Raw genomic sequence first — 72,089 nt, 5'->3', positions numbered from 1 at the left:
ATTGTAATAGCCACAATGCCCTTCTCGTGGTCAGGTCGGCAACGTGACCTCCTCGTGATTATGGTGACGCAGGTTCGTTTCCGCGACCTGGCATCACAGTCTCTTCAATTTCTTGCGCTTGGATCTTATGGCTTTGTAGTGACAAGCATATCCAAAAAAGCGCGAAGAGTTCGAGAAGTTAAGAGGGCATTGTGGCTATTACAATTACACATATTTACACACACACACACACACAATATATATATATATATATATATATATATATATATATATATATATATATATATATATATATATATATATATATATATATATATATATATATATATATATATATATATATATATATATATATACACATATATATATATATGTATATACATCTATAAATATGTACATCTTTCCCACACGAATCTGGCATCTTTTCCCTCTCGAGCGCCTTGCCTCTCTCTTTCTCATAATACTTTGTTCCTCTTTCTAAGGTATGGAGATCAAGCCTAGCTTACAAAAACAGAGTTTATTTTACAAGTCTATGATCATGGGAGTGATTGTCAGTATGTCAATTGCTAATATGCGAAAAACTGAGCAGTTTTCGACAGTATTTGCTAGCCAGGGTAAAACTTTGATGACTTTATGAGACATGTTACCTCTCAGATGTTTAGGATTGCCTTTAATGAATTCAGTATATTGGTAGGTTTCTGGGGTAATTTTTTACTGGGTTGAATTTTTATGAATAGTATCTTAGAGTTAGTGTACCTGATAGAGAGTTGATTGTGGAAATTCCAGTTAGTAACTTGGAATTGTTTCACATTGTTATCATATGGCCTTTGCCCTAGTAGTCTTAACAATTCAGTAATAATATTGCATGGTGAGTAGACTAGTTACTTTTTGGAGTTGACTGTCGATATGACTGACTTATGTAAGACACCACTTCCTCGCAGCAGAGCTGTTCGGAATGTCTTCTGTGAGCCTCAACTTATACAAGATAGATATGGGAGCTGTCTATGGTACGCCTGAAGGTTTCTACGCCTGCACTTTCGTGAAATGATCCAGAGTTTTGGAGAGATGTCAGGCAGGACGTCTACAAATCGCCGTCGTTGCTGGGAGACATCTGTTTGCCGCAAGGGATTTGTGAGCGCCCCATTCAACATGGGCTTGTGCAGTCGAAAGCCATTCAGCATAGTTGGATCTCCAGGAATTCAGGACGTGAAGGAAACCACGGGCTTGCGCAGTCGCAGGCCGTTTAGCATAGTTGGATCACCAGAAGTGCAAGGTTTCAAGTGTTACGTTCCTTAAATGAATTGCTATTGGAATAACATCTGTGTTACGAGACATATAATTTTTGTATCTAGTGCATATGTTTTGCTATGATTTTGGAGTTAGCCCCTACTGAACTTTAAATTGGAAAGTTACCGCATCTGGACGAGGACGTCCAGAAGTAGGTGGTCCGAGCTCCTGTAACAGTCACGGGGGTGACCTTTGAAAGAACTCAGTGATGACCTAGCAGGGCGCTTCCGCTGCAGAGGTGGTGGTTTCAGTGGCGAGGAATGTCTGACGTATGCATTTGGGATCTGACGAATGCATTTGTGCTGACATTGGAAGTTTGCTCAGTTAGATATAGAGAGCTATCTGTTCACGTTTGAAGTGCAGGGAAACAATGTGTGTTCATTCGGTCACTGAACAAATGCACCGGAAATGTTGAGATTCCGGGAAGGTTGTATGTGTGTGTGTGCGTGTGTGTGTATGTGCGACCTCCCATGATACATGACGGGAGGAACATTGACTAACGGGAGGACTTTGGTTTTGGTGGGTGGTGTGTGTGTGTTGCCTCATGAGTGTTTAAAGATCACCACCGTGAAAATACCTTATCTAGTGGCCATAGAAAGTGAGTACCATAACTCATGAACACTTATATATTTTCCAAACTTTATATAGTGCTGCAGTGAAATCTCGTTGTGCCTCTCTTAGGCATTTTTCTGTTTTGAATATGAATTTTAATTTCAAGTTTTAATATATAGTCTATTTCTTTCTACAGGAATTTGAACATCGTCCTGGGAGGGACGAATTATTTGGAAGTGGTGTTTATTTTACTCTTACATACTACATGACTTTTATTGTGGTCCTTACAACCATAGTACTTTGCTTGATGACAAGGGGGTTATTCACTAGTATTGCTTGACACAGAATAATGTCCATGCTTGTTTGTGAAACAGCATTTCTTCTAGTAATGTGTTCCTGTGATAGGGAGTGTGAGTCACTCCATTTCATGACCATAGCTTTTGCTGAGTTACTTTGGTTAAGGTTGTCAATAAAGTCTAGTTTTCTATACCAGTGTCTCATTTCAGTAGGCCTTTGGGTAAAGATAGGTTTAGTGAGTGTCTTATGACAGAAAAGAGAAGGGATCTGCTGAGCCAAGGAAGGCCACGGCTACCAGAGACATCTCAAGAAAAGTGAGATGTTTAATTCTGTTCTTAAAACAGATACACCTTAAAATAAAGATGGCCCTTGAACCCAGGCTGTTAACATATAGGTGTATGTATGTATGTACTGTATCTAAAAGTGTGAAGAAATATATATATGAGAGTATCTAAAAGTGTGAAGAAATATATATATATATATATATATATATATATATATATATATATATATATATATATATATATATATATATATATATATATATATATGTGTGTGTGTGTGTGTGTGTGTGTGTGTGTGTGTGTGTGTGTATGTATGTGTATATATATATATATATATATATATATATATATATATATATATATATATATATATATATATATATATATATATATATATATATATATATTTTGTGTGTGTGTGTGTGTGTGTTATATTCAGAGAGAGAGAGAGATTGAATCTGTCGATAACTTTTTACGAGATTCGTATGTAATTGTAATAACCATAATGCCCTCTTAAATTTCTCGATTTCTTCACACTTCTGGATATTCTCGTCACGACAATGCCTGAGACCCAACTGGGGAACTTTCGAAATTTCCGGCCTAAACCCCTCGTTAGTACAGTTCTATTAATTTTGGGGATGTAAAACTCTTTGGGCCAATATTTCCATAAAAAAAAAAAAAAAAAAAATTGACGTGCGTAGCAGTATTTTAACCTACTTGCGATATATCAGAATCACGGTCCAGGTCAGCCAGCGTCAGGTGTGGACATGAGCCAGAGGGGTAGTAACGTCACGCTTCCCAGAGAGAGCATCTTAGTCAAGAAAACCCACGTGACAAAGCCTTAGATTGCTGCTTGCTTACATTTAATTAATATCATAATGTGTTTTTTTTTTATTTTCATGTGCCTATAAACTTTGTTTTTATTAGTCAGAGTTGTTCATTCAGTGTCGGTACACAAAGTAACTGCTCTGTGTTTGGATGTTCTAATTATTACCAAAAAACAAAAAGTTCGAATATAAAATATCATACTTTCCCAAAGGAAAAACAATATAGAGAGCAGTGGATATATGCTTGTTGCCGTGCAGGTAAGGTTAAATCTAGCTTTTGTTTAGGCAATGGCGACTCTGTGTCAGTCACTGGTATAAGGGGAACGCTAAGTAAAACTAAATCAAAATATGGTCTAGCCTACAAAATAAATGAAACGCCCTTGAATATGAGCGGCCAACAAAGACAGCAGGTGAAATTAGTTGTACAGTTATTATCGAGATCCTGTGCCAATTCATTAAAATACTTAGGAGAGAAGGGCCTATTAGAATGTGAGAACTGGAAACCAACTTCAGATTTCGTTCTGTTAATGAATGATTGGTTCGATATTATAAATTCTTCCTGTATGTATGGTGACTTTCATAAGAGTAATGCATTTGGTACTGATACAGGAAAACAAACAAGAGTGTTACATAATGTAATCGAGGTCATAAATATTATGAAAGTTGAAGGTTCTAAAACAAAAAGTCTCTGAGGTTTCAAAAAGGTATAATTTTATCATCAAAATCATTAATAGCTTTGCATGGTATGCTGAAAGCCTCACATAATGTACATTACATACTTACGCCAAGGTTAAATCAAGATTGTCTTGAGCAATTATTTGGGTGCATTAGGCAAATGAACTGTCAACACGATCATCCAAATTCTGTAAATTTCAAATTTAGACTGAAAAAGTTGTTGTTAGGAAAGGAAATTGCAGTGATGAGTGAAAAATGTCATGTGGAAATAAGTGATAAAACTGGTTACGAATCAAACGGTGAACACAAAATGAAAAGTTCACGTGCAAGGGAGTTGGAATTTGAAATGTGTTGAATAACGCAGATGTTTGAGAATTTAGAATGTGACTTGGAAAAAGAAGTTTTTGACGATGCTGAAGAACTTTTAAATACAAAGGCAGATATGAACAAAACTGCAGGAGTTGTAACTGAAGAAGAGGCTCTTAAGTACATTGGAGGATATATTGTGAAAAAAATTTTCCATGAAATACCCCAATTTAGGATCTAAAAGTAATGAAGTAAAAAATTATGCTAATTCATGGATCCATTGTATTAACAGGGGTGAACTGTATGCACCTTCTGGTAAACTTTTCTCTAATTTTGTTATTATGAGAGAAATTTTTAATTCTATACATGGAAAAGGCCTTTCAGAAGGAATGAATTGCTTACAATCCCTTTTTTTCTGATATTAAAAGATTTGGAGTTGAAATTCCAGATGATGTAATAAGATTTTTTGTTAACATTTCTTTATATTTTAGGATGAAACATCTTAATAATATGATACGGATAAAAAAAAAAGTGATGGTCAGACGTGTAGGGAGCAATTAGGAAAAAAATGAAGATTATAACATTATACAAATGGTTTAAATGGTAGTTTTATTCACCTTTAACAATACAAGTTTCCCCCTTTTTTTCTAGAAAATAACGATGTAATTCCAAATACCTATAACCATTATTTACAATTACTGCGCCTTACAACCATTATCTAACTGCATAAAAAAAAGACGATTGTAATGTTTAATAAAAACCGGAAAGGGGGGCGGGGGAATAATGAGCATTTGGTAGGTCTCCGCTGATCCACAGACTGATGTATGGGTTAGCGACTCGGGATGTGACGTCGATGCGCAGACGAGGCTTATTTTGGTTGTCTGTCTGGACCGTGATCAAAATGAGGTCATGTTATCTACCTGACCTAGTCAGGTTCTTCATATGGATCTTAGCGTTTGTAGTCAAAGCGTACCCAGAAAGTATGAAAAAATCGAGAAGAAGGCATTGTGATTATACATACATACATAAATACATACATATATATGTTATATATATAAATATATATATATATATATATATATATATATATATATATATATATATATATATATATATATATATATATATATATATATATATATATATATATATATATATATATATATATATATATATATATATATATATATATATATATATATATATATATATATATATATATATATATATATATATATATATATATATATATATATATATATATATATATGTATATATATATATATATATATATATATATATATATATATATATATATATATATATATATATATATATATATATATATATATATATATATATATATATATATATATATATATATATATATATATATATATATATATATATATATATATATATACATATACATATACATATATATATATATATATATATATATATATATATATATATATATATATATATATACATATATATATATATATATATATATATATATATATATATATATATATATATATATATATATATATATATATATATATATATATATTTCTTATTTCAGGGGAGGCTAAGCCAAACAGTCTTATAGTAGGATGTATGTATAGGAAGAACAGTCAGCTCATCATTGACAAATTTATTAATAGCTGCGCTTCAGGATCACCCATATCCCATCTTTTCTGATTAAAAAGATACAAGAAAAAAAAAACACTAATTAAAACTTAAAACAGAGCTTACAAAATTAAAATGCTTTAAAGACTGAAAATGACAATGACAAAACAAGGAATAGAATACCTTCTGTAGTAAAGTCCAGAGGATGAAAGTTTGATGAGAGTAAACAAAGTTAGGAAGTAAACAGGAATACAGGGGAGGGTACTAGGCTATGTATAAGGGGTTGAAGTTAAATGATTATTGAGCGATGGAACAGTTTTCTTGATAACCAAGGATTCCAAAATATTAAGGAGGTGTTCCTTCTGCGTCGTGGTCACTATTTCAAAGTTTTTATAGTTTATTGGGTTCTTACATATTAATGAATGATTCCTAATGTTGGGCATTTCAGGTTTTGCTAGCCTAAGACCAGTACGATAGCTCAATCCACTGTGGCAATCTGCCCTCACTTTGAGCAACCGGCGCGTACTTCTGACATAAATCTGTTGCGGACTGCAACAGCAAGTACACTTGTACACCAAGCCCGACTGCATCAATGGAGGGAGTCGCTCCTTGTGTCTAAAAAGGCTACCAAGACTTTTAGGGTTCTTCAAAATTATGTTGACTTTGACAGCTGGGAAGTGTTTGGTTATAATCTGCTTCAGATGTCGTAAAAATCACCACCATGTACAAAAGGAAAGGAAAAGTAATATTCTAATTTGGGAACATCGAAAGAAGGAGGGAGGGCTAAAATGATTATTTAAAATGTCCTTTATTTTATGTTGGAATAAAGTCAAGGGAAAACAATTTTGTTGAAAATATTTTTGTAAAAGGAAATTTCGTTATGGAAGGAGGACCAATCAGAAGAAAGTGAAAGTGCTTTATGGATAAGGGTGGTTAAGGAATTTAGCTTGAAACTGAATGCACAGGAGCTATAAAAATTAAGGCCCAGACCTGTAAAAGTAAGTTTTCTATAAATACTAATCTTGGAACCTTCAGGAGATCGGGAAACTTCAGTGTCAAGAAAGGGGAGTTTACTATTATTTTCTTTTTCTAGAGTAAAGTTGATATTGTTGTGTAAACTATTTGCATAATCTAAAAAGGAGTCTGCGTGGTGTGGGTGTTTGAAAAGGACAAAGGTGTCATCAACATAGCGTTTGTAGAAAAGGGGTTTAAAATCAGAAGGACAGCTGTCCAGCAGCTGACCTTCAAGATGGCACATAAAGATATCGGCCACAGTGCAACTCAAAGGACTCCCCATACCAACACCATCCGTCTGTATATATACTTTATCATTAAAGACGAAAGCTGTGTCCTTCACAGCAAGTTCCAACAATTTTCTAAAATCTGATGAACTAAAATTAGTAAAAGTAGAGTCAGGAGTGGGGAACAACCGATCAATAACTATTTGTATGGTCTCATTCACAGGGAATCATGTATGGACTGCCAAAAATCCACAAATCTAATATCCCCTAAGACCCATTCTATCATCATATACCATGCCCAATTACAAAATAGCCAAATTCCTAGCCACCTTGCTTGAACCACTTACAAAGAATCCAAATAACTTGTCTAACTCCTTAAAATTCAAAGAAAATATTATACTGCAAGATTCTGACTTATATATGGCTAGTTTAGACGTTGAATCGCTATTCACCAACATCCCTGTGAATGAGACCATACAAATAGTTATTGATCGGTTGTTCCCCACTCCTGACTCTACTTTTAATAATTTTAGTTCATCAGATTTTAGAAAATTGTTGGAACTTGCTGTGAAGGACACAGCTTTCGTCTTTAATGATAAAGTATATATACAGACGGATGGTGTTGGTATGGTGAGTCCTTTGAGTTGCACTATGGCCGATATCTTTTATGTGCCATCTTGAAGGTCAGCTGCTGGACAGCTGTCCTTCTGATTTTAAACCCCTTTTCTACAAACGCTATGTTGATGACACCTTTGTCCTTTTCAAACACCCACACCACGCAGGCTCCTTTTTAGATTATGCAAATAGTTTACACAACAATATCAACTTTACTCTAGAAAAAGAAAATAATAGTAAACTCCCCTTTCTTGACACTGAAGTTTCCCGATCTCCTGAAGGTTTCAAAGTTAGTATTTATAGAAAACTTACTTTTACAGGTCTGGGCCTTAATTTTTATAGCTCCTGTGCATTCAGTTTCAAGCTAAATTCCTTAACCACCCTTATCCATAAAGCACTTTCACTTTCTTCTGATTGGTCCTCCTTCCATAACGAAATTTCCTTATTACAAAAAATATTTTCAACAAAATTGTTTTCCCTTGACTTTATTCCAACATAAAATAAAGGACATTTTAAATAATCATTTTAGCCCTCCTCTCCTTCTTTCGATGTTCCCAAATTAGAATATTACTTTTCCTTTCCTTTTGTACATGGTGGTGATTTTTACGACATCTGAAGCAGATTATAACCAAACACTTCCCAGCTGTCAAAGTCAACATAATTTTGAAGAACCCTAAAAGTCTTGGTAGCCTTTTTAGACACAAGGAGCGACTCCCTCCATTGATGCAGTCGGGCTTGGTGTACAAGTGTACTTGCTGTTGCAGTCCGCAACAGATTTATGTCGGAAGTACGCGCCGGTTGCTCAAAGTGAGCGCAGATTGCCACAGTGGATTGAGCTATCGTACTGGTCTTAGGCTAGCAAAACCTGAAATGCCCAACATTAGGAATCATTCATTAATATGTAAGAACCCAATAAACTATAAAAACTTTGAAATAGTGACCACGACGCAGAAGGAACACCTCCTTAATATTTTGGAATCCTTGGTTATCAAGAAAAGTGTTCCATCGCTCAATAATCATTTAACTTCAACCCCCTTATACATAGCCTAGTACCCCTCCCGTATTCCTGTTTACTTCCTAACTTTGTTTACTCTCATCAAACTTTCATCCTCTGGACTTTACTACAGGAGGTATTCTATTCCTTGTTTTGTCATTGTCATTTTCAGTCTTTAAAGCATTTTAATTTTTGTAAGCTCTGTTTTAAGTTTTAATTAGTGTTTTTTTTTTTCTTGTATCTTTTAACCAGAAAAGATGGGATATGGGTGATCCCGAAGCGCAGCTATTAATAAATTTGTCAATGATGAGCTGACTGTTCTTCCTATACATACATCCTACTACATATATATATATATGTATACACACACATATAAATAATCATGAAGCTACAAATGTCGCTCAATATCAAATTCACGCTACTCGGGGAGGAGAATATTCCTGAGGTAGCGTGAATTTGATATTGCGACATTTGTAGCTTCATGATTGTATATAAATCATGGTGTGATAAAAAATTTCATATATATATATACATTTTATATATATATATATATATATATATATATATATATATATATATATATATATATATATATATATATATTTTCAATGCAAACTCTGAGGAGCCTATGACAGGTCCCAACATATTTTTCCTGATCGCTGACACCCTCATGGCATTCAGTGCGACTCACGAGGAGCCTACAAGAGGCTCCAACATATTTTTTTCCCTGATCACTGACACCCCTATGGCATTCAGTGTGAACTCTGAGGAGCCTACGAGAGGCTCCAACATATTTTACCTGATCACCGACACCCCCATGGCATTCAGTGCGAACTCTGAGGAGCCCACGACAGGCTCCAACATATTTTCCCTGATCACTGACAACCCCATGGCATTCAGTGTGAACTCTGAGGAGCCTACGAGAGGCTCCAACATATTTTCCCTGATCACTGATACCCCCATGGCATTCAGAGCGAACACTGAGGAGCCTACGAGAGGCTCCAACATATTTTTCCTGATCACCGACACCCCCATGGCATTCAGTGCGAACTCTGAGGAGCCCACAACAGGCTCCAACATATTTTCCCTGATCACTGATACCCCCATGGCATTCAGAGCAAACACTGAGGAGCCTACGAGAGGCTCCAACATATTTTTCCTGATCACCGACACCCCATGGCATTCAGTGCGAACTCTGAGGAACCTAAGACAGGCTCCAACATATTTTCCCTGATCACTGATACCTCCATGGCATTCAGAGCGAACACTGAGGAGCCTACGAGAGGTTTCAACATACTTTTCCTGATCACCGACACCCCCATGGCATTCAGTGCGAACTCTGAGGAACCTATGACAGGCTCCAACATATTTTCCCTGATCACTGACACCCCCATGGTATTTAGTGCGAACTCTGAGGAGCCTACGAGAGGCTCCAACATATTTTCCCTGATCACTGACACACCATGGCATTCAGTGTGAACTCTGAGGAGCCTACAAGAGGCCCCAACATATTTTCCTGATCACTGATACCCCATGGCATTCAGTGCGAATTCTGAGGAGCCCACGACAGGCTCCAAAATATTTTCCCTGATCACTGATACCCCCATGGCATTCAGAGTGAACACTGAGGAGCCTACGAGAGGCTCCAACATATTTTTCCTGATCACCAACACCCCCATGGCATTCAGTGCGAACTCTGAGGAACCTACGACAGGCTCCAACATATTTTCCCTGATCACTGATACCCCCATGGCATTCAGAGCGAACACTGAGGAGCCTACGACAGGCTCCAATATACTTTTCCTGATCACCGACACCCCATGGCATTCAGTGCGAACTCTGAGGAACCTACGACAGGCTCCAACATATTTTTCCTGATCACTGACACCCCATGGTATTTAGTGCGAACTCTGAGGAGCCTACGAAAGGCTCCAACATATTTTCCCTGATCACTGACACACCATGGCATTCAGTGTGAACTCTGAGGAGCCTACAAGAGGCCCCAACATATTTTCCCTGATCACTGATTCCCCCATGGCATTCAGTGCAAACGCTGAGGAGCCTCGACAGGCTCCAACATATTTTCCCCGATCGCTGACACCCATAAGGCATTCAGTGCAAACTTTGAGGTGCACACGAGAGGCTCCAACACGTTTTCCCGTGGGGGTAGTGCCATCTTGCACCTCATGCTGCAACCCCTTTCATTCCTTTTACTTTGCTTCCATTCATATTCTCTTTCTTCCATCTAACTTTCCACCCTCTACTAACATTTGTTTCAAAAGTGCAACTGAGAGGTTTTCATCCTGATACATCTTTCATATACATAAATATATACATTTACACAGGATATATATATATATATATATATATATATATATATATATATATATATATATATATATATATATATATATATATATATATATATATATATATATATATATATATATATATATTTATATTCTTATTTCAGGAGGCTAAGCCAAACAATCTCATAGTTGGATGTATGGATAGGAAGAACAGTCAGCTCATCATTGATATATTTATTAATAGCTGCGATTCAGGATCACCCATAACCCATCTTTTCTGGCTAAAAAGATACAAAAATACTAATTAAAACTTATAACAGAGCTTACAAAATTAAAATGCTTTAAAAGCTAAAAAATGACAATGACAAAACAGGAAATAGCTTACCTCCAGTGGTAAAGTCCAGTGGATGAAAGTTTAGTAAGAGTAAACAAGATTAGGAAGTAAACAAAAATAGGGGAGGGGTACTAGGCTATGTACGAGTATAAGGGGGTTGAAGTTAAATGATTATTATTGAGCGATGGAACAATTTTCTTGATAACCAAGAATTCTAAAATATTAAGGAGGTGTTCCTTCTGCGTTGTAGTCACTATTTCAAAGTTTTTGTAGTTTATTGGGTTTTTACAAATTAATGAATGATTTCAAATGTTGGACATTTCAGGTTTTGCTAGCCTAAGACCAGTACGATAGCTCAATCCACTGTGGCAATCTGCCCTTACTTTGAGCAACCGGCGCGTACTTCCGACATAAATCTGTTGCGGACTGCAACAGTAAGTATACTTGTACACCACGCCTGACTGCATCAGTAGGGGGAGTCGCTCCTTGTGTCTAAAAAGGCTACCAAGACTTTTGGGGTTCTTCAGAATTATGTTGACCTTGACAGCTGGGAAGTGTTTGGTTATAATCTGCTTTAGATGTCGTAAAAAATCACCAGTATGTACAAAAGGAAAGGAAAAGTGGTATTCTAATTTGGGAACATCGAAGGAAGAGGAGGGAGGGCTAAAATTGTTATTTAAAATGTCCTTTACTTTATGTTGGAGTATAGCCAAGGGAAAACAATTTTGTTGAAAATATTTTTTGTAAGAAATCTATTTCTTGTTTAATCATTGTAATTTTTCAGTCTTTAAAGTATTTTAATTTTGTAAGCTCTGTTGTAAGTTTTAACTAGTGTTTCTGTATCCTTTTAGTCAGAAAAAATGGGATATGGGTGATCCCGACGCAAAGCTCTTAATAAATATGTCAATGATGAGCTGACTGTTCTTCCTATCCATACATCGTACTATATATATATATGTATAGATATATATATATATATATATATATATATATATATATATATATATATATATATATATATATATATATATATATATATATATATGGGTGATCCTGACACAAAGCTCTTAATAAATATGTCAATGATGAGCTGACTGTTCTTCCTATTCATACATCGTACTATATATATATATATATATATATATATATATATATATATATATATATATATATATATATATATATATATATATATATATATATGTATATATATATATATATATATATATATATATATATATATATATATATATATATATATATATATATATATATATATATATATATATATATATATAGCTTTAATGATAAATAATATTGCCAAGACCAGGTAGAACATTCTTTATTATACAAGCTTTGAGGTATAAAACCTCATCAACAGGCTGAAAAAACCGTCAGGATGAGAATCAGTAAAATTACAATAAAATGAATTGTCATAATAAATCTTCAGCAAAAATACTAACGAAATATATAAAATGAACAAGTAATACAAACTAAAAGGGTGAGACGTAAAATAACGAAAAATTAAAAACACAAACATAAAAATATGAAAATAAAACTAAAGTGAAATGTAAACAAACTACCACTCACAAAGTAAAATATTTAACAACCTAATTGAGTACCTACTATGAAATTACACGATAGCTAGTTGAATTTTGGAACACAGAGGTCTTTCTATTAGAACTAGGTTTCCCTTTTCCAAACCACCCTTTTCTGCCATTAGAGAACACAGTTTAACACAGGACCATCCTTTCACTGACCTGGATTTTCGGGTACTGTCTTTTTGTTCAAATAGACTGACCTTTTAATTTCAGAGTCGCTGACTATTAAAAAGATGAAGCCGGAATTGAACAACAACTCGTCTGGTATTCAACTAGCTATCGTGTAATTTCATAGTAGGTACTCAATTAGGTTGTTAAATATTTTACTTTGTGAGTGGTAGTTTGTTTACATTTCACTTTAGTTTTATTTTCATATTTTTATGTTTGTGTTTTTAATTTTTCGTTATTTTACGTCTCACCCTTTTAGTTTGTATTTACTTGTTCATTTTATATATTTCTGTTAGTATTTTATGAAGATTTATTATGACAATTCATTTTATTGTAATTTTACTGATTCTCATCCTTGTCGGTTTTTTTCAGCCTGATGATGAGGTTTTATACCTCGAAAGCTTGTATAATAAAGAATGTTCTTCCTGGTCTTGGCAACATTATTTATCATTAAGCTAAGATTTCCAAGTAGCTGCCCAATTACTGAGTATATATATATATATATATATATATATATATATATATATATATATATATATATATATATATATATATATATATATATATATATATATATATATATATATATATATATATATATATATATATATATATACATATATATATATATATATATATATATAATATATATATATATATATATATATATATATATATATATACCAGGTGTTTCAAAATTAGAGGCCCCTCCACAGAACAAATGGAAAGTTATGAAGTTTTCTGCTATAGCCTATCTCCAAGTTCATTTTTTAAAGTTTCTATTAAGCTATTTTTCATTTTACGTTTCTTGCATTTTCAGATTGAGTGACGGAGTTAGATGCAGCCATGGCTAACGACTCGGAGGAAATCAGATGGATTGACTGAATCCAGGCTATAACCTTCAGAGAGGCCAGGAATGCTGGCGCATCCTTCATTTCACGTTCCTGGATAGCTAAATACATTAAAAGAGATGAATCCTTTGTTAAAAGAAACTGGAACAAAAATCCATATGACTGTCATCGCAAAAAGAGTGAGAATCTTGGAAGGCCTGAAGTCCTTTCTCAGGAGTCAAAAGACATCATAGCTGAAGCAGCGGGTAGACTAAGAAAGTCTTTACGTAAATTGGCGCTTGAACTAGAAACAAAAAGGGGAAAGAAGAGAAGTTATAGTGCTGTATATCGTGAGTTGAAGAAATCTGGTATCAAGCCATTTCATGTTATCAGCAAGCCCAACATCACTCAGCAAGAGAGAGAAGACTGTGCATGGTTTTGTGGTTCATTTCTTAAAGACTGGGATGAAGCTGACTTTTTCCATGTTGCAGCATCAGATGAATTCTTCATTTACACAGTCAGGAAGCCAAATCATAAAAATGACATCATTTGGGCTGCAAAGTTGGATGATATCAGCGATGACATGCGCTATTGCCAAGTTGTTGAATTTCCTGAATGTTTGGGAATTTTTCTCTGTTTCACAGCCAAATGGTTAATGTGGATCATCAAAGAAAAAGGACAGTCATGGAATGGCGAATACTTCAGAGAAACTGTGCTTAATGGTGGAGTATTTCCTTTCCTTAAAGATCCTGAAAATGTGTTATCTGTTGAAGAACTCACATTTTTGCATGATAAGGCACTATGTTTCAGACACAGGAGCTGCTTCGAAACAGTGGTATTGATTTCTTCTCGTCAAGGGAATTTCCAGGTAGCTCCCCTGACCTTAATGTGTGTGAAAACATGGGTAGGATCTTAAAGGATCATGTTGAAGTGCGCACAGTGAACTATGATGGTATACCAAACCTCGACGACCTGCGAAGAGAGGTGACCGAAGCGCTCAGGGAAATGGAGTTTGAGTCTCAGCTTTTTTGTGATTTGCTGAAATCATACCCCTGAAGAATGCAGGCTGTGGTACAGGCAGATGGAGGCCACACAAAATATTAAATACTCAGAGAGAAACTTAAATAAATTCCTGTTCTGAATTACTTTTGTTTTTGTCCATATCAATTTTAGTTTATGCTGTAGAGGGGGGCTCTAACTTTGAAACACCCTGTATATATATACATACACACACACACACATATATATATATATATATATATATATATATATATATATATATATATATATATATATATATATATATATATATATATATATATACTGTGCCTTTAATGAAAAATGATGGTCTGTAAAATTTCCGTAAAAAGGACACTTGTTAACTAGTCACGATAATGATAATACATGGTGCTTTTTTCCCCATTGCTACTGGACTGATTAAATGGAAAGCTAAAACAGATACATGCAGCTAACTATGATAATGAGTAGGTTATAAATAAAAAACGGAACATCCCTCAAGAAACAGTATAGGGCAACTTGTAAAATCTATTATTTATGTACTCCCATTCTGTTGATATAGCAGAATGATAGCACTTGTAGGATAATCAAAATCGAACTGGCAACTGTTATTTGCTGTCATTTATTCATATACTAGAAGCGATGGAGAAGTTACTCCGAAAAGCAGTCACATGATACTAGAATTCCAGTATGGATAGGTCATTCATCATACTGGTATCTGGTGAACTCTTTGGTAAGTCAGAGATATCATATTTTGATATCAGTTTTTTTTACTGATGTTTCCAGATGCAATTCGGGTTCTTGTTTAGTTCAAAGAAATGATGGAAGATTTGAATGACAGTACGACAAAAGATGTCCATATTGAGCGAATTTTACTTTTTATCACCGTACTTGAGTTACGAAGCATATAGCAAACAACAAGCCTGTATTTTCAGACTAAATTTGCTACCTTCACATAATAAACAAGGTATACTTTCCCAAATCAATGTTACTTTAGACAACGGTTTTATATTCCATTTACTTTCTCATACAAAAATGATTACAAAGCTATTGGTCAAATGTAAACCATACATTGCGATTGTTTCTTTTTCTCATTGTACAATGCCTTGCATCCAAGGTTTCCATTGAAATCGTCTGATCACCTTATATTTGACTACTTTACTTCTCTGCTTATCATTATTTACATGCTTTAGCATTTAGATCTCTTGCACTGGAGAATTCCAAACACGTCTCGTATTTGCTACGTTATTCATGATTACATTTTCTGCAGTTACGGGCGGCCTTCAGTTTTTGTAGTTTTATAAAACAGCTTTGGTAAGCACCACAGACTGTTAATTATCAAATATATACAGGTAATTGGTGCGATACCCCAGCTATCATCAGTTAATTGTAGCAAAATCTGCAGATTACCGTTGTAGAATAAGAGAGAAAAAAATGTTTAATGTCAAGGCCTTGAAGGCCAGAGGGATTCCTCGATCTGTTTTACTTACAGGTAATGAATTTCCTCCTGTCTTATCAGATATCCCAGTAGCCTGCAGCAGTTCATTGGTATGCAGAGGTGTGGGAAGGCAGGAGATTCTTTAATTTTAAAGGGAACAAAAAGGTGACACCTCGTTGTCAGGATCAGTTGCCTTCTGTGGCCATCCTTTCCAGAATGCAGGAGCTTCCCAGAGTACCCTATCAAGAAACATTCCAATCATTCTTCGGCTTTCTTTTACCCTTTTTCTGTGATACCGTTAATCTTTGGTAGTATCTTTTTTTCCTGGCTCCTGTTCCTATAATAGTTATCTGTGGTTTTACGGATTCTACATTGTATGACATCTCCGTCATTATTCTGCTGTTTTATTGAAAGTGTTAATTTATTCAGTGTGTTCTTTCCTATAGGTTTGGCTAGTGGTATTTTTTTCTTTTCCTGTTGCTATTAAACAAAATGCTATATCAAGAAGCTGATGTGGGATTTGGTGTCTTTGTTACAAGTTCCTGCTATGTATTTGTTTTGGTCTCATGTTATAGTTGGATGGTTCGTCACTCGTTTATTGAAGTGCGTGTATTATTCCACTGTTGTCAGCAGTTCTGCTTTCGTTATTAATGCTATTATTGTTGTATTTTGTGTTTATACATTTATTACCGTTGGTGCTCACGTTTTACTCAGTTTCTTTTCTCTTCATTTCTTTATTGTTGAATACTAATGTCGACTTTTATTCTATCCAGTTCTTGGTGTTAACTGTAAGCTATGTGAGCGTGATTTTTTTACCCTGTAACTGTGTTAGTCTGATCATTATTTTCTCTTATTGTTTAAATGTGTTAATATCTAGCTGGTCGGAGAATTTCTAATGCAGTGGTTTTTGAAACAGAGATTATAGAGAATAATTAAAGTTACCATTTTTGTATATATTTTTTATAATTTCCATTGCGAAATTCATTATATTTTATATTTCAAAATATTTTGTATTTGCAGTTTTGTATATTTTTTTTATTTAATACATGGTTTTGTCTTTTAAAAACATTAATCGTTAGCAAGTGGAAAACATAACATTGATTAATATTGAACAACGCTGTAAGTTGTTTTAGAATCATCAGAAAGACAACTGTGCCAGAATACAAAACCACCTTCCTTGTTTTTACTTATATTACTGTTAAAGAGACGAAAATTTTAGTAACGTGGTAAAGAAGTGTCTGTAGACTACAGAACAGATACGATCATGCAGATGTTGGGACACTTCTTTCATATGTAATTTAACACATCTGAAAGATATATTAGATTTAATTAACTGATATATTGTCCGTTGTGGGTGACTAGGAGTTGACTGACTGTGAGCAGGAGTTTTTCTACCTACGCCTGGTGCTTAGGTATGTTTCCTTTGTTGAATTTGCTCTTATCCTCATCAATAGGGTGTTTTGATGCCGTTTCTGTAGTAATTGTAGCTAACAAGACATTCGTGTTTTTGTGGGTTTCTCTTTCCTCTGGAACTGATGGGGATAAACTTTCTGTTTGCACTTCTCTTTGGCTTCGGCGTTTATTGTTCATAGTGATATTTAATTAACTTAACTTTCAGTATCTTATTACTTGACAGGAATGACTGGTTGTAGTACTTGCACTTTTTTTTTTTTTTTTTTCAACGTCTGCGTTTTCCATATTTTCTTTCTCTTTATTTAACTTTTTTGTAATTCTTTTGACAATCTTCTATTATCTTTGACTTTTCATTTTCTCTTGTCCTTTTATTCATCTCACAATTTGGGTGCTGTTGTTTTAACTTTGAGTTTTTTATTGTTTAATATATTTATGTCTAAATATACTTACAATCCTATCGAAACTGTTAGAGAATTTTGTATTTATTAATCCTTAAAAGAGTTTTGTTTTTTCATTAGTTACGATAATCTTCCCCTTCCCAAATGTGTTTTCTTTTGTATTTTGTCATAGGAAATATTCTTTCTTACGTATAAAAATAGGTTAATTTAACTACAAAAGTTTTATTATTTCATATTTCTTAGTAAAAACTTTAGCACTCTTTAACTATTGCAGTGCCATGAAGCACACATTGTCACTTTGAACTGGTGATGCAATCCTTCAGGCTACTCGAGTGCAAGGACTGGATGTAACTTGTCTGTGGGGATGTCGCCCTTCCTCCGATGGGGAAGGAAGGACTGGACGAATTCCACAGCCGATTGCCAGATGTGCGCGTGTTAGTCTGCTTTTCTTAGGATATTCATTTACGTTCATATTTTTATTCTTTTAAATTTCTGCATGAACATTTTCTGTTTTATTATATCTGCTTGTATAGTGTCTTTAAAGAGAATTATCTCTTCACCTGTTTATTTGGTTTACCGTTTTGTTGTTTCATTATCTGTACTGATTTGTGGTGAGAGTAGTATTCATACTTGTTAAGGTAGATTTCTGGTAATACAGACATATATGTATATATATGTATATATATATATATATATATATATATATATATATATATATATATATATATATATATATATATATAGATAGATAGATAGATAGATAGATAGATAGATAGATAGATAGATAGATATAAGGGAAGATGCCCACTTTATCATAACGTCAACTATTATATTAGCATAGTAAGGAAGAAGCCTCTGTATGGTTTAATGGGGAAAATTCTTTAGCTCAGTGCAAAGCAGGTTTACCAAACAGTGAAAACCAGTAACTGGTATTTTGACCACTCCCAGAGGAAGCTTTATTCAGGAGAAACCGTTAGATTGAGCCGAAAACATTCTAGATGTTCATTTACCTTTTGGTCGAATGTTATGTTGAATACACTCTCAATGGCATGGTGCAAAAGGTGTCAAGTTTGGCTGCTTTGATTTATTCGTTGTCTTGTTCTTTCAGGTATTTGGTTTTTTTTTGGGCCTGGCCTATTATGTATGCTCTCCCGGCCCTCGGTTTTACTCGCATCGGGAGGGTCTGGTTGTTTGAACTGTTTACTTTAATTATTTCTAATACTTTATTTATTGACATATCTATTACCACCGTGACGACGATGTTCTGGCCTTAGTCTCCCTGCCACTCTTTATTACCCGCGTCGTATAGAGCGGACTTTGGTCCTGGTTTAGTCCTTTCATTTGTAATAATTATCTTTAAGGTTTATTGTGATCATAGGCAAAATGATCACCATAATATCCCCGTGAGAAAACTGCCTAGAGCTTTCGCTTTACATATATCCCTCCAATTTTACTGAAACTTTCTGATGAGTGCTATAAATTTTTGCAAACAATTTATATTATATTTTAGGGACAAGATTATCTAAAGTTTGACAGAAAACGTTTTTACTCGTAATTTAATTCACTATCTTTGACATTTTATTTTGTAATTTCCTTGCTTCAATAAACTTGTCTTTATTTAACTTATTCCGTTTAAAAAGCAAAACAAAACTGGGTTCTGCTTCTGAATTTCTTTTCTACGGAAATTGATATGTCATTTCGAATACATTACGTGATATATTGATTAGGCCTCTTAACTAATTATAGAACTATGTTGCTATGTTTACCAGATAATTTATCGATTCAAAGTTTTTACGAATCAGGACAGCGAAATTAGGTATTTACATTAAATATGAATAAAAGAATGAAAACCAGCACGAAAGTTATATTTCTGTAAGCGTCTGAACGTTTGACCCCAACGGATCAGTCGAAATGCCTGTGCTACAGTTCAGTGTTCCGTCTCATCCATTTCTGCGATTTAGCAGCGACATCTGGCGACAGACCACCTCCCTCCATCCGTCACGCTGACTGCCGTTTCGGCTCAGCGTTCTCCACGGCTGACTACATCAGCTATTTCCTCATCCTCCCTCCTTCCTGCATACCGGTTAGTGGAAGTCAGGGAGAAGTCGAAAAAAGAGCATAATAGATTTCTCTCTCTCTCTCTCTCTCTCTCTCTCTCTCTCTCATACATTATATCCTGAACTTTATTAGTACCTAATTTTTGTCCAGTGTGCGTGAAAGAGATAGAGACAGAGAGACAGAGAAAGAGAGGAAATAATGTATCCTTCCCTATAAGAAAGATCCTTAAGTTATCCTTTTCACTGGGAAAATCAGTTATCGTGGCCACACTTCTTTACTTTCATTCTTTTGATGACGGAGTAGAAGACAACAGACATCAACTATATATATATATATACATATATATATATATATATATATATATATATATATATATATATATATATATATATATATATATATATATATATATATATATATATATATATATATATATATATATATATATATATATATATATATATATATAGTTTACGCCTCTGTAGGTAAAGGCTAGATCCACAATCGAACATTTAGGATAGGATCAGGTGCTGAATGCTTCGTGTCCTTGGCTTGAACTCAGGATGGCTGGCGGATGACTGGTTAAAAACCAGTGGGCAAGGGTAAGGGTCACTGGTCTTACTCAGCTAAGAGCTGTTTGCTACACGGAGCTGGCTCTCCTTTAGCATAATTAGCCAATGAATTCTCCATGCATCTGCCACCGAAATGAATAGTTACAATTAAGGAAATAGGAAATATAAACATAAAGACTGTAATAAAATGGAACAAGTAGAAAATAAATTCAAGAGATATGGTGTGATATCTTAACTGTGTGAATCACGGTTCAAGGGAATGCGAAAAGATGGATTGGAAAGGACTAATGTGTACATTCACTGAGTAAACATGATCTTCAAGTTAAAAGCAGAAAAGATACTGACTGGGAGGCAGGAAGCAGTATATTACTATCGGCAAGATGTCATCAAACAGTGCAAGATGACAATGGACTCTCCGAAGAGATTAAAGATGAATTATGTATAGAGCTGTAGAATGTCATAGATGAAATACCAGAAAGAGTTGAGAGAGTTGCTGTTGGACATATAAATGCAAACGGTGGTTGAGCCAATGAGGGCATGTAGGATGTAATGGGTAAGAAAGGATGGCAGTCAGAGAATCGAAATAAATGACATAGATGTTAATCAACAGAAAAGAGAACAAAGTGATGTCAGCCGGTACAAAGGAGCAGATGTCAGCAGTGATTATCAACTAACTTCAGTATAGTAAACCTGGCTTAACTTTAAGAATGTATATCATTCTGCTGAAGAGGAAGTACTGGGATATGGTTTAAAAGAGGAAAACCTTGTGTATCGAATGAAACATGGGATAAAATAAAGAATAAGTAGTAACAAAAGGTACGCGCAGACAAATTTTAGGGACGAGATGAAGAATGCAAAGTATAGTGAGTAAAGTACTTAGGTCTAGGTAATGAAGTTAAATGAAGATCATGAAGAGATAAGAGAAAATATTCGGACAAACAGGCTGATGATGTGGACAAAGCCATGTACTCAGAGTGGCAATGATGTTAGGCAGCCCACTAACTTAATAATGAAATATCCTTTGGCAAAAGCAAAACGAGGTAAATACCGGTCAAAAGTAACGATGGGTTAATAATAACTTCAAAAGAAGAAGGAAGACACATTTTTAGGTCACGAATAAGAGGTATGAGGGGATAATTTCAATGATATACCAGAAGCTGACACAGACCAGAAGTTAATATGGATGAACGCACAGTTTTTGAAGTAAAATCAATGTAGAAAGAAATTTAGGAGATGTAAAACACTAGGTTAGGACGGAATCACTACCTACACAACTTTAGCTGAGACTGAAATGACATCTCATATACTAATTAGACTGTTTTGCAGAATCTGGAATGAAGAAACAAGTCTGATGGTTAGGAATTGAAAGCTATAGACAAGGTACTAAACAGAGGTGACCTTACTGAATGTTGTAACTAAAGAGGAACTGAACTTAAGTTGTTTGAGAAAGAAATAGATAGAAAGCTTGGAGGTGAACAGCCTGATTTTCGAAAAGGAAGGAGTTGCACAGATGAAATATTTGTGTTAAGACACATTGTCCAACAGTGCATGGAATTGTAAAATTCTTTTCTGATGGCTTCGTTGATTGGGAGACGGGATTGCACGTGCCCACAAAGCAATGCTAAGGATGGTCTTACGCCAGCATGGCATTGATGTTAAACATGTCAACCTCATTGAAATTATCCACGAGTGAGATTTTGCAGTAAATAGTGATGCTTTTGCATCATGTGCATCGGCTGGCATTCGATCTCGGCCTTCCACTTGGTCAGCCCTTCTGTAACTGCAGGTCTGGCTTATCATGCACAGGCTTGATCTCGAGAATAAACCAGTTACTTCAGGAGAGTGTGCTTTCTTACCTTACAATTTAACCTATTCTGTTTTCCCTCCTCATAGAATTCTTAATGGAAAAGGCAGTCGGAGATGTAAGAATTTGTTATTGGAAGTAAGATAGAAAGCTGGCAGTCGTACACATATACAGATAATGCTGTCCTAATCACTAAAACCTAACGCAAAATATGCAAAGCTTGCTGAATAGAATGCATCATTTATCTAGGAAAAAGGGTCCCAAAATAATTTAAGAAAACAGAAATACTAGGGACAGAGTACGCATAAAGGGGTAAAATAACGTATGGAGAAAAGATTAATGGGACTGAATCATCCAATTATACAAGGAAAATGATATACGGTACCAGGTCTCTACAGCTGAAATTTAGTGAAAGACTGATAAAATGACAGACAAACTTTGGGCAGGTTTAATATAACTTGGATATGAGGTATACTGAAACTGCATACGGAAGTAAAATTATATATACGTCTAGTAAGAACAGTATTACTCTATGGATAAGAATTTTGGTATGGAAATGAAACTATTTCTAAAAGTTTTAGCCATATAATTATTAAGTTATAAAAAGAATATTACAAGGCCGGAATTCCCATACGTAGATGAGATAACAATATAAAGGAGACTAGTATAGAACATAATGGTGTCAGGTGAGCTGTTGTGGCCACCGGAAGATTTAGGCAACCTTTGTGGGAGACAGAACAGGAAAGATAAGCGATGTGAAACTTCACAGTCCCCATGCTCTGCACGGTATTTTGAGCAATGGTGATGATTATATATATATATATATATATATATATATATATATATATATATATATATATATATATATATATATATATATATATATATATATATATATATATATATTCCAACTTCAACCAAATGAAGAAATTCTGACGTCTGCAGCAGGATTCGAAAGTGCATTCAATAAATCAGAATGCTGCCAAGTTAACCACCTGACCACGAAGAAAGATAAGTCTTTTGCTGCTCATACATCTGTATCAGAGCTGGAATAAACCCATTCTTATCAGCTCTGATAAATATATCTAAATTCGACAGGTATGAGTAAGTATAAATAGTAGTTAACTTTTATCCTCTTTTGTGGTTGGGTGGTTAATGTCCAAATTTCGACATGAGAGACTGTACTTTTCCCCAAGTTGTGGTATAGTTTTGTTTTCCTTACTTATGTAAAGTGGAAATGCGTATTATATGGAAGGATATTATGTTTTGTTGTGTTTGCATTTAATTGTGAAAAGCATTGTGTTTGGCTGTTTCTTGTATTTAATTGTAAGTATACGTGTACTAGTGCTTAAGTATTGGTAGTCGGTTGTTTGTTGGTTCGGTTGTTAGTCGAACGTTTGTTGTTGGTCTATGACGGTCGTGATGTCAGTCTTGCTACAGCTCTGGTGCAGTGTAGCTGTACCTAAGAAGGACTCAGGAGATTCATCCACAGTTATCGGTGCCTTCAAATTCACTTAAGTATTCCTTTTCATCTTGACGTTCATTTAGAGAGATTTCCTTTAGGAGATATGCTTATCTAAATGTAAGGGGAATTTCTTGGAGTGTCCTTTGGATGAGGATCATGCCAATCTCAATTCAGTTTAAGAATATCAAATGTGCCATTTGAATTAATAGTAAGTTTGTACCATTTGTTTCTTGGAAGATATGCACAATGCAATATGGTTTAGATTGTGAGTTAGAATAATATAGTTGAAATAACCTGGGTGTAATAGCATAAAACTTAGGTTATGAGTAGGTTAGTACATTTCAAACCGTTTAGACTATACACTCATATTACGATTTGAAATTCTATATTTATTCTGAACGAGTTGGAATAAATTGGTGCCATGACCAGGATCGTAGTGATTGGTTGTTATAGCAGTGACCTGTATAGTTAGTATTGATGAAATTTTAAGGATTGTTGTGTTACTTGGCAATAAGGATAAAAACATGACTGGCTGTTGGTGCCGGCCATTTTAGAATTAGTCACATGTTAGCCTAGCCTGAAGTGGATAAGTAGTAGGATTAGCTTGGTCAGTCATTGCCTGGACTAACTGAAGCCTGATCTTTTGATAGTAACTAGGTTGGAATTTCAATCTTCCTTTCTGTTTTGAGAATACAGTATTGTTTTTCGGATAAAGTTGGGAAAATCAGAGGCAATGTTTGATAACTTATTGGATCCTGTACTAGTAACCAGAATGATAGCATTTGCCCCAGATATCGTTATCCAGTACATCGGAGGAAATGATATTGAGGTAAATGATGATGATCCAGAATTGGCAAGGAATGTCAAAAATAAGATTTTAGGGCTAGTAGAGAGATTGGAAGGTATTAACAACTGTAAGGTTTTGGTGGTTAGTCTAGAGATTCGTGACACTCCTAGATACATCCATAGGGATAGATATCGTGCATGAAAAAATCTACTAAACCAATTATTGAAAAGAAACCGAGAAATAACTTCTATTTTCAATCAGTTTGTAGAAAGAGACTTTGCCAGCGATAGAGTGTATTTCCAGTATGATAGTTACAAGATGCTGGCGAGTCACTTATGTGAAACAGCAGATGCATATGCTTTCAGTCAAGATTGGTAAATATCAGGTTGTGCTCAAGCCAACGCAGAAAATTAGGTCCTGTTAGGTTAGGCGAATTATGGTTGATGCATTTCCACTTTGTAAATTGCTTATTTTTTTCCTTCTTTGTAAATTGTAAGGTAATGAAGAGAGGAAATATTAATATAAAATTATTTCTTTGAAGTTTATGGTAAGTTTTGAGATACTTAAGTGAAATTTAATTTGAAATAAAACTGTATGTTGTACATTGTATATATGTATGTATGTAGTCAAGGGCATATGTATATAATATAACTGGTAGTGACCTACCATTCATGGATTTGAAGAGGTATGGTCAACTTCTAAATATTATATTTGCTAGTGTGGTATATACTGGGTGTTTCGAAATTAGAGGCCCTCCATCCACAGAACAAATGGAAAGTTATGAAGTTTTCTGCTATAGCCTATCTCCAAGTAGATTATTTTAAGTTTCTATTAAGCTATTTTTCATTTTACATTTCTTGTATTTTCAGACTGAGTGATGGAGTTAGATACAGCCATGGCTAACGACTTGGAGGAAATCATATGGATTGGCTGAATCCAGGCTATAACCTTCAGAGAGGCCAGGGATGCTGGCGCATCCTTCATTTCACATTCCTGGGTAGCTAAATACATTAAAAGAGATGAATCCTTTGTTAAAAGAAACTGGAAAGAGTCAAAAGACATCATAGGTGAGGCAGTGGGTAAACCAAGAAAGTCTTTATGTAAATTGGCGCTTGAACTAGAAACAAAAAGGGGAAAGAAGAGAAGTTATGGTGCTGTATATCGTGAGTTGAAAAAATCTGGTATCAAGCCATTACATGTTTTCAGCAAGCCCAACATCACTCAGCAACAGAGAGAAGACTGTGCATGGTTTTGTGGTTCATTTCTGAAAGATTGGGATGAAGCTGACTTTCTCCATGTTGCCGTATCGGATGAATTCTTCATTTACACAGCCAGGAAGCCAAATCATAAAAATGACATCATTTGGGCTGCAAAGTTGGATGATATCAGTGATGATGTTCGCTATCGCCCAGTTGCAAAATTTCCTGAATGTTGGGAATTTTTCTGTTTCACAGCCAAATGGTTAATGTGGATCATTAAAGAAAAAGGACAGTCATGGAGTGGCGAATGCTTCAGAGAAACTGTGCTTACTGGTAGAGTATTTGCTTTCCTCAAAGATCTTGAAAATATGTTATCTGTTAAAGAAGTCACATTTTTGCTTGATAAGGCACCATGTTTCAAGGCTCTTCAGACACAGGAGCTGCTTCAAAACAGTGGTATTGATTTCTTCTTGTCAAGTGAATTTCCAAGTAGCTCCCCTGACCTTAATGTGTGTGAAAAGATTGGCATTTTCTTAAAGGATTGTGTTAAAGTGCTCACAGTGAGCTATGATGGTATACCAAGCCTTGACGACCTGCGAAGAGAGGTGACCGAACTGCTCAGGGAAATAGAGTTTAAGTCTCAGCTTTTTTGTGGTTTGCTGAAATCATACCCCTCAAGAATGCAGGCTGTGGTACAGGCAGATGGAGGCCACACAAAATATTAAATACTCAGAGAGAAACTTAAATAAATACCTGTTCTGAATTAGTTTTGTTTTTGTCCATATCAATTTTAGTTTATGCTGTAGAGGGGGGGGGGCCCTCTAATTACAAAACATCCTGTATATTTGTTTGAGGCTGGCAGTTTGTACACCTTTTTAGTATTAAGAACCTATATATTTGACATGGACGAACTACAGAGTTGATAGGGCAGGGGTGGGGGCTGGTAAAGTCTGTGATAATTAAACTGGTCAAAAAAGGTTGAAACCTTATTGATACTGGTGATATCAATAGTATTTCTTCATTGAGAGACTCCTTGAAGGAATATTTGCAGAAAATCCAGGAATTGTAGAGTGAAATATTGGATCTAATGGATCCTGGTGGACAACATGACCAAATAATGAATCAAGCTGAATATAGCCTAAATTTAGGTAGGCACTGAAATTCATAGACTAAACTCCTCCATCACAAATCTTCTAGCTGTAAGGGGTGAACCTAGTGCACCGATATTGCCTGTTAAAGCTAGTGTAAAGTTACCTAAATTAGACCTCAAACATTTTGATGGTGATGTATCAAAGGAATTAATTTTGAGAACTTTATGAAGTATCAGCACATCAACGTACAGATTTTGAGAAAATACAGAAGTTTTCCTATTTGAAGGGCCTATTGGAAAGCGAGGCTCTGGAACTGATATCTGGTTTTAAATTAGAAAGTGATAAATATTTGCAAGCAGTGAACTTGTAAGAGACTGCGAGGCGGTCTCTTTCGAGCGCACGTGTGTGTGCGTCATCCATCAGAGGGAACGAGAAAAACAAGAGCATCCTGTTTTCTCTCTCTCAAGGAACGCAACTTCTACCATACAGTATTTCCGTCTGTTTCTCCCTAACCATTGTTGTCCCAATTTATGTACAATCACCACTACTTGCATTGCCATGCAAGCATTCTAATCATGTACTCATAATGTTCCACCAAATCTTCTGTATCAAAATGTATGTATGTTTCTGTTTGTGAAGATGCCAAATGTCTCGCCATTTCACATATATTATGCTACTGCATTGTATTAATTAATCTATCTTGAATCTCATGCAATCGGCCATATGTGGAATTTCCTGGCCTTTCCATTGATATATGTTTCATTATTGCACGTTTTTTATGTCTCTCACAATCGCCATCTGTTTGTCTGCCGACAAATCTGTGTCTAAAACATTACCTCTGTTTTGCTCTGTGTGTAGAATCTACTGTGCGGCTTGCATCAGCCAATAACAACTTCAAAGATTCTGTATATTCAGTCAGTAAGGAACCACCAATAAACCAGACAACACCCAGCCAGTATGTCATTCTATACTATCCTTGCAAACTTGTTAAAAAAACCTATGGCAGAAAAAACGAAATCAACTTGTTTTTAGTTAGAAAAATCTTCCACACTGAAATTTCTAAGGCAGACGCAGAATTGCTACAAGGTTTCAATTTTAATGCTGCATAAGAGCATTGGAAAGTGAGCAACTGGAATTGAGTGAATTGTATACCATCTTGCTCTACACCAAACTACCTAGTAGTGTAAGTGAAATAATAAAACGAAGATGTGGAGAAGATCTGCTTAAATTTGACACCTTAAAAAAATATCTTGAAGAAGAAATACACATTTTGAGCGCCTCTCCACAGACTGAACCACTGAAAGCTAATACATTAACAACAGTATCTGCTTTTGCAATAGAACTAGGGCAATCTGTGAGACCAAAAAAACATCAGTAAGGCCTAAAGAAAATACAAAGCCAAGGTAAACCAGGTTAGAGGATGTGCACTTTGTTGGGGCAATCATAATGGACACATTGTAAATCCTATGTAACCAGAGGAGGAAAGATAGAACGACTCAGAACTCTGGGCCTGTGTTTCATATGTGCATCCAATAAACATTTCAGTTCCGACTGTGACAGGCAAGGTTGTGACAACGGCTGCACTGTTAGACATCGCAGTGCTATATGTAATCAAAACCAACCAAATAAGTCTAAGGTAGGTGGGGTACAAGTTGGCACATTCTCTCTGACAAATACAGGACAAGGAAATAAGAGGACTAGGAAATCAATCCTACCTACAGCCACAACAAGCATAAAAGGTAAAAGAGGTCGCAATATGTTAAAGAGAGGGTTGTTGGATACCTGTGCTGAGAGATCATTTACAAAGAAATCTGCTCTTGAGGGACTCCACTATAAGAGCAAGTTGAAAGTATATCATTGAGAGGTTACTTAACCTCTAAACCACTTAAGGAGTATGAAATGGTGAACATCGCTGTACCTCACCAGGGTAGATTAATAAATATGGATTGTATAGTGGTAGACAAGCTACCAGAATATACAAAGACTTTCGACGTTAAGAAGACCATGAGGTCGTTGTGTAGAACGAAAATCAGCTTGGCTGATAAAGATTTTGATCTATCCGTAGAGAAACAATCGCCTATAGAATTGTTAATAGGGGTTGACAATGTGTACAACATTTTACATCCGGGGTTTAGGAAATTTGGTTACATAGTAACCAGAACCCGTACTTCTCCTCCCACCAAGGAAACTCATGTTTCCATTTTAAAACTAGCAGTGGAAACCAATGACATAACTACGTGAAGGGGCTGCTCATTTAAAGGATCCAAAGGAAGATCTTGAAACTTTATGGAGTTTAGATCATTTAGGCACTGGCTGCAATGAGAGAACAGAACAGGAACGGAAAGTATTGGAGAACTTTGAGAGAACTGTAACCTATTCTGAAATTGACAGACAGTATGCTGTGGCTTTGCCTTGAAAGGCAATATAAGGAGATTAACTTCCAACTTCGGGTTGGCTTTGAACAGATTAAAGCAACAGTGTGTCAAGTTTGGGAAGGACATTCAGTGTCTAGAACAGTATCAGAAAATCCTGAAGGATCAGGAGGATAGGAGGTTCATAGAGAGAGTGGAATATTTTAAAACTGAGGAAGACTGTCATTTCTTGGCACATCATGGTGTTAAAAAGGACAGTGCAACAACCCCTATTAGGATAGTATTTAACTGTTCGGTCAGACGGGGAAGTGGGTTAAGCTTGAATAATTGTTTGTGGACAGGACCACATATAACAGCTGACCTATTCAGAGTTCTACTACAGCTTAAAACAAAATTATTTGCCTGTATTAGTGACATAGAGAAGACATTTTTAATGGTGCAACTTAGGGAAGAAGATAGAGACTATACTAGATTTTTATGGTTGGAAGATCCAACAGAACCTACCAGTAAATTGTTGGTGTATAGGTTTTGAATTGTTTTATTTGGAGCTACGTGTTCTCCCTTTTGGCTGAATGCAACGATTAAGAAACACCTATCTATGATAGAAGAAGACATAGAAAGGATAAAAAGAGAACTATATGTAGATAACCTGCAGTTCACCAGCAGTGATGATGATAACTGGTAAGTTTTTTCTTTGAAGCAAATAAGATATTTGCACAGGAACATTTATATCTGAAGGAATGGGTGAGAAATAATTACTCGTTGCAAACTATTGCTAAAGCATATGGGATAAGTGACAGAGAACAACAAACTCATAAGGTCTTAGGTCTGAATTGGGACAAAGAGAATGATACATTACACCCTACTAAGATAAATAAGTCCAGCCAGACTGAGAGAGAAGTGTTAAGAACTGTTGCACAGATTTACAACCCACTGTTACTATTAGGGCAAGAATATACCTGCAGAATTTGTGGAAGCAACAACTAGATTGGGATGAACAACTCCCAGGCCCATTGCAGAAACTATGGGTTGAGTTATCCGAAGACCTGGAAAAATGTCTTGACATTTCCTTTCCTAGGAATACTAGCCTAGGAGAGGGGGTCGGGGATTCCTTACACATATTCTGCGATGCCAGTGAGTTAGCATATGGTTGTGTAGCCTACAGTGTTAAGAACAAAAACTCTTATCTAATGGTGGCAAAGGCAACAGTAGCCCCCATTAAAGAATTAACTGCTCCAAAACTTGAGTTGATTGCATTGTTTCTAGCAGCAAGAATGGCCAAGTTTATTAAAAAATCCTTTGAAAAGAATGAGTTTGTCTGAACTGTTCATTTGGTCAGACAGTAAAGTTGCCCTAAGTTGGCCAGTATTGAAAACTGTACTCCCTGTATTTTTGAAAAATAGAATACAGGAAATAAACTCTTTAATTCCAGAGGTGATCTTGTCCTATGTGCCTACAGATGATAATCCCAGTGACTGGTTGACAAGTGGGAAAAGGACAGAAATGATCTTGGATAGTTCTTTCTGGTGGGAGGGACTCCCTTGGTTAAAAAATTCCTCTTGGCTAATAGATAGGTCATGGGTTGGTGGATCATTTGTGCAGGGTAGGGAAGAGAACATTTTGGTCAATACTGTAGGGGACAACCTGAATGGTGATACTAACTTGCTGAATTGGGAAAGATTCAGCAAGATTAAAAAGGCCTATAGGACCACAGCGTGGATCCTACGATTTTTTAATAATTGTAGGAGTTCGACCATTATGAAGATATATGGTGAATTAACCTTGGAAGAACTCCAAGAGGCAAGGAATAAGACTATTGCCCTCATTCAAAAGGAATTTTTCCAAGAGGAATTCGGAGTTTGATGAAGGGGGTAAGAAAACCAAAACTAGCTCTTGTACACCAGTTGAATCTTTACCTGGACAACAGGGTAATAAGGTGTAAGGGTAGACTAGAACACGCACAGTTACTCGAAGCTGCTAAGTTTCCTATACTACTGCCAAAGAGTTGCTATGTCACTTTGGTAATTATTAAGGAACATCATGATGCTAATGCTCATATAGGTGTAAATGCAACTGTGGGAGTGTCAGGCAAGAGTTCTGGCTCCCACAGATAAGGCAATATACTAAGAGTATATTAAAACATTATATTATTTGTAGGAGAATGCAGGGGAGGCCATATAGGCCCAATATAGTTCCCCCATCACCTGAGTTCAAGGTGCAATTTCAGCAACCTTTTAATACCACAGGCATGGACTACACTAACGCATTATGGGTTAAGGGAAAGGGACAGAACCCTGAGAAGGCTTATATCATCTTATTTATGTACCTGATAACCAGAGGCATACATGGGGAACTAGTTGATAACCAGATCTTTGACTCATTCCTCATGAGTTTTAGAAAGTTCTGCAGTAGAAGAGGTTTCCCAGCTCTCATGCTGAGTGACAACACCACCACATTTGTAATGGCATCAGAATATCTTAAAACCATGTCGGAGAATCCCAGGGTAAAGGAACATCTGTTGGATATAAAATGTAACCGGAAGTTCATTCCAGCGAGAGCAACAAGGTTTGGTGCTGTATGGGAAAGGCTGATAGGACTTCGTAAGTCATGCCTAAAAAAGATTGTAGGCCAAGCCTTACTCAGTTTTGAAGAACTGGCCTGTGCACTGGTAGAATTAGAAGGAATCATCAATGATAGACCATTAAGTTACACACCCAGGGATTTGAAGCAATTGGAAATTTTAACCCCTAAACATTTGATTCTTGGAAGAAAGCTAAAGTCCTTCCCAAGAAGAGTAGTAAATTGGGAAGAGATCTCTGGTGACCTGACCTATGGACGGAGAGAGTTCACCAAGAAAAGATTCCTGTACGTATCTAGGATGTGCGACAACCTGTGGAAAAGACGGGAGAGGTAGTATTTAACAACGTTAAGAGAAACCCATCAAGTAGGAGCGATTCATGACTCTTGGCCCAGGATAGGGGAAGTAGTCCTCATTCATGATAAGGGGCCAAAGAGCAAGTGGAAGTTGGGCCAAGTGATTGAATTACATATGGAACGAGACAAAGTCCCAAGAGTGGCTACTCTAAGAACATTCCATAGCCAGCTCTTGACACCTGTAATTAAGTTATACCCCTTAGAGATGTGGCAGGAGATAAGGAAAATTGATCCTGTGAAAGAAGACATTCAGTCGAGCACCCACTCGAGCAGAAAGACTACTCAAGTAGCTGCAGAGGCCAGAAAGGCACTGATAAGAACAGGACTATTGTAAATAGTGTACGCATAAGTTTTTCTTGTGGGGGAGTATGTCAAAACTTCGACAAGATAGACTGTATTTTTCCGCAAGTTGTTGTATAATATTGTGTTATCTTTATTTACATAAAGCGGAAATGCCTATTATGTGGAAGAAGGATATTATGCTTTGTTGTGTTTGTCTTTAGTTGTGAAAAGCATTGTGTCTAGCTGTTTCATGTATTTAATTGTAAGTATATGTGTACTAGTGCCTAAGTTTCGGTCGTCGGTCGTTTGTTGGTTTGGTTGTTAGTCGAACCTTTGGTGTTGGACAATGATGGTTGTGAAGTCAGTCTCGTTATAACTCTGGTGCAGTGTAGCTGTACCTAGGAAGGACTCAGGAGATTCAGCCATAATTGTTGGTGCCTTCAAATTCACTTAAGTATTCCTTTTCATATTAAAGTTCATTTAGGGAGATTTCCTTTAGGAAATATGCATTTCCAAATGTAAGGAGAATTTCTTGGAGTGTCCTTTGGATGAGGATTACGAAGTAAAGATTGTGCTTATGCCAATCTCAATTCAGTTAAGAATATTGAATGCACCATTTAAATCAACAGTAAGTTTGTACCATTTTATATCTTGGACGACATACACAACGCGATACAGTTTAGATTGTGAGTTAGAATAATACAGTTGAAGTAACCTGGGTGTCGTAGCATAAAACCCAGGCTACGATTAGGTTGTAAGAGCCCGTCGCCCCGATACTGTCTCTTCCAAACACACATGTGTGTTCATGTGTTCGTCAATCGTCACCCATCGGAGTGGACAAGACAAAGCAAGAGCATCTCGTTTTCTTTCTCTGACGGAACGAGACTTCAACCATTCAATATTTCCGTCTGTTTCTCCCTAACCATTGTTGTCTTGATTTATGTACAATCACCACTACTTGCATTGCCATGCAAGCATTCTAACCATGTACTCATAATGTTCCAACGAATCTTCTGTATCAAACTGTTTGTATGTTTCTGTTAGTGAAGATGCCAAATGTCTCGCCATTTCACATATATGATGCTACTGCATTGTATTCATTAATCTGTCTCAGATCTCATGCAATTGGCCATATGTAGAATTTCCTGGCCTTTCCATTGATGTATGTTTTAACACTGTACGTTTATTATGTCTATCAATATCGCCATCTGTTTGTCTGCCAACAAACACAGATGTCTGAATCTTTTACCTCTGTTTTCACCTGTCTGTGTGTAGATGCTACTTTACCGCTCGCACACGTCAATAACATCTTCGAAGATTCTGTACATTCATCTCAGTAAGGAACCAGCAATAAACCAGTTAACATCCAGCCAGTATGTCACTCAATCTCCTGTCCTTACAGGGTTAGTGCATTTCAAACCGTTAAGGCTATGCGACCATTTTTCCATTTGAAATGCTATCCTTATTCTGAAGGAGTCAGAATAGATAAAGTGATCCACTCCTAATATACCAGATGTAGGTCAAATCCTGCTACAGGTATCAGGACATCCACATTTTGTTCTTCATTTAAATTTTTGGCTTTATAATGACATGCGTATTCAAAAAGTTGGAAGACATTGGGAAGAGGCCACTGTGGTTGTTACAGTTAAATATGTTCTGATGATCAGTATATTCTCTATATGTACTCACAAACACACACACACACATATATATGTATATATATATATATATATATATATATATATATATATATATATATATATATATATATATATATATACATATATATATATATATATATATATATATATATATATATATATATATATATATATATATATATATATATATATATATATATATATATATATATGTGTGTGTGTGTGTGTGTGTGTGTGTGCGTGCGTGCGTGTATATATATATATATATATATATATATATATATATATATATATATATATATATATATATATATATATATATATATATATATATATATATATATATATATATATATATATATATATATATATATATATACATATATATATATATATATGACCAAAATAGCTTCTTGACTTCTCGATTACCTTACACTTTTTGGCTACGTTTAAGTCCTCTCAAACACTGTAAGGGCATGCACAATAGTCTACTTTTATAATCGCACACACACTTACATACAAACATACATACGTTTACACACATACGCATATATATGTATACATGAATCTATATATATATATATATATATATATATATATATATATATATATATATATATATATATATATATATATATATGTGTATATATGTATATATATATATATATATATATATATATATATATATATATATATATATATATATATATATATATATATATATATATATATATATATATATATGTGTGTGTGTGTGTATGTATATGTGTAATTGTTAAGTCCTTTGTGATTAAGTACGTAGTTAATGTTTCTCTGTGGATGGAAATGGTAATGCACTTTCCAGAGAAGTTTGGTTCCTTTGACTGTCGCATTCTTTAGCAGTATGACGTTCTTTCTAGGTCCCTCTCTCTGACTCTCTTTACATAAGTCTGAATTATTGCTCTGTTACCATTCTCTCTCTCTCTCTCTCTCTCGTTTTCTGATCCCACACTCATACACACACTAATCCCCTCACACATACACATACACATACAATTATATATATATATATATATATATATATATATATATATATATATATATATATATATATATATATATATATATATATATATATATATATATTTGTATGTGTGTGAGGGGATTTGTGTGTGTGTGTGTGTGTGATCAGAAAAACGAGAGAAAAAGAAAGAGAGAGAGAGAGAGAGAGAGATAGAGCAGTGACAAAGCAATAATTCAGACAGACTTATGTAAAGAGAGTCAGAGAGGGACCTAGAAAGGATGTCATACTTTTAAGGAACTGCGACAATCAAAGGAACCAAACTTCTCTGAAAGCGCATCGCCATTTCCATCTATAGAGAAATCGCTTCGTGATCAGTAGCAACTTCTCTTTATACTAAAGTCTCTCCTTGGTATGTATATCATTAACATCATCATCATCATCATTGGAGTGGAAAACAAAGGGCCTCTGCGATATTCTTGTCACTCATGTCTTTCCTGTGTCTTAGATTCCGTCAATCTCCACTCACTCCAACTTCACGTCCAATAATTGTTATCCAAACAGGTCTGGTCTTCCAACGTTTATGCTCTCTACTGGAGCCCTGCAAGCACTATCACATTATTTCTCTTGACTGGTTTTACGGAAATGGACAAACTATATACCATGTCTCCATTATCATGATCCCACGTATCTACGAAACTCATTAATTTCCAATATGGTATGATTTCACACTCTACCCTGTCATATGAATCCTTCTTAAAGCTTTATTTTCAAGGTAACATAATCTTTTAGATATATTTTCATCATCCTAGACCAGTGATTCTTAAACTGTGGGGAGCGCCCCCCTAGGGGGGCGCCAGAAGCTTCCAAGGGAGGCGCAAGCAGAGTTGCCAGATGGTGTCAATTAATTTTTTAATTTGTGATGTTACCTACAAAATTGCCAAAAATGTTATCACGGCTTCCATATATTTTCTAATCATTATCTCAAAACACGCCAAAAATTCAAAATATAAGTCAATTTTAATTTCAAATCTTGTTTATGAATTGTCTTTTATTGTTATGATAAGTATAATAGCATACAAATAGACAGCATATTGCTTGTAGATTATAGTTGGCAAAAATTTCAGAGGTGGGGGGGCGTGGGGTCTGTACATAATGCAGAGGGGGCGCAAGGCAAAAAAGTTTAAGAACCACTGTCCTAGACGATCTTATTCAAGGTGCTCGTTGTTTGATTTTCCTCTCAATAAAATGTAACTCAAAAGAACCTGTATTGGATATAATCGCTCTCATATATTTGAATGACTCCACCTCATTCATCTTTTCTTGCGTTTAGAGTTATTTTATCCATTTGTGCATACTCTTTCCTTATTATTTATGTTTTCTTACATTTATCTTTAAGACCCTTTCATCCAGATGTAAGATACATTCTATCAAGAAAGTTTTGTATATCTTGTGGTGTTTTGGTGATTAAAGAATCATCCATTTCCAACCACTTTCTTCATCCAGTCCATGAGAGGGAGAAACAGCAAAGATGTCATAACATTCCCCAGCAGCAGACTCAGAATTGCTGCAAATTCGCGTGAGAGGGCTCCACCAGCATGAGTTTCTTATCTGCTTCCCTAATGGATGCTTTCGGTTAGCGTTACGTGTTTAATGGACATGCTATATTGACTAAAAATTTCCCACAAAGTTGGTCTGTGGAAGCGTGTCAAATGTTATATGCACTTCATATGGAGTTGTTAATTTAGGTACTCTCTCTCTCTCTCTCTCTCTCTCTCTCTCTCTCTCTCTCTCTCTCTCTCTCATTTTTCCAGAAATGTGACCCACTTTCTTATGTTCCTGATAATGACTCAGTGATGAATAACAAAACCAATCAGTCAAGCAATAAAAGGCCACTTATACTAGACCAGCCTTTTTCTCAGTTGATTTATATATGGAGTCTCCCCATGCGCAGCTTATAGGAAAATTTCTGGAAGGCTTATTTCCATCGTTCTTCTGTAACAACGTCTTCCAAAATAAGATATCTCTTATATTTGTTTTGAGTAATGATAAGGGTTACGAATCTTCATGTCGCTGTGTAACAGGAACTTCCCTGGAGTTGAAAAAGACTTTGAAACACACTCTCTTTGTGATTTATGCATGTGCAGGTAGAAGTATGTTTTTCATTTACAGTAAACTACTGTGCCTCCGATGCCTGAATGAAACACTTGTTTAATAAATGTTTCCCACTCACATAATCTCATGATCGTCTCTTGGGACAACTTTTTACCTGCGCCTTGCACCACTGGATGCGCTGCCCCAATGTCGTGATGCTTTTTTCAGTCTTGAAAAGTGACATTTGTTCAGAAGTATGCAGAACCGATAGTTCAACTTCGGTAAACTGATGTGAATCTCTTGAGAGAAGGATGTTCTAGACTGTACAAAACCTTGTCAGAGGGGTTTTCTGATATGGGTTTGAAGTCCTTGGGAGAAGAATGTATTTTAGATGAATTATGTATTTTGAATGACGGCAATGCTTCCTGATATGAAACCAGCGGCAGTCACGTTGTATTCTTGCACTGGAAATCTTATGAAATAAACAGTGACGATTTCACTTTAATGGGGTAATATTAAATTTTCTGTCAGCGTTAGTGAATGTCGTGCTCACAAATGTCAGGAAGATCAACAAACTACCGTATACTGATTTGGGTTATTTCACGCTAAATGAGAATATGCTGTTATTGCTATAGTCTAAAATTATTGTAGACATATTATTTTTGGTCATATAATATCTCCATATAAGATTTTTATTTCTCTTTCTTTCCTCGGGTTCGTCTGGAATTCCTTAGACAATATGGTAACTTTTAAGGAAGATCTATACCAACAAAGGAGCTGGACTATCACGGTAGAAAAACATTCAAAATCACCCACAGGAGAGAGAGAGAGAGAGAGAGAGAGAGAGAGAGAGAGAGAGAGAGAGAGAGAGAGAGAGAGAGAGAGAGAGAACCTAGCATTAGGTCTGTGAAAATCTGCTGAATGGTTCATTCTTAGTTTTTTATATATATAATAAATAGACTTGAAGAACAGTGCACCTAGGTCAGATTACTTCTGTGCTCAATATTTTAAACTTTATGAATAGTTCAGTGTAAATTATAGACATAGGGATTTCTACACCTGGCTTGGACCTCGAATATTTTTGACAATTTAGAAAAATGGACTCTTGTGAGAGAACGTGAATTCTACAGTGGAAACGATTTTACTGCAGTCCCCTTAACCATTCCTCCCATATGTGCAAAAAAAAAAAAAAAAATCACAGGAGTCGCGAAAAAATAACTGGATAGATTGGTTTAAATTTCTCTTTGCTCCTTGAGTTTTGGATTGTTATGTTCTTGGGTCAAAAGATTTCCATCCGTCCTAGTTTTATCATGCTTAATACATAAATGGCATAAATAACGCTCGCACAAAACTGTGGAATGGAAATATGGGGCTTTTGTAATGTCTGTAAAAAATCTTAGGTAACGAGTAATCTGAAAGGCTTCAGTATTTTAAGACTATTCCCACGTCATGAATCCACCCTTCCCCCGACTTACACACACATCGTCACACGCAAGAATAGAATTGCCAAAACTACTTTTGCTCGCTATTTCACAACGAACTCTTGCATACATTGGTTGAGATCATTTGTTAATGCCGAGTTCTAGAGCCTCTGTTCAGATTTCTATCTACCCAGCTGTTGCATTGTCAAAAAGATTTTTTTAGTAAGTATAGCAATTGCGCCAGGAAATGTTTTCTAGACATCATAACTCCACTCATTGTGCTTCATCATTGTTGTTATTATTCTCCAGAATTTGACCTTGAATCATTTAGAAGATTTTGAAGATGGGGCTTCGAAATTTGTATCACAATATGATCAAGATGCCGAAAAAACTGTTCTCCGTTCCACCATAATCTGTAAGAGAGATTGCTTTTAAATGGTGTCTGGGCACTGCAGTAAAATAGGCTCCACTTCAAAGCTCACATTCATAACAGTCCTTTTTTCTTAAATTATCAAAGTTCCTAGCCAGGTGTAGAAATCCCTGTTTCTAGCTATTGCCTTGAAATCGTCATGAAGATATAGTGCACAAAAGTAAACTGACGGGGCTTTGAACATGAACAACTTAAAAAATGTTGAAGGAAAATGTTTAAACTTGTTAGCACAACAGGACATGAATAAGAAGAAACTGATCAAAATGTTGCTCGTGTCACAGCTGCTTCCCACTCTCCCCCAAAATCAAAACAATGACTCAGTTGCTCTTTTTCAGTAATTTAACCACTATTAAATCTTTATGTCAGAGATAACAATTCTGACTATATGTAACGTGCACTAATTTTTTTTATTACTCTTATTCTTTTAGGCGACGTTCTTAATTGCTTCAACAGCCTGAAAGAATGCAGCTTCAAAGTTAGGGACACAGCAGAGCCACGATGGTGGGAGCAATAAGTAGCAACTGCAAAATCTTCTCCGGACTTAGACATTCAACAGCTTCGACAGTTTCAAAGACAGAGGCTTGACAATGAAAATACTGTCGTCCTATGATGCGGAAAAAAGCTGCAAAATCGCCATCTTTGTCTCCCTTGCACCCCTCTAAGAAAAAGAATAAGAAAATGTACCTGCAGCAAAAGCAACTGCGTTAATTGCTCCCAGATTTCTTGTAAATATGCCTAAAGTGAATTTCTTGTGTTCCAGGGAAAAAGATTCCCGAGATCTGGAAAATTATGTCTATATTTTCCTTATGACGTCATCGCTATAAAATGAAACTCTCATAGAACTAGCCTACTGTATGAGAATTACATCAGAAATTTCTAAAAGGTTCTATAATTATTATTCTTATTTTTGTTACTGTTTTTTTTTTATTATTCAGACTTTGACCTTGAATAACTTCATTCACTTTGAAAACAGACTTTACAACAGGCAAAACAGCTGAAGCATGATAGGCGAGCAAACCTTTTAGAACACTATCTAGCCTATATCACTTAAGGCATCACATCCACAAAAGCGAAATTGGGCTTCAGTCCAGCAAGAGCAGCGCATGGAATGCTTTATTTTTATTTATTTTTCTTTTGGTAGAAATGCCACGATTCATGGTATTTTGCACATGTGTTAGAAAGAAGAAAACTACCTAGAAATTTTATTGTAAGTAAGATTTAAAACGTAATAAAGAATAACTCTGCGCGAATTTATCATGTCTAAATTTCTATTGGTAGGTATGGGTATGCAATAACTATTTTGATTAACCCCCACTCTTGTGAATTTTAAAACATTCTTTAGATTTACCCTCAATCCTGTCCTGCGGATGCTGACATTAACAGAATTCTCTCAATAATAAAGTCATGTATACTTGTAGTTATTCGTGTTCTCTGAATTTGCCTTTGAATGACTTAAACAGTTTTTCAGATAGAATCTTGATATAAGCAGCCAGTGGGAACATTATAAGAAAGAAGAAAGAGAAAATTTCACAGTGCCCAAAGTCACTGCGGTCCTTTCTCAAAAGCAATAGTAATAATGCTAAAAATTTTACTCATTGGTCATGGAAACAACGACCGATAGAATTTAATTTTTTTTTTTTTTTGTATTCCTCAAGCGACTGCAGCGCACCTTCACCAGGAAATGACTATTAGTCCAATAGGATAAATATTATGACTCTCATGATGGCAAGAAATACCAATAGTATTTTCTTCACCGAACTTTAGCTTTCAATTGACTGGCATTAATCTTTTGTGCAATAGTCCCCTTAATACTAGAACTTTCCGTTCTTAGAAATTTCGTTGAATTTTTTGACGACTCAGACAGAAGCTTCCCATCTTCTTCCGCAAACTCTCATCTGAATCCACTTGCCATCTACGACCCTGTCTCCTGTTCAGACTTCACTTGTATTTATGCTTCTTATTAATTAAGCGCCCACAAAACCCACCATAAATAAATTAAACGTCATCAGAGACATGACGAGGCCATAATACAGAGTTGCTTCAAAAGCGAAACTCTTCGTTCTACTAGATTACTTTTTAGATTTCAACCGTACCGTACATTTTCTATCTTCGCCATATGTACTTTATGCTAAGCACTTTGGGATATTTGTCGATAGGATCCAGCTGATATTTCTAAGTCCTGATTATTTGCCATCAAAAAGTTTCCATTATCAGTGCGTTTAGTACCTTAGTAATCATTATTCTCATTAAGAGAACACTAATCGTTGCAGATATGAATTCAAAAGATTGTATTCGTAGCTGCAACGATTAGTGTTCTCTTAATGAGAGAAATAATTACTAAAGAACTAAACGCAGTAACAATGGAAACGTTTTGATGGCAAAAATCAGACTTAAATATCAGCTGGATCTTATCGACTAATATATATATACATATATATATATATATATATATATATATATATATATATATATATATATATATATATATATATATATATATATATATATATATATATATATATATATATATATATATATATATATATATATATATATATATATATATATATATATATATATATATATATATATATATATATATAAATATATATACACATACATATCTATATATATATATATATATATATATATATATATATATATATATATATATATATATATATATATATATATATATATATATATAAATATATACACATACATATCTATATATACAAACATATATATACAGTTTATATATACATAGAATATATATATATATATATATATATACATACATATCTATATATACAAACATATATATACAGTTTATATATACATAGAATATATATACATATAAATATATGTAATTCTAATATACAATGCCCTCTTAACTTCGCTAATTCTTCGCGCTTTTTTGGATATGCTTGTGTGAAGCCGATATCAAGGGAAGAAAATTGAAGAGCCTGTGACGGCCGGCCGCAGAAGCGAACCAGAGTTACCTTAATCACAAGGAGGTAACGTTGCCGACCTGGCTCTTCAATTTCTTCCCTTTGGATATCGGCTTCGTAGTTACAAGCATATCCAAAAGATGCAAGAATTAGCAGATAGAAAGAGGGCATTGTTATTTTACATGTGTCTGGTAAAAGTGACCAGTAGATTCTGCATATAAATATATATGTATCAGGTGTTTCGAAATTAGAGCCCCCCCCCTCCACAGAAGAAATGGAAAGTTATGAAGTTTTCTGCTATAGCCTATCTCCAAGTACATTATTTTAAGTTTCTGTTAAGCTGTTTTTCATTTTACATTTCTTGTATTTTCAGACCGAGTGACGGAGTTAGATACAGCCGTGGCTAATGACTTGGAGGAAATCAGATGGATCGAACGAATCCAGGCTATAACCTTCAGAAAGGCCAGGGATGCTGGCGCATCCTTCATTTCACGTTCCTGGATAGCTAAATACATTAAAAGAGATGAATCCTTTGTTAAAAGAAACTGGAACAAAAATCCATAAGGCTGTCATCGCAAAAAGAGTGAGAATCTTGGAAGGCCTGAAGTCCTTTCTCAGGAGTCAAAAGACATCATAGCTGAGACAGTGGGTAGACCAAGAAAGTCTTTACGTAAATTGCCGCTTGAACTAGAAACAAAAAGGGGAAAGAAGAGAAATTATAGTACTGTATATTGTGCATTAAAAAAAACCTGGTATCAAGCCATTTCATGTTATCAGCAAGCCCAACATCACTCAGCAACAGAGAGAAGACCATGCATGGTTTTGTTGTTCATTTCTTAAAGATTGGGATGAAGCTGACTTTCACCATGTTGCCGTATCAGATGAATTCTTCATTTACACAGTCAGGAAGCCAAATCATAAAAATGACATCATTTGGGCTGCAAAGTTGGATGATATCAGCGATGACAGGCTAAATGTTTGGGAATTTTTCTCTGTTTCACAGCCAAACGGTTAATGTGGATCATCAAAGAAAAAGGACAGTCATGGAATGGCGAATACTACAGAGAAACTGTGCTTACTGGTGGAGTATTTGCTTTCCTCAAAGATCTTGAAAATGTGTTATCTGTTGAAGAACTCACATTTTTGCATGATAAGGCACCATGTTTCAAGGCTCTTCAGACACAGGAGCTGCTTCGAAACAGTGTTATTGATTTCTTCTCGTCAAGTGAATTTCCAGGTAGCTCCCCTGACCTTAATGTGTGTGAAAACATTGGTAGTATCTTAAAGGATTCTGTTGAAGCACGCACAGTGAACTATGATGGTATACCAAGCCCCAACGACCTGCAAAGAAAGGTGACCAAAGCACTCAGGGAAATGGAGTCTGAGTCTCAGCTTTTTTGCATTTGCTGAAATCATACCCTTCAAGAATGCAGGCTGTGGTACAGGCAGATGGAGGCCACAAAAAAGATTAAATACTCAGGGAGAAACTTGAATAAATACCTGTTTCTGAATCACTAATGTTTTTGTCCATATCAATTTTAGTTTATGCTGTAGAGAAGGGGGGTCTAGTTTCGAAACACCCTGTATACACACACACACATATATATATATGTATAACTGAATCACGAAAATATGGAATGTGATGAATATATAAATAAGACAAAATCCACGAAGGAGAGAGAAACATTGGAGTTCTGCGAGGACTTTCGACTGGCATCCTTTACTTAGTAGACTGAAGAAATATAAAAGTAAGTTTACAAAGAAAGCTTGTATAAATGACAGATGTGGAATACAAAGTAAAAAACATGTACCTAGAATGCAACACAATTGAAGAATCAGTAGAACTGCCAAAACAGGGTTAAATATTAAGAGGTTTTACAAAGGATTAGGATCAATCATTCAGAAGCACGGACAGGGCAATTAAAAGATTATACAATGGTGACTGACCACCAAAAAATGTTAGTACAACAAAATAATTCTAATTTTTTTTGTAAACAATAACAATTTTTGCAAGATGAAAATTTTTACAATTAAAAAATTATATTGAACATACAAATACATAGAAAATATATATAAGTTAACTAATTTGTAATCAAGTCAGTGATTTTATATTTTAGGTCATTCTTGAACATTTTTCTAATACAAGGGTCCAAATAATACATGCCAGGGCTAAGGTTAAAATTTCAACTGGAAGTAAGCTGTATAATAGCAGACTCCAAAAGATTTCTTGAAGAGAAACCTTTCGATTTGGCAATCAATGAACTTTCAGTCCAATTTATCTTGTGAGAGTTTTCACTTAAATGAATGAATATAGCATTGGATGTTTGTCCAGTTTTGACCGAATACTTTTGTTGCTTAATACGTACACCTAAATCTTTGCTAGACTGGCCCATGTGAAAAGAGGGGCAGTCCAAACATGGAATTTTATATATTATATGTTGTTGTTTTCTTTAGGGCTATTTTTATTAACATTCCTTTCAGTGTGTTATTATAGGAAAGGCGAGGTTGACATTTAAAGATTATAATAATGATTCTATGTTTTCAAAACCACTAAAATAAGGCAAGTTAAGAATGTTCTTAGGGGTTTCTTTCTCCATGTTACTTTCACTATAAAACTTTTTGTGGGCTTTTTTATAACAAATATCTAGTATATGTGAAGGATAGCATAAATCTGTCACTGTTTTTCTTATGTATTCAGTTTCTTCATCCAAATACTGGGGACTGACAATGCACAAAGCTCGTAAAAACATAGAAGAAAAAATTAATATTTTTATATTAAGGTGATGGCCTGAATAAAAATGGACATAAGTTAAGTTGTTGGTTAGTTTCCTATTATTAGGTTAACGTAAATTTTTCCATTTATTTTTGGCCTTTAAGTAAATTTAGACCAGCCTTGTCTCCTTTTATTTTAAAGTATTATTCTTAAGAAACGCCAGTGCTTTGTAAAAGTTAAGGGTTAAGTGATTTTCAATATTTGTTTACAGTTTTTGACGCCTCCTCCCCGCTTGTTTACGTTTATAAACTATCGTGTTAATGATTTTGTTATTTTATTTTTCGAGTGCCGTTGGACGCTGGTGATCGATGTTGGCCTGAATGTCGAGGCCCGATCAGTGTGGGTTTAACTTCTCCCTGGACTAACTTAGCTGGCGCCTTTTGCATATTTTCTTGAATTATTTAAAATTACTTTGGATTTACGTCTTCCTTCGTGGGTGCTCTCCTGTCACCTACGACGTGAGCTTCCTACTCTACGTGGCTCGCAGGTACTTTGGTCACTTGCGACATCTTACCTGTTGTTACCTTGGTGAGAGTGATTTTCCCAGGGTGTTCATGGCATCGCTGTTCTCTGCCATTAACAGGAGTTGAATCGTGACTTGGGCTCTTTTGCCAGGATGCCTTTAAAGCTGCTGCTGGGAGCAAGTTTGCTCGTGAGGAGGACTGTAGGGTGGACATACCCAGGTAGGAGTGATAGTCTCTGTTTTGTCGGGCAGGACCGCCTTAGACACTGATAGTTGACGTGGTGTGTGACCTCTCTTGGCAGCAGAGGTAGCAGTTAGATCTTGGCCTTCAATATTGCTTCGTTTGGTTTCTCTAAATGTGAGATTATTGTTAAATTATTATTATATGTTATCATTTAATTATATTGTCTTGTAAAGGTTTGTACACTGAAATTTAGTTTTGTGTTGATAGGTAGGAGGTTAAGTTTTTTCTTGCTATTTATTCTCTGCCTTCCTTCACTTACTTTTATTAGCTTTAGGTAACTGTGTTCCGGTCTGGCCAGCAAAAGTGTTGGAGCCAACCGTTTATTTGTTAATTTTTCTTTACTGTTATAGGGCTTATTTTTATTAGCTATGGGTAATCTTACGGGATTTGTAAAGGACTGGTATTTGTCCTTTTTGATTGTTATTAAGGTTTTGGGAAGTATCCTGCAAGGCTGGTTTAAATTCTCTATTGATTAAGTATTAAATATTGTTAAGTTTTCTTGGGTGTTTGTTTTCCCTGACTTTTAGCATTGAGTCACATTTATTACTGATAACAATTCAAATATAATTTAAGAACTTGCATAACAACCTCAAGGGTTGTAACAATCTGGCGACCATGAAAGGATTGTTCTTAGGTGTACTCAGTGTTTTGGTCTGTGAAACTGCACTTGGTTAATTTAACAATATTTTGTTTTAGTTATTACCTTTCTCCCCAGCTAGTTTCATTACAATGAAAGATTTTGTGTTTGACCCAGCAGAATTTTTAAGGTCTGCTGACTGTATAAAACATCTGCTGGTTTTAAGTAAAGATTATTTAGTAAGTTGTGCCCAGTGTATGGGTATTCCACTGAGGGCAATGGATACAAAGAAAAAAATGTTGGTAGCCGTTAGAAGTAAAATTGCTCAAGGTCTGGCTGAGGCTGAACATTTGATCAGGGAAAATGAGATTGCAGGTGGTAGTGACTCAGAGCATGAGGGTAGTATGTTTGAGGGAGGGATTGATGATGATGATAGAGTTAGTGTGAGAGCAGGTTTAACATTATTTGATGATCCTCCACAGACAGGAATTATTTTTGAGGGCCCTGCAAATTTTCCTAAGAAACAAAATGTTTCTACCAACCCTTTTGTAGTTCCTGCAAACCCTGTGCCAGGTGATTCTCTGGCTCCTGACCGTCCTTTAGGGGAGTCCAAAGAAGATATTGAGTTAAGTTTATTATGCAAACGTATTGAGCTAAAGAAGTTGGAGTTTGAGGAGAACGAGAGGGCGAGGCATCATGAGGTAGAGATGGCTAACCTTAATATTGAAATGGCTAGGTTGCCGGGCGCAAATATGGTCAGTTCCCCTCGCGGTAATTTCAGTGACAGATTTAATCTTGGTGCGGCATTAAAGTTAGTGCCTGTATTTGATGAAAGAAATGTCCCCGAGTTTTTTAAGGCTTTTGAACATGTTGCCACCCGGTTGTCTTGGCCCCCCAAAATGTGGACTGTTTTGATTCAGTGTAGGTTGGTGGGCAAGGCAATCCAGGTATATAATTCCTTGGAACAGGGAATAGCCCGGGACTATCACAAGGTCAAGTCGATGGTCCTTAAAGCATATGATTTGGTCCAGGAAGCCTATCGCCTTAAATTTAGAAATCTTTCCAAACAGCCCTCTCAATCATTTGTGGAATTTGCAAGAGTCAAAGAGGAACAGTTTGATGATTGGCTGAAGAGTCGTGAGGTGGTTACTTTCGCAGTGTTGAGGGAATTGATGCTTCTTGAAGAATATAAAAGGGCCTGTAGCAAAGAGTTGAAGGTGTATCTGGAGGAGGTGAAAGCTGTTAAGTTGAGTAAGGCTGCCCAAATTGCCGATGAGTTTGTTTTGACCCATCGAGCTGGTTCTAGTAATTTTGGGCATAGAGATTTGAATTTTCAATCTGCTAGGCCCGGTAACATTGAAAAAAGGAGAGTAACTTTTGTGTCTTCCCTGATAATTATAAAACTAATAATAATAATAACCCAGGAAAAGTCTCAAGTGGGCCAGCTGCTCGTGCCTTTTTCAAAAATAACAGGATTGGGTCTAACACAGGTAATAATAATATCAATAATAATAACAGGAATTATGGAGTTAGGGGCACTTGCTACTGGTGTAATAAGCTGGGTCATTATCAGTCTCAGTGTAACGCCCGAAGCAGGTACCTTCAAAGAAATGGCAATAATCCTGTCTCTTTAATTTCCCACAGGTCAATAGTTAGTCCTCCCAAGGTTGAGAAAAATCTGGTAGTTAGTAGTAGTACTGATAGTAGTAGAAGTAGTAGTAGTTCATCCTCCAGTAATAAGGAGTTGTGACTCCATTATGATAAGTATGTTTGGCCAGGTAAATTGATATCTGATTCGCAGACTGTTCAAGTGAGGTTTTTGAGAGACACAGGTTTGGCTCGGTCCCTGGTTTTGAAGGAAACCTTGAAAGGTATGTGGAAATATTCAGGGAATTTTGTTGTTCGGGGAGGGTTCCCGAACACGGTTGTTTCGGCTCCGTTGGTGGAAGTCAGGCTGTCGTTCCCTGGATATGATAAAGTGACAGAGTTTGCAGTCATAGAAAGTCTTCCTATCCTGGCATTGATGGTATTTTGGGCAATGATATGCTGAGCAGTAAGGGACAGGAGTTATTCCCAATATTGTCCGTTAATGCATGCCCCATAGCCATAACAACCCGTGCCGCAGCAAGGCTGCAGACCTAATCAGGATGATGATGAATTAATGTTAAGTAGTTTAGAAGTAGACTTAGAGAGGCCTGGGTCCGTAGATAGCAGTAGTAAAGATGGTAATATTGATAATGTTTTGAAACCCGATTGGGACAGGTTGTCTTTCATTGAAGCACAGAAAAAGGAATTCAATTTTGATTTAGGTGACACCACGGATCTGACTAAACCTAGGTTTTGTATAATGAATGATTTATTTACAGGAATTAGTCGTCCCCCATACAGATGATCTGAACAGGACATCTCAGATTGAACAAATTGTCGTTCCATCTCAGTTTCATTAATCTGTTTTGAGTCTTGCTCATGATAATTTTTTTCAGGCCATTTTGGGTATGGAAAACTTTTTGAAATTGGCAAAATGTTTTGGTGGCCTGGATTAAAATCATTTGTGAAGCAGTTTGTGAAGGAATGTGAGGCTTGTCAGGTTATGGGAAAACCAAATCAAAATATCCCCAAAGCCCCTTTATATCCTATCCCTGCAATTGGTGAGCCATTCTCAGAGTTAGTTATTGATGTGGTGGTCCTTTACCTAAAACTAAGTCTGGTTTTATGTTTATTTTTAACCATTATGGATAGGGCTTCCAGATTTTGAGGCATTCCCTATGAAATGAATAACATCTAAAATTGTTTTTGAAAAACTAATGGATTTCTTTTCCAGGTATGGTCTCCTCATGTTATTCAGACCGATTGTGGTACAAATTTCACGAGTAAGGTATTTAGAGGTAAATGTGCTGAACTGGCCATTCAGCACATTACCAGCGTCTATATCATCCGGAGAGTCCAGGTGTGGTGGAAAGGTTTCACCAGACCCTTAAATCTATATTGAAGAAGCATTGTTATGAAAGGTGATGAATGGGATAAAGCACTTCCCTTTGCTCTCTTTGCGCTTAGGAATCACCCAAATTCTTCCACTGGTGTAGCTCCCTTCAAACTGGTATTTGGTCATAAGGTTCATGGTCCATTGGAAATTTTCAGCGAGATGCTCGAATCTGGTCGAAGGGAGAGGTTAAAGTTGGGGAATTTGTGGAGGATTTGAAAAAGGTTGTTCAGTGCTTTGAAATTTGCACCGGGAAAATTTGAATTATTTTCAGGCTGTTATGAAATCAAATTTTGACAGAAAAGCTAAAGCACGTTCTTTTGAACCTGGAGAGTTGGTTTTGATTTTGAGTATGGACCGGATAATTTTCTTGAACCCAGGTATAAGGGTCCATGGAAGGTATTGAGAAAACTGTCGAGGTCAACTATGAGATTGAGGCTCAGGCTCAAGTAGTAAGTGTAAATTTATCATATAAACAGATTGAAGCCATATCATTGTAAGAGTCTTGATCCTTTAGCAGTTGTTTATGAGCCTGTTTCGGTAGTAGTAGATGTTCCTCCTGAAGAATCTGATGACTTAATGTATCAGGTTCCTTGAGATGCTTTTTTTGAAAATTTACAAAATTTAGCAATTTTGCAGGAAGGTTTGGAACATTTGGATGTTAATCAAAAAAGAGATGTACTCAATTTAATTTATTCCTTTTCAGATTTATTTCAGGATTTCCAGGTAGAACTAATCTTCTTCAGCATGATGTTGATGTGGGAAGTGCTTCCCCTGTTAAACAAAGTCCTTATCGGTTGAATCCCGTAAAAGGGATATAGTCAGATAAGGAGATTAGTATATGTTGGAGCACGACCTCATTCAACCTTCTGTTAGTCCCATGGAGTTCTCCTATAGTTCTTGTTAAAAAGCCTGACGGTAAGTTCCGTATGTGTGTGGACTACTGGAAGGTGAAACATCCATAAAAGAATGATTCTTTTCCTTTACCTCGTATTGATGATTGCCTTGATCAGATAGGATCTGGCAAATTTATTACTAAGTTGGATCTACTGAGGGCTATTGGCAGGTTCCTTTATCTGATCAAGCTCCTGAAATCTTAGCATTTGTCACCCCTTTGGTCTGTATGAGTGTAAAGTTATGCCCTTTGGAATGAAAAATGCAGCATGCACTTTTCAGAGGCTTATGAATAGGGTTATTTGTGGTTTAGAAGGAACAGAGATTTATATTGATGATTTGGTAGTATATAGTAATGACTGGCATACACATTTGGTAAGGTTGCGTAAAGTATTTGAGGCTCTTAGGTCTGCTGGTCTTGTTATAAATTTGGCTAAGTGTGGGTTTGGTAAGACTAAGGTTTGTTATTTGGGTCACGAGGTTGGTTTGGGTCAGGTGGCACGAAACAAGCTAATCTCGAGGCCATTATTAATTTAAAGAGGCCTTGTAATGTCAGAGAGGTGAGAAGAGTTCTGGGAATGACAGGTTATTACCGACTATGTTGAAATTTCTCAGACCTTGCTCAGCCTCTTACAAAAACTAGAAAAAAAGGTCAGAAATTCCTTTGGTCTCTCAATGTGAGGAAGCTTTTAATAAGCTTAAATCTAGTTTTGTTGTCTAACCCTATTTTGACTTCCCAGATTTTTCAAAGAAACCATTTATCATTGCTGTGGATGCCAGTGATGTAGGTATTGGTGGTGTCCTCTTTCAAAGGAATGAGGAAGGAGAGATTCATCCCGGTATCTTATTTCAGCCATAAGTTATTGGCGGCTGAAAGAAGGCATTCCACTATTGAAAAAGCCCTTGCTTTGGTCCGCACTCTTTTACATTTTAAACCATATGTAACCAATTTTTCTTTTCCATAGAGATTTGGACTGATCATAACCCACTGGTTTTTATTGAGAGGATGAAAGGAGCCAACCAGAGGATTTTGCGTTGGGCTCTCTTCCTTCAGGAATTTCAAATTGGTGATAAAACATTGAAGGGAACTGAAAATAAAATTCCTGATGCCCTTTCTAGAATCTAATTAGTTTGCCAATGGGTTTTCTCTCGTACATACCCTGCTCATTTCTTGGTTTGTATAAAAACTATTTATTTAAGGTGTGTGAAAGGCTATTGAATGCATCCTACGTTTAAGATTTATGGTATTTATTCTTTTGGTTATTGTCACAAGGTTTATTTGAGTTCGTAGTAACTTTTGATGATTTGTCTTGAATTGAACTTTGATGTTTTATATGCTATGTGTAGTTTAATGTTCTCAGGTTAATTTTAAGTTGTTTGATTAATTTCAGTGTTTGGGTTTGGTTAACAATCAAGTTGTTTGGTGATAACTATTTTGTGTAATAGTTTGGTTTGTAACTTTGACATGTTTCTCGTTGATTAATTAGTTTCAAGTGTTTTGATGGTTGATTAGTTTTAAGATTTTTAATTATATTTTTCCATTTTAGGTTTTGGTTTGGAACTTTTTTTCTGTTTTTAGGCTAAGTTTCTCTTGTTCTGATTTTGGACTTTTAATTTTTTTCCTTTGCTCCTTTTTTTTATGGATCGATGTTAATGTTTAAAAAAAAATTTCTGTTAGAATAATTTTTTTTTTCTTCGGGGAGGAAGGTATCAGATGTTAACGTAATTTTTTTTTTTTTTGGTTTTAGTCAACCTTTAGATTTTGTTAACTTTTTAATTTTAAGTCCTTTAGTATATAAGTAACGCCAGTTAATTTGTATTGTTACATTACAAGAGTGATTTTCAGTGTTTGTTTGAGTCTTTGACGCCTCCTCCCTGCTTGTTAACGTTTTTGACTATTGTGTTAACGATTGTTTTTTTATTTTATTTTTGGGTACCGTTGGACGCTGGTGATCGAGTTTGGCCTGAAGTGTCGAGGCCCGTTCAGTTCAGGCTTTAACTTCCCCCGTTTAACTCAGCTGGCGCCTTTGCATATTTTCTTGAATTATTTAAAATTATTTTCATTTACGTCGTCCTTCGTGGGTGCTCTCTGACCACCTGCGGTGTTGTGAGCTTCTCTGCTTACGTGGCTCGCAGGTACTTCGGTCACCTGCGGTCTTACCTCCTTTGTTACCCTGGTGAGAGGGATTTTTCCCAGGGTGTTGATATCCTGCTGTTCCACCATGGAAGAATTTTGAAGGTGTTTGGGCATTGGTTTGCCAGGACGCCTTTACTGCAGCTGTTGGGGGCCTTTTGCCCGTCAGGAGGCCTGCAGGGAGACAGATCCCAGGTAGGAGCGTTTCTTTTTTGTTTTGTCGGGCAGGACTGCCTTAGACACTTCCCCTTGACCTGGTGCATCTGATCTCTCTTGGCAGCAGAGTTAAGCAAGTTAGATCATGGCCTTCAATATTTACCTTAGTTTGGACTCCCCTCTAAATGTGAGGATTATTTTTGTGATTATTATTTATATACATTATCATTTAATTATATTGTCTTGAAACTGTTGTGACAGTTGAAATTTAGTTTTGTGTTGATTGGTAGGAGGTTATTTTTTCTTGAATTTATTCTCTGCCTTTAAGATTTACTTTTATAATTTTAGGTAACTGTGTTTCGGTCTGTTGCCAGAAAACCTTCCTTCCAACTTGTTTATTTGTTAATTTTTCTTTATTGTTTTAGGGCCTTATTTTTTATGTGTTCTTATGGGTATTTTCTCCTTCATATTCTGTAAAGGTTTAGCATTTGTGGTTTTTATTGTTATGGGAGGTTTAAGGAAGTTTATCCTTGGCAGTCACATGGCTGGTTTATTATTTTATTTGATTGTAATAAATATTGCTAAGTTTTCTTGAGTGTTTTGTTTTCCTTTGACATCTTTTGCACTTAGTACCAACATTTATACATACTTTGATAACAACTTCAAATGCCCAATTTAAGAACTTGCATAACAATCATGCTAAGAGAGGTTGTACACCACCAATACAAACTGCTTTCCACAAGATTTACCTACATGAACTTAAAACAATTAAATGTACAGCACTCTAGAATTGTCTTTTCTAAACCATAATGAAACAAAAATGGGTGACACCTGGTTTTAATCTCCTTTTAATACCTTTACTATCAGTCCACTACGGCAAAACACCTTTATTAATCAACAGCAGTTATCTATACCAAATCAAAGCAGGATGTATAAATGATATTAACAAAATATCGAATTTTTAAAGGAAATGAGGGCATAAAACAACAAGTTTGAGCAAAAGCAGGGTAGAATTCCCATGTCTGGCTGCAAATGGTTAAATTTCCACTAAGAAAGTGTGGTAGAAAGAATCCAAAAGCATTACAATCACCTGAAATGAAGGAATGTAACTGACATTAAATTTTACTTTTACTTACAGGTAGTAGGAAATCCAACATGCATTATTAGGTCATGACTAAGATAATGTAAAAATAGAATCTATTTTACTTTAGTAAAAGGAGAACATTTTATAATTCCCGGGTCATCTCGATCTATCAGTAATCATTCAATGCAGTTTTGAGGTTATCGTCCTAAATTCCTGTGTCAATTACATGTGTGAGAATCGAACTTCATTTCAGGCACGGTAACGGGAACAAGAGCTTCTAAAATGAAGTTCTAGCTTGATACTGAGCAACAGGAGCCATTTCCAATTACATACATCATATATGTACATGATTATTATTTTTTATCGTTTTGTGACAGCTAAACCTACCTTGCAGTGTTTCACATGGCCGAGAGAAATTTAATACACTGGATTTCATTAGTTCATTTATATCTTCATATTTTTACCCTCAACTAGTACTGAAACAATTATGTGTTGATTTCAGAAATTTTTGTTACCATTTTGTGAGTGGGAATTACCAGTAGGGCTATAAAAATTGTACTGTTTTAGAATAAAGCTGATCCAGCTACATATCATTTGTAGATCACCTTACTGGCAATAACGATACTATTTGTTTGCCAAAAATGTTAACAAAGTGCCGTTATTATAGCTCTTGCAATTTTAATGAAACATAAAAACCTGATCTAAAGCTCAAAAAAGAACTGAGGTAACCCCCATGAGTAAAACTGAATTAATAATTATAATGCACAAGCATGCCAAAAAGGCACAAAAAAAATAGACTTTAAGAACCTATTTCTGTTGGTCTGAAGTCAAAATCCACCAGCAATCCACTGACTCGACGATCCCAATAACCAGTTATCTCCTGTCCCTATAACTATCCAAAAATCACCAACTCTCAGCCTATGATTAACATCAATTTAGTCTTTACCTGAGGAAAGTCAAACCATCCTCCTCTCAAATATGTATTTTGACGTTTATCAGTTTTATAATGTAGATTGGATTTTTACATGGCATAATTATAAAAACTGAAACCATCATGATTGTGATGGACAAGGTATAAAGATTATATTGTACTACTGTATCTAGGGATTGTTAAATTTCTTATAAATCAGACAACCTATTAAGGAGCATATAATGTCAAAACAGTCACAAATTTTGACATGGAAATGCCTACATAAGTAAGTCAATAATCTCAAACCTGTAAAAACCACAATTGAACGGCTAATTTCACTATTTAATAAATAAAAATACATGTATAAAGTAAAAAATATTCACAAATTTTACAGCTGTTTTAGTTCGAATCTGCACCTTAAGATGTGTTTAGTATACAATGACACACACAAATTTGAAGAACTATTCATCTGACACATCACTTAAGATCAGTTTACAAATAGTAAAAAGACTAAAAAGTAGCCTCAACTTATTCTTGGGGATGTTTTAATAACTAAAAAAAAGTAATAATTCAGTTTTTATTGAAACCAATCAACAATTAACTTATAATCCTGATATTTAATTGTTTATCAAATTTTTCTTATATCTTTTTACAGGCTGATTTCCCTTTGGAGAGCACTTGGGTTTACAGTTTGCTGGCACTGCCTATTTGGATCAAGAAATTGAATTTAAAGAAAATAGGGACAGTTTAATATTATCCTTCACATATACTAGATATTTTCTAGATATCTTCAGCTAACAAAAGTTTTATAGAATTCCTAATGGAGAAATAAACCTTTGAACTTTTTCTTAAGGTTGTCTTATTTTATGAAAATGATTTAAAAGTTTATATCTTCTAAAATTGGCATAGTTAATATTATTTTAAACTAAAGAAAACAGGCATAATGCATAAATTTTCATGTTTAAAAACCTCTTTTTATATTGGCCAATTCCTCAGCTTTGTTTAGATTAGGCTATTAAGTAACTATTTTATTAAGTCAAACTAGACAAACATCAAAATGCTATAGTAATTTCTTGTGAAAACAAAATGGATAATTTGGACTGAAAGTTCAGTGATTGTAGATTGCAACAATTTCTTGTCAAGAAATCTTTGGGTCCAGCACCTACAGCTTCGGTCAAAATCTATTTTTAACCTTAACCCATTATTATATTTTAGAAAAAATTTTCAAGAATGACCTTTAGAGAGAAAAATCCCACCTGATACATTGCAATTAGTTAACTTATATAATGGAAAAGGGTTTTTCCAATGTTTAATATAAACAAATTATTTGAAATAGAAAACATTAATCCCAAAAATTGTTCTCATTTACAGATTAAAAAAAGATAATTATTTTGTTGCACTAAAATTTTGCTCTAGGATCAGTCAGGTACTCTGTACAATCGTTTAATTGTCCTGTGGTTGGTTAGGTAATTTCAACAAACGGTTGATCCAAAACTTTCAAAGCACTCATTAAACATTTAATTATATTTTCAGGTTCAAATGTGACAATGGTTTAAGTAAAACTTTATTTTAAATACCTTTAAAAATTTTAGCAAAAATTCTGTCATTTGATCAAATTTTTCAAAATAAATCACTGATTTCTACAGTCATACAATTTAAGTTGCAGCATCATTAATGGCTAGGCAAAACTAAAGTGTTTGGCTTATTTGGATTTTTTTATAGCATGGACAAATTGTATTATATGGCTACAGGCCTATGTCTGAGATATCAATACGGCCTAATTGATATATATATATATGTATATATATATATAAGCCCTAACAAATATATATAAATCTGAGCAAAAGCTCTGCATGGACTATATACCTTATATGTATTTTTTCCTATACTATTCAGTGTGCTGATATAAGGAGGTGTTGTTTATTGTTGTTATATTATATAACCTCATATATACTCAGCATGGTTGGGGACCCTTTGGGAAAATTAGGGTTTCCATTGGTCTGGAAAACCAAACTGCCATATTGTTGTTATGGATAAGGAATGATATTTGCAAAAAAATAAGGCACTTCTCTGCATTAACAAGTGAATAGGGATATATGTTTATATATATTATATATAAATATATAACATATATTACACTAATAAATAGATAGATAGGCCGTGTTATAAGCCATATAGATAGATCCCAGGTGAAGGAAACTCCACTTTTACCAAAACCTCCCCATAACACTGCAATGTGCAGCATTCAGGCTGGTAAAGCTAATACAACAAATGAAGGTAAAATTACAGGTAATCCACATCAACCGACAAAAAATAACAGTAAATATATATATATAGTCTTGATAAGCATATAAATACTATATATATAATCAATTTCCAATAATAATCCATGTTGAGCAAATTCCTTTAATATCCAACTCACTCTGTTATCGTTTAATCAAAACCAGTATTTTAGCTCTTGGTGTTAGGCCTCAAGTTTTAGTTGCTCAATAAGTCCACCATCCAGTGGGGTTAATTGGGCGTTTCTTTTCAGGACTAAGTGACTACACCCCTACTATTTCTAAGAAACACAGGTATAAGGAATACCATCTCACCATTAACTTAGCATTCGTCGAACGTAAACAAGGAGGCCGGAAGTGAAGAGGAGAGTAGGAGACGTTGTCGCCTTGTCGGGACAGGATCAGGAAGCCATGACAGTTGTAGATTGAGGCATTTCAGCAGCCATGATTAACAGTTGTCAGTTATAACTTTCTTATTTTGATGATGAGGATAGAGGAGAACATTTCAGTCCACTGTATCTTAGTGTGCCTAACCGAAATGAATGCTTATAAAATATACAACAAAACCCTAATCCTGTTGCTTTAAATGAAGTTCACTGTAGTGGTAGAAAAAACTTTATATAGGTTTAGGTAATGATTCTTACAAAAAAAGCAGCAGCGCCAATATGAATTCCATTTCGATATTTTCCACCTTCGATCAGCGTCTTTTTTTTTTTATTCATTTCAAAGTTTAAAGTTCTTCGAGTTAGGTACCAATAATTGATAATGCGAAACTTTATTTACCTTTGGCTTAACGTTCAAAGGGACTTTGAAGAATTGAAGAAACTTGAAAATATAAGAAAACATCACGTCCGCTAGTTTCCAGGAGCCGCTAGTGCAACGAAATGTTACGTAAACACTTGTGTAAATTAAAGAAACGAAATCACAAACGGCAAACATTTGATAGCTCAAAATCATCCAAATTTTGGCGTTTGATCAAGGGTTTGCATTTCCAGCGAAGATTTTTCGATAGCATTTATTCATTTGGCATCATTTTTATGTTGCCATAATGAAGTGGGTTGCGTAGAATGGGTCACTTCTGCAAGAAAATATCACAATACACGATATAAAAAACAATTTATTCATCAAGTCTCGAGTCATTTCAAACGAGGGAACCAAAACTGAGGAAAACTGACCACTTTGGACACCCTCGAACATAGGTTTTTTATAAAAAACGGGATAAACTTCTCGCATGACAGAAAATGATTTTTGTTGTATCTGTCCACTAACCTACTTATTTGGTCCTGAAGATGCAAATTTTCGTGACTGAATAGTATATTATATCCATATATATATATATATATGATATATATATATATATTGCCAAAATAAGGCTGAGGAAGGTATACAGGTGGCGGTTCTCTCAGGATGACTGGCAAACAGGAGTCAAGGAGCAGGGAGTCGTCCATAATATAGCAAATTTTTTGTGCTTACGTTTCAAGACATCTGTCTCATTATCAAAAGCTGTAATAAGTAAAATATAAATATAAAATCAGACTTCATGCTTAAAATTACAACAAAATATATATAAAAAAAGTTATACAAAGAAAGACAACGTGGACCAGGGTTACCGTTTGTGCAAGTATAAAAGTCAGTGACATAAGGTGGGCAATTCCATTGCCCTGGGTAAACCTGCAGTCAGGTACAGATTGTTCAGGCAGTTTGGTTGTTCAATCTTGGTACTAGTAGTTTAATAAAAAGAAGATTCAAAGATTGGAATCGAAGAACTGGGGACTTTGGAAAGTATTTTAAAATTTCCATAATCAATTTCTGTTTTACATCTTTGGCGTGTTCTCAATATTTGAGTCCTCTAAAAAGATAATTTGACAGTTCTATAATGTTGGTAATGACAATCAATTCGCACTTTCAATAAACAAAAAGGGTACGTATTTAGGTTGACTACATCGGGGGCAAGCAAATAAATAGACGATGGTTGATGTCTTAATAACAACTAATTTTGTCTTTATACTGGAATATACAATAAACATATATTCTCGTTCATATTATTGTTATGTTAAATATATCATTCTTAACACAAGCTTTACAATGTCAGCATTCCAGCTATACTATACAATATATATATAATTCATCGTGTCTTGTAGATTGATTTATGTGCATCGATCCATCCTCAACAAACACAGTTGGTTGTATTACCTCTGTTTTGTTCGCCTCAAAATGTCAATAATATATTTCACGCTCAGCCAGATATTGAACTGTCTGTTTGTTGTTTGAATAAATGACGGGCTGCTCTAGTAGCAGAGCCCGTGCCAGCTCAAAAAACTTAATCTTAAATCATTTGAATAAATCAAAGTTTTAAGTCTTACTCACACACGAATATGTTACTCTATCAAAAATTAATTATAGTCAGTCTCCTCAGCCGTTACCCTGCTCATCTACGTGGCTCTGTGACAGGATGGCTCACTTTGAAAAGTTTTCTCTAACTGTTTCCTTTTGCACTGACTTCACCTGGAACTTAGCACAATAATAAAAGTAAATAAACTATTTATCACTTTGCCTTCGGAAATCGAAAACTAATCAGCGTTTGCGCCATTCAATGTATGGTGCTAGTGGTATGAAAGCTCTTAGAATAAAAAATGTTGTGAACATGAAACTTTACAACAAAATCAAAAATGTGTTTCAATGATTCCTCTTCTGATAAATTTCATCTTTATGAATTCAGAAACGGACACTGGTTAATGCAATGAAATGAATGTTAAATTATGAAAGAAAGTAAATAATTATATTTATTTTTTTTTTAAATATAATTTATAAAAAGAAACTATCGTGGAATGCATCAGATTTACAAAAGAAACTCTCCATTTTCAACAACATCGATATCAGTTTCCATAACCAAATTGATTTAAATTTACTTCAAGAGATTATGTTTTTTTAATTGATTCTGATAGATGTAAGTAAATATAAAAAATGAAGCCATTTCATCCATCTTTCCCTTTTGAAAACACGTTTTTTCCTTAACACAAAAATATTCTCCCAATTTGGCTGGAATTTTACCTAGAAAATTTCCTGAACATTTCCTCTTTATGATGAATTCCTGGTACGCAGTACACTCGGCAGGAGCTAATGGTCTTTTCATAATAACCCTTAGCGGAATTTTTCCGCGCTATTTCGGTGGTAATGATATAAAGCTACTTCACTCAGCATTTACTAACAATATTGGGGCGTCTGCGATTCAGATCTGCTGCTTCATTGCACGAACGTTTTCCACAAACCTGTCAGAGGTTTTGTTCTATTTTCAGTGGCATAAGTGCCGGAAAGATGGATATGGGTTCTAGATAAGCGTGTACAAATTTTATATCAAATAAACTAATTTTGGATAAAATATTATGTACTCAGAAAAGGAAATTTCACAAATCCACTCACAGCGGCATCACGGATGAAAGGAAAGACCTGGTCCCTTTGAGGACCTTAATTAATTATTCAGGTGTTCTTTCTGTATCTACCTGTTGGAAGAGTGGCCTACGTGAGGGAGCCACTTCCCGTCGTCTTCCACGCAGCTTTCTGGAACACAGATATAGATTCCTGAATCAGGGCATTTCTCTTTTCTAAAAATATTTTCATCATTTACCAAAGCAAAAAGTATCTTATTATTCAAAAGACAATTGAAATGTCCTCCTTTTTTAGCCTTTAACAAAGAAATGAAAACCAGAGCCGAATAACACTCTTTTTTTTTCAAGACATTAAAAATCTCTTTTTTTTTCAAGATATTAAAAATTTCAACTTTCTTTTTCATCTGTTTTCACTATTTTACTTTTTAAAGTTCAAGTATCATAATTTATTTGTTTCTTTTCCTACTTTTGTTAACTTCCTTTTTTCATCTTTACGATTCAGTTTTCAACCATTTAATGAAACACTAAATTTAGTATTTTAGCTTTAACCCAGCAAAAAAAATTTATATAAGTGCATTTGTTATACAGGTCTGCTTTGCATTTTAACACTTCGAAAAGGTTCGAAATGAACTGTTCATCGTTAAGTGAGGATTTCCAAGTAGCTATGCACTATACGTCGAGATTAACTGGCCTCCATGGGAACTAAAAGAATGGGCTGCCTTACTCTTATTTTTTTTATTACAGAACCTCAGTTAAAAAGCAATACTCACAATAAAGTCATTTTGTACTATATCTCCCCTATGGCTGAGTGGGTTGCTCCACTACTCCCCAATAACAAGGCTAAAGAGCATGGATGGTGATATCGTCACTCACTAATGAGCCATTTGGTATTTATCATTTGATTGAACAAACATACACGCACATACAGCCACACACACACATATATATATATATATATATATATATATATATATATATATATATATATATATATGTTACAAGAACAGAATCAACACTTTTTTTGAAAGTGTACGTAACGTGATCTAACGATCTTTCTTCAGGAAAAGGCGTGAAAAGGTTCACTCATGAAACACTCACATTTTTGCTTCTCTTCTTCTCTCTCTCTCTCTCTCTCTCTCTCTCTCTCTCTCTCAGGGTATCGACTCTCTCTCTCTCATTTACCAAAGCTCACCCACCCTAACCTCACTCATTCTCTCAAAGCAATTAAATGGACTATTTAAAGAAACACAATTGTTTCTACAAAAATAGGTTTATTATTCAAATAACCCAACAAGAAATGAATAAAACAAAGCAAAGATTAAAATGCATAATAAATGAATTATCGAGTCAGATAACTAAACTCTGAACTGCAAAACACTTCTGATTAAGGAAGTCTCATTATGGCTAATAGTCTGAAAATATCCAAGATCACACATACTCCCCAAATCAATAACTAAAGTCATGTCAAAAAAGTCTACCACATAAAGAGATTGTTATTGCAAATGACTTGTCCATGTCCTTTTCTCTCCACAAGTCCAACAGACACATCTGTTGAAAGAATTAAACATGATAGAAAACTCCCAAAAATATATGAAATGCAAAACACAATAATGGAAAGTGTAAAATGCATAGCCAAGATATGGCAAACGTAACATAACAAAATAATAATATAAAAGAGGTATGAATATTCATATTAAATCTCCCACACCAGTTCAAAAGTTCATAATGATTAGAAAATCATGGTAAAAATCACAAGTTCAATTTTCTCCCATAAAAACAGAGATTTCAAACTCTACCTTATCTGCCGATTTTCAAAGCCTGGATCCTCTCCAAAGCTACGTCTAGACAACTGCAGTTCTATCACGTTAATGAACGATCAAAACTCACTTTTAGGCAGATTTTGGCATAATCTAGATCAAATTAACGCACGTACTCACGAATATACATAACACTTGGAGATCACCTGACTGCCAATATTGCAACGCAGATTGCTGAGGAATCAAACTATTTGCTGAATACAAAGATTTTACAACTGACGGCTCTGTCAGTACCATCTCACTCCAAAAATTCTTTCATCACATCTTAAAGCATTGAAGCTATGAAATGCATATATGTGTCCTTTAGCAGCCAATTTTCTGAAATAGAGCTCGGCCACCACATAAAGAGCGTCTCGCTCTCCTTAACGGCAAACTAAAACAAAAGCATATGTATAAAACATAACAAAATAGAGCTATGCTCAATTAGCAATGTCTACTGCACTGCAGCTTTAAGGACTGCTCTCTGACGCACTTCCAAAGTCACTGGGGTTGTGTTCTTAGAGCCTTTACATGTAATCTTACAAACACGAATAAGCTTTACTACTCCCACAACAAGAATTATCAGTAAAATAGCTATTAAGACAATTAAAATTGTCGGCATAATATATTCTGATACTGGAACATCACGGAATCGTCGATGTCTTCCAACGGTGGAACCGTCATTAGCACCTTGGTTGTAGGTACTGCCACTACTAAATGCTCGTTATGCGTATGACGCATAATTATCTTCTCGGAACTGTTGAATACAGCACGGCTAAGTACGAGAAAGTCCGTAGACAGGGATTCACAGGCATCAATCAAACAGTTTGGATCCTTGAAGGACGAATGATGTCGACTTGTTGTTCTGGCACATCATTGTAACTGCATACTCCTTGCAAAAGATGGCAGGAAGCGTTGCTGGTGGACTCGATGTGGTAATCTCGCAGGAACTGTCTAAAGTCACATTCTGTCGGAGTCTGTCCATGAACTAATGATAATTCACAACCACCCACAGATACAACTCGCAACTGGAAAATACTACTGTCACACACACTTCTCTTTAACTAAAGTACAACTTGTCTTATAATCAACTCCCAAACCTTGATACTGATCTCCCAAAATGAACATGGTCTCTACTCCATCCCATATCACTACTGAGTCTCAAAAAGCGCTTGAAAAAAAGGTCTAATAACAAAGCTAAGAAAAGGTTTCAACCCACTGACAGGAACGTATATTAATAATCCCTGGATCAGACAGTCTCACAGAAAAAAAAAAACTCAAAACGATTCATAATACAAATACAAATCTTTCCCTGAAAATAACACTTAACTTGCAAAATGAAGGTAATCGGAATTACTCTTAAACAGCTTTTTTAAAAAAAAAATGACTGGAAAAAAAAGGTAACTCAAATACGTCTTTACACATATGACCATCCGCTGCAGCAACAATTGCCTTTATTTGCGGTTTGCACTAACACTATCCTCTCGTACAGAATCAGTCTCTTTCTCAATATTAACAAATGAGTATGTTCAACATCAAAATCGAAAAATTGACAAAAAAAAATAAATCCAAATCTTCTCTCAAACCTTCAACTGTAACTGACAACTCGTTCAAAGATTGTCTAACTGTTTCAAACCCATTTCTCAACTTTCTCGTAACAAATCTGTCAATGGAGACGCTATTGTAGATCTTTAGCCGCAAAAAACGGCGAAAGAAATCTGAATAGGTCCGTGGAACGGACGAATCTGTTTCCTCATTTTTTGGGAACTTTAACAAAAAATTCCAATGGCTTTAACTTCTCATCGATTTCACGTAACTTTTTTATGGAGATTGTCCTAAATAGACAATTTTTCTCTTCAGAAACTCTTTTTGGCCAATTTGACCTTTAACCAGCGAACCTGTAACTCGCTTGAGGACTTCTTTTAACACCTTTAGATGTTCTTCAATCGTCATTATCTGTGCATACTAGGAGAATTCATCCAAAGATCTGTCCCAATGTGTATCGGAACCTCCCACCGTCATGCGCAAAGCTTCGATTACTTTCCGATTCGCCCTCTCCACATAACCCATTCGCTTCAGGTCTAAATGGGGATTATAGATACTTTCTTTATCCCCAGCAAATTAGCAAGACCGTCTAAAGTCTTATTAATAAACTCCCTACCATTGTCTGTGATCAGACATTCAGGAACACCATATCGACAAATTATCCCCTTAAAGAACGCTATAGCAACTTCCTCAGCTGATTTGTATTTCAGTGGGAAAATCTCGAAAAAGCGAGTCAACTCATCAACAGCTACTAATAAATGTCTATAACCATAAGCGGACTCTGAGAAGTTACCCAGAATATCCATATGCACTCTCTGAAACGGCCTATGTGGTATGGGATATGAACCCAAACGACACGACACTGTCGTCGCTGGCTTATTCGCATTGCAAACAGCGCACTTCTTCACAAAGGCTTCTACTGCGGAAAACATATTTTTCCAAAAGAACTTTTGACCTGACGTTTTCATACGTCTTGTCCACACCTAAATGAGGCGAACCAAATTTACAATGTACAATGTCTAGAACTTGTGGTACTAGACTCTCTGGCACGATGATTTGTGTAATCTCACCCATGCTTCGAGTACTTCTGCTAAGTTATACTTAACTTTCCTCACCAATAAATTATTCTCAACTCTAGACCAGAAAAGGCAACTTATACCCCTTTCTTCGGTGAAACTCCCCTAAGAAATGCCTTAGCATCTGACAACAATTTATCTTCATCTTGCTTTTGTTCGAGCAAGCCTATGTCCCAAGTGACATTTTCACCCGTAATATAACACACTGCGTTACTCTCACTATCACGAATAACAATCTCTCCCGAGACTGCCGACTCACTATTTCTCCCCGAAGTATGCACTGTAGAAACGTGTATGTCCTCTACATGCGATCTCTCAGAACTACTAATATCAGAGACATTAGACACCAAATATTTACTCTCTTCTCCCACACAGGATTCGGTGTGTATTTCCTCATCCTCGATCGGAAAGTATCTGCTCAATGCATCTGCAACTACATTATGCTTACCTTCAATGTATTTGAGGTTTGCATCAAAATCTCTCAATGTTAGGAACCAACGTGCTCTCTTGGGCGACAAATTTGGCTTATTGAAAAGCTCTAACAACGGTTGATGATCTGTAAAAATCTCAACTTTATTTCCCAACAACAACATCTTAAAATGAACAAGGCTAGAGACGACTGCGAAAGCCTCCTTGTCCACAACTGACATCAGCCTTTCGTTACTACCACGCATTTTGAACTTTCTGCTATAAAAAGCAATTGGGTGTAATTTCCCCTCAAATTTCTGCATCAAACACGCACCTATACCTTCCTGACTCGCGTCAGTCACTAAGGTGAACGGTTGACTAAAATCTGAAAACTTCAAAACTGGTGGGTTCACCAAAGCGTTCTTAAGCTTCTCAAAGCTAATTGTTGACTATCACCCCAAACAAACTTAACGTCTTCTGCTGGAGATATTTTAATTGTGTCATTCATCATAGTATTGATACTATATTGATATATATATATATATATATATATATATATATATATATATATATATATATATATATATATATATATATATATATTTATTGATATACTATATTGATATATATATATATATATATATATATATATATATATATATATATATATATATATATATATATATGATCATGAAACTACAAATATCGCTTAATATCAAATCCACGCTACGGGAATATCCACGATGGGAATTATCACCGAAGGGAATTTATAAGTGATAAATGGACGGGCACTGCCGAGTCTCGAAGCTCAGTGGTTAGCATCGACTGGATTTGCTGGATGCGTCTGTGTCGTGGGATCGAGACTCGGCAGTGCTAATCAGTCCATTTATCACTTATAAATTCCCCTTCAGTGATAATTCCCATCGGGGATATTCCATATATAAGCGTGGATTTGATATAAAGCGATATTTGTAGCTTCATGATCATATATAAATCACTGTGATGTATAAAAAATAATATATATATATATATATATATATATATATATATATATATATATATATATATATATACATATGTATATATATATATATATATATATATATATATATATATATATATATATATATATATATATATATATATATATATATATATATATATATATATACTATATATATATATATATATATATATATATATATATATATATATATATATATATGTATATGTATATATATGTATATGTATATATATGTATGTATGTATATATGTATGTATATATATATATATATATATATATAAATATATATATATATATATATATATATATATATATATATATATATATATATATATATATATATATGTATGTATATATATATTTGTATGTAGGTATATATATATGTATGTAATATATATATATATATATATATATATATATATATATATATATATATATATATATATATATGTATAAATATATGTATATATATATATGTATATATGTATATATATGTATGTATATATATATATATATATATATATATATATATATATATATATATATATATATATATATATATATATATATATATATATATATATATATATATATATATATATATATATATATATATATATATATATATATTTATTGCATATGAGAGAGAGAGAGAGAGAGATGAATTAAGCAGGAATTCACTCATAACATAGGCCTATAAGTATGTATATGTTCACATGAATAAGAAAAATATTAGAAAAGTAAACGAGCTGAAATGAAGTCAAATACAAAATAACACTGTTAAACTAACGAGAATAAAATCTGTGATATTATATGAAAAGGCAGCATAACTCATTAAAACTTTGTATAGGATCCTCGTGCACCTAGCACGCATCTTATCCTATATGGCATTGATTCAACGAGGACTTCGCAAATGTTTGCTGCTCCCCTCTTTGGTCTTAAGTTTTCCCAAATATCTATTGCATGTTTTATAATGTTCTCTTTGGTCTTAGTACGATTAACACCACCCTATTGTTGAGTCATGTAGGCCTATAAGTTTTCTATTCGGTTCAGATCTGCAGACTTGGCAGGCCAGTTAATTCAAACCACTTCCGGATTCTGTTGGAACCATTGCTTCACAATCTTTGCATTGTGGACTGCAGAATTGTCAATAATGATATAAATTGGCATGGGATACGGCAATGATAGTTTTCGAGCTGAGGCTACTAAAATGTCCTGTAAAATTTCGATATACTGATTGCTGTTCAGACGCTCATCAATGGCAATTAGCTCTCCCGGTCCACTGGCAGCAGAGAGAACCATAGAGAGGGCCGACTTCCTATGCGCTGCATTGTAAATGGGTGAGCGCCGGCGGCCATTTTGATTGTGTGTAACTGGAGGTTGCTAAAGACGCATCATTCCGTCACTGCAGCCTAGTCTACACCAAATTATCTCTCCATGGATCATTTACACCACACCAAGGAAACCTCTGGATCAAAAGGAACAGAGTGTTCTGCCATTAACTGTACAAAGTATACAAACACAAACAAAGAAGTGGCCTTCTACTCTTTTCCAAAGGACAACACGAGGTGAGCACATTAGTGTGTCAGCCCATCTGCTTGTAAGCAGCTTGTTTACTGCTGTGTACTATTCATTACTGTTCTCAAAGTGTACAGTTTATGAAGCAATTGTATGTTACATTGAGACTAAAATATTAATTGAAAATAAAGAATAAAACACCCAACGAAAAGGAATTACGTAAAAATATAAAACCGTAAATGAATTCATATTAATCCAATGAGTATTTTGTTAACAGGTCTTCACACTGACAGATAAATATAGCCCTGTCTAACTCGATTAAGTTGGTGTGTGTTAATGCTTTTGGTGGTGGACTGGTAGTGATTTTAATGCTAAACAATATGTGCTATGTGTATGAGTTGATGCCTTTGGTGGTGGTATGTGATTAGTGATTAAATACTACCTATTACCAATAGGTTGTGCACAGGCATAGCATTTTGTGCATATTTTGCTAAGGCATGGTATTTGCGAAGGCTTGACATCTTGCTAGCATGTTCTTCTTCTAGGGCCTATTATATCTGCCATCATTTAATGACATTGAAGTACAATAATTACTTTTCCAGATCCAGTCCTTTCACAGGTAATTTTACGTAGCCTAAATGTTTGAAAATATGATTATTTTATTTTAGAGAACTTTGAATAAAATTGTTTAAACATTTTTTCAAGGGTTATTTTTATTTTATTTTACAGAACTTTGAATAAAACTGTTTAAACATTTATGGGTTATTTTTGTTTATAAATATACCACATACATGTCTGTAAGAATATCGGAGAAGAATAAAATTTTTATCCCACTAAGGAATTACCTAAACAGGTATTATTTGGAGCAAAGTCTGTTCATCTGATCTAGTCACATTTCGCTGTGATGTATCCGAGTGGTCCTGTTACTATTGCATGCTTATATAGGCCTATTTGTACACTTATTTTCTGATATACGTCCATAAAATGAACAATCATAACAGCTGTCAAGTAAATAAACATTGGCAGTTTGTTGTGTTCCAGCATAAAGACAAACTGTTGGCCCTACAGTGGGTTGCAGTGCACTCAGAGCATATTTGTTTAAAAAACGTTGCTGTCACTGCAGCTCCAGTTACACACAATCAAAATGGCTGCCAAATTACGCTGAACATAGGATGTCGGACCGCTCTATGGTTCTCTCTGCTGGCAGCCATCCATCCCCATAACCCAGCTGATATTCTGCCACTACGCCTTGAAGGCGCGATGTTATTTTCAGCATATCTGTCGATAGAAAACATTATTTCAAATGACAGACAATTCAATAAAGAGTAGTTAGTTATAAAAAAAAAAAGAGAGAGAACAGTAGGCCTACGACTTTACAAAGACTTATATTTTCTTCTATTTTTATATTTGTTATAACATATACCTATCTTATGAATTATACTCTATAAATGAAAATTATAATGTTTTCTAACGGCCTATAGGTATGGATTGAAATTATATATCAAGACAACTATAAGAAGATAACTGTAGAGTGCAATCCCCATTAAACACACACAATTCCTGTGTGAACAGTCAACTGCATGTAGCTATTGATAATTTTTCAGCTTTAACTAAAGTCTAGGATATATACAGTAATAAAAACAAAGTAACAAAAGTGTCTTTTTTCATCTTGCAATAAACTATGTATTATTTTCACTTTATAGTCGAATTACATCATTTTTTTTTATATATAACGTAATGCACTCAAGTATATACTACATATAAGCTTATGATAGGAATAAACAGGTTGATGGTAAAGGCAAGAGGCGTGCTTCATATGTTATGAATAAGTCAACTTAAATTTCACTAGGCTTACCTAGTTTTATTTGGGAGCCAACAATGAAACTGTCCATGCTCATTAGACATGAAGATTTTTTCATCACAGAAAATAACTGAATCGCAGAACGAAGCATCTTCTGGAAGATATTGCAGGGCAAATCCCAGCTTTCTTCTTTATGCTGTTGCGTTAGCAATGGTTTCCTTGACGGAATCCTGTGATGCATTCCTGCCCCATGGAACCTATTCCGCACAGTCTGCACACATATTTGCAGTCCAGTTGCTGTTTTACAGCAACTGCTGTAATCAGGGGTTGTTCTTTGACAGCTGCAACAATCATATTGTCTTACTCTCTTGTGGAGCTTTGAGGAGTTCCACTTCTAGGCCTATTTTCTAAACTTTGCCATTCTCTAAACAATTTGATCCATCTTTGTATGGTTCTCTTCGGTATATTAAGCGTTCTTGATATCACTTGAACAGGAACTTGCACCAAATGCAGTGCAATAATTGTCTCTCGCTGAGCAGGGGATGTTTCTTTGCCAGGCAGACGATCCATCGTGAACGTGAAGGGCGTGACATAGAGTGAGGTCGCATGGTTCACACTGTTCAGGTTATTTTTTTTTTTTAATCTTTGATAGCATTTTGTGAGTTTCCAATGTTTTCTGTAAAATTTAACAAATGGGATCGTTCAACCACCATCAGCTTTAGAAATGATAGTATGAGGGCTATGTTTATGCAATACTACTAGTGATAGCTGTCTCCCGTTGTTTCTGAAACGTGGAAATGTGGCCTCCAGTGTGGAAGTTTTGATGCGCAACATGATCGGGTGCAGAAGTGGGTCTTCATTTTACGGTCTGCCACACCAAATGTGGAAAGAATTTTCACACCCTTTATAGGGGTTTATTTTAGTCACATATATTAGTTTCTTATATTACATGATTCATTGACCTATATTTTCGGTCTTTTGCTTATCTATATATCTGTTTATATAGTAATGACTGAATAAAGAGCCATCAAAGGATGGTTGTTTGTGCCGAATCATGAAACAGCAGAAGTGGACCGAGCCAGGAATGCCTTGATTGACACGTTGAATGCAGACGATATAACAAAGTGACAGCGGCTTTAGGTTTCCATCTAATTAAGGTAACTTAAATCTACTGAAAATTGTTTTACTAAATGTAAAAAGTGATTGTGATTTACTTAATGATCTTTAGACTGTGAAGGAAAGCTGTGGGTTGAATGACTAAAATTTAGGCGAGAGTGGAAGTCAGGGGTGTGGAAATGTGGCAACACTGTATTATGTCAGTGGTTGTGATGTGATGTTTTTTCACTTTGTTTCGTTCACATGAATTTTTCTGTATGGAAAATAATTTCACGCAATGGCATATAACATGATGTTGTAAAGATGACAGTGACTGTTTTCAACATCATTTCAAAAGTTTTTTTTTTCCATCTTCGAACAGAAAAATGGATTAATCAGGCATGAATCGTGCGTCAAGCAGGTGATTGAAAAATGATGAAACTGCCAATTCTAATTTGGGTGACTGTATATACAAGGCGTTTCGAAATTAGAGGCCCCCCCCTCCTCCACAGAACAAATGGAAAGTTATGAAGTTTTCTGCTATAGCCAATCTCCAAGTACATTATTTTAAGTTTTTATTAAGCTATTTTTCATTTTACATTTCATTGTATTTTCAGACTGAGTTACGGAGTTAGATATAGCCATGGCTAACGACTCGGGGGAAATCAGATGGTTTGACTGAATCCAGACTATAACCTTCAGAGAGGCCAGGGATGCTGGCGCATCCTTCATTTCATGTTCCTGGATAGCTAAATACATTAAAAGAGGTGAATCCTTTGTTTTAACTGGAACAAAAATCCATTTGACTGTCATCGCAAAAAGGGTGAGAATCTTGGAAGGCCTGGAGTCCTTTCTCAGGAGTCAAAAGACATCATAGCTGAGGCAGTGGGTAGACCAAGAAAGTCTTTACGTAAATTGGCGCTTGAACTAGAAACAAAAAAGGGAAAGAGGAGAAGTTATATTGCTGTAGGCTATATCTTGAGTTAAAAATCTGGTATCAAGCCATTTCATGTTATCAGCAAGCCCATCATCACTCAGCAATGGAGAGAAGACTGTGCATGGTTTTGAGGTTTATTTCTTAAAGATTGGGATGAAGCTGACTTTCTCCACGTTGCCGCATCAGATGAATTCTTCATTTACACAGTCAGGAAGCCAAACCATAAAAATGACATTTTTTGGGCTGCAAAGTTGGATGATATCAGCGATGACGTGCGCTATCGCCAAGTTGCGAAATTTCCTGAATGTTTGGGAATTTTTCTCTGTTTCACAGCCAAACGGTTAATGTGGATCATCAAAGTAAAAGGACAGTCATGGAATGGCGAATACTTCAGAGAAACTGTGCTTACTGGTGGAGTATTTCATTTCCTCAAAAATCCTTAAAAGTGTTATTTGTTGAAGAAGTCACATTTTTGCATGATAAGGCACCATGTTTCAAGGCTCTTCAGATACAGGAGCTGCTTCGAAACAGTGGTATCGATTTCTTCTTGTCAAGTGAATTTCCAAGTAGCTTCCCTGACCTTAATGTGTGTGAAAACATTGGTAGTATCTTAAAGGATCTTGTTGAAGTGCGCACAGTGAACTATGATGGTATACCAAGCCTTGAT

The 72,089-nt window shown here is 35.2% G+C and overlaps 2 protein-coding genes across 2 annotated transcripts; both read left to right on the top strand.

Annotated features, from left to right (window-relative positions):
- The first annotated feature begins 24,892 nt into the window (after window positions 1-24,892).
- LOC136841306 (uncharacterized) lies at window positions 24,893-30,101 on the top strand. Its single transcript, XM_067108280.1, has 4 exons — window positions 24,893-24,973; window positions 25,169-25,281; window positions 28,743-28,833; window positions 29,589-30,101. The coding sequence occupies exons 1-4, from the start codon at window positions 24,893-24,895 to the stop codon at window positions 30,099-30,101; spliced, it is 798 nt and encodes a 265-aa protein (XP_066964381.1).
- A 66-nt stretch (window positions 30,102-30,167) lies between these two features.
- Window positions 30,168-32,483, top strand: LOC136841305 (uncharacterized). Its single transcript, XM_067108279.1, has 2 exons — window positions 30,168-30,250; window positions 31,727-32,483. The coding sequence occupies exons 1-2, from the start codon at window positions 30,168-30,170 to the stop codon at window positions 32,481-32,483; spliced, it is 840 nt and encodes a 279-aa protein (XP_066964380.1).
- The last annotated feature ends 39,606 nt before the right edge of the window (window positions 32,484-72,089 follow it).

This window comes from Macrobrachium rosenbergii, chromosome 8 (genome assembly GCF_040412425.1).
Source record: "Macrobrachium rosenbergii isolate ZJJX-2024 chromosome 8, ASM4041242v1, whole genome shotgun sequence".
Lineage (NCBI taxonomy): Eukaryota > Metazoa > Arthropoda > Malacostraca > Decapoda > Palaemonidae > Macrobrachium > Macrobrachium rosenbergii.
The sequence above is the reverse complement of the archived record's forward strand: the minus strand, read 5'-3'. Positions and strand labels throughout refer to the sequence as shown.

Excerpts from the sequence above, each read along its gene's own strand:
- LOC136841306 (XM_067108280.1), top strand. The coding sequence starts at position 24,893 with ATGATAGCATTTGCCCCAGATATCGTTATCCAGTACATCGGAGGAAAT. Across the intron at positions 25,282-28,742 it reads TATGCTTTCAGTCAAGATTG|TTCCGACTGTGACAGGCAAG; the intron begins GTAAATATCAGG and ends TAAACATTTCAG. Across the intron at positions 28,834-29,588 it reads ACCAACCAAATAAGTCTAAG|ACAGTATGCTGTGGCTTTGC; the intron begins GTAGGTGGGGTA and ends TGAAATTGACAG.
- LOC136841305 (XM_067108279.1), top strand. The coding sequence starts at position 30,168 with ATGATAGAAGAAGACATAGAAAGGATAAAAAGAGAACTATATGTAGAT. Across the intron at positions 30,251-31,726 it reads AGCAGTGATGATGATAACTG|GAGAATGCAGGGGAGGCCAT; the intron begins GTAAGTTTTTTC and ends TATTATTTGTAG.